This window comes from Mycena indigotica (genome assembly GCF_014461135.1).
Source record: "Mycena indigotica strain 171206Taipei chromosome Unknown Mind.scaff0016, whole genome shotgun sequence".
NCBI classification, from domain to species: domain Eukaryota; kingdom Fungi; phylum Basidiomycota; class Agaricomycetes; order Agaricales; family Mycenaceae; genus Mycena; species Mycena indigotica.
Genome location: NW_023503015.1, coordinates 501,641 through 562,588, shown reverse-complemented (window position 1 = coordinate 562,588; position 60,948 = coordinate 501,641). Strand labels below are relative to the sequence as shown.

Below are 60,948 nucleotides of genomic sequence, written 5' to 3'. Positions count from 1 at the left end.
CTGCTCTACAGAGCTATACTAACTATAAGTAGTATAACTCAAACTACAAAAAACTTGGAATAAAACTTTACCTTTAACTGTGAAACTTTACTTCAAACTTCTTATAACTGAAAAAGCCTAGACTTAATATCTCACAAGTTGAGGGTGATTCAATATAGGACTGCTGCACTTTGAAACTTAAAGTTAGCTAAACAAACCAGATTAAAAGAGAAAATCAAAAAAAAATTAATAAATTCAATAAATAAACAAAATCAAACAACTGAATAATTTCAAATATCCCAGAAGGGAAGTTGGTTTATACACCCCTAAATAGAGACAGTCCTAATAAATAAACTTCCTATGCCAATTAAACTGGTTTAGACTTCAGATGCTCTAGTCCCAGCACCTTCATCTGCAGCAGGTGATTGTGATGCCTTTAGGCCTCTGTATATCTACCCTGTTTGTAGTATGTAGCTGTCAGCTCATGATGGGTGAGCATAGTATCTAGATGCTCTGGTCCCAGCACTTTGGTCCTGTCAGGGGAACCCCCCTTTCGGCGCCTCAGAGACGCCTCCGTCTCCGGTCCGATTCCGGTTCCGTCTCCGGTCCGGCCCCCCATCTCGCCCGTACAATCACCGATCTGTCAACGCCCTCCCAACGGTCACCCTCGGACCTTGCCTGCGACGCCGCCCAAGCCTTCTGTGCCCGACAGCGGCAGCTACGGACAAGCAGTATATAGTCAGCTCCCTAGCAGGCGGACCCTTAGAGTTTCTTCTCTTTGGATCCTCCCCTGCTAGGTCAGCTTCATTTGTAATTGCTTACCAATGTTCACACTTTGGATCCTCCCCTGCTAGGACCTTGATCTCAGGCCTCCGGGGTTGCCCTTACAGCAGAAGAAACTCTCTACGGGATCAACCGGACAAGATTGCTAGGTTCGGCGCTGACTCAGGCTCGGAATACGAGTCCGTTCCGCCCTCGTCACCGCCCCTACCACTTGTCCCCTCCTCCTCTGTCACTCCTGTCGTCCCCGCACCTGTCATGCCTTCCGGAGCTACTCCTGACGCTGACACTCGGCTGGATGCACTCGAGGCGAAAATCGACCGCCTAACTGAGGCCCTTGCTTTACTCACCAACCAGGCTTCCGCTGCCGCTAATAATGCTGGCGGACCCCAAACACCATCGCTGGAGACGTCGATTCCGACTCCGACTCCGGTCCAGGGCGACTCCGAAGCCCTTTTTGGCGACATCAACCTCGCCTCAAAATTGGTCTTATGACCAAACCCTCCGTTCACCTTCAACGGCAATCGGAAACGCGGCCGCGCCGTTCCTCTATGCGGTCCGCACCTACGCCCGCCTTGCCCCTGAGGCCTTCGTGGTCAATGGAGAGGCGAGCGAGGAAAAGGCCGTCCGCTATGCCATGTCGTTTATGGCAGAAGGACCCGCTCAGCAATAGGCGGAGTGCCACGGAAGCAAAGCCCCGTTTCCGTTTCCATCCTGGGGCTCGTTCGTTTCCGAGTTTCGACTCCGGTTCGTCGAGGAGAACGAGCAAGATCATGCTCTCTCCAAACTGGAGACTTCCGCCTATCACATGGGCACAAAGGATGTCTACCAGTACACCGACGACTTCGAGGACCTGATGGACCTCGCCGGATTCGAAGACGCGTTGGTCAAGGTGACCAAGTTCCGCCACGGACTTGACCCCCTGATCAACAATGGAATCACGTCCTCGAACGACCCCCCGGACCTCCGGGACTACCTTAGCTGGCGCACCTGGGCCTTCCGTCAATACGAGGCCCTGGTCCGGGCCAAGCTGATCAAGTCAGCCGCCCCCAAGACGCCTGGCGGTTTGATCCAGACTCCGTTTCCGGTCAACCGCATCCCGGCTCCGGCCCCTTTCCGCCCGGTGGCTCCGGTCGTGCCACCCGCGGCCCGCGCCCCCGCTCCGGCGCCTCCAGCTCCCGTCCCCATGGAGTTGGATCGCACTAGGGCTCGGGGTGCCCCTCGTCGCGCCTGCTTCAGGTGCGGCGACCCAAACCATCTCGCCCGGGATTGCCCCCTCCCCGCGGACGTCCGCTCAATGGACATCCTCGACGAGGTGATCCAACAACTCGGTGACGAGATGTTAGCGGAGTTGATCGCCCGCTACTCGGACACAGCTGCGCTGCCGGAAACGGCTGCGGAGTCGATGGCCGGAGAGGATTTTGTCCCCCGTGACGAGTGACTGGTGTGCCCTCGTTCGCGTCCATAAACCGTTTCGCTTGTTTGTATGACGAATCAATTCCTTTGCCCTACAACGAGCCTGAAACAAAAGACATACCCTCCCCTGCCCCCGTTTCGACTCTGTCTCCGACTCCGCCCGCGACCCCGGTCGTCGTCCTTCGCCGCCTCACTGCCTGGGAAAAGAAATTGCCCAAGCAGTACACCGTCGCTGCCTCCCCTGGAGTGAACTCCCTCCACCTCCCGTTGGAGCTAGAGTCTACCACCAGTGCGTTGAAGCTCTCCCTTTCTGGGCTTGTTGACTGTGGTGCCACCTCCGACTTCATCGACACGAACTACGTCGCTCGGAATGGCATTCCGGTCCGCACCCTGGCGCAGCCGATTCCGGTCTTCAACGTCGATGGCACTCCGAATGATGCTGGCTCCATCAACCAGATCGCGGACTTGGTCCTACGCTACAAAGGCCATTCCGAGCGCCGTTCAACTCGCCGTCACCCATCTTGGTAAACAAGACCTTATCCTGGGGTACTCCTGGCTGCGGAAGCATAACCCAGAGATCGATTGGGAAACCAAGGAGGTCAAGATGACACGGTGCCCCCGCGGCTGCTCCACTTGCCGCGAGGAAGAACGCGTTGAACGGACTGAGCTACGGCGACTCCGGCTGCTTCAGAAGCGACTCCGCTCCGGCCCGTTCCCCTCGGTCTGCGCCATGGACCTTTCTGGGTCTGACGACGGAGACGATTCCGTCTCCGGTGACGACTCCGGCCTGCCTGATCTGACGCCGGACTCTGACGACGACGATGACGATGGTCAGCTTGAAGATGGTGACCGCATCTTCTACACCTCGTTCCGTCCCTCGGAGGAGATACGCGCTGGCAGTACTGTCTCGCAGCGTCTGGCCGAAGCCTTCGCCAGGAACTCCGCTCCCCCGCCCTCCGAGATCCCGGACTGGGCTAAAGAGTTCCAGGACGTCTTCAACAAGGAGTCTTTCGACACACTCCCGGAACGGAGAACCTGGGACCACGCCATCGAACTCGTCCCCGACGCTAAGCCGGCCAACTGCAAGGTGTACCCCATCTCGCCTCTTGAGCAACGCAAGCTCGACGCGTTCATCGAGGAAGGGCTGTCGACGGGCCGGATTCGCCCCTCCAAGTCTCCGATGGCGTCTCCGGTCTTCTTCGTCAAGAAGAAGGACGGCGGACTCCGCTTTGTCCAGGACTATCGGGCCCTCAACGCGATGACCGTCAAAAACCGGTACCCCCTTCCGCTGATCAACGACCTCATCAACCGGCTCAAAGGCGCTCGCTACTTCACCAAACTCGATGTTCGTTGGGGCTTCAACAACGTCCGGATCAAAGAAGGTGACAAGTGGAAGGCAGCCTTCCGGACTAACCGAGGCCTGTTCGAGCCCTTGGTGATGTATTTCGGCCTGACAAACTCTCCCGCGACGTTCCAAACGATGATGAATGACATTTTCCAGGACCTCATCCTTTCCGGAGACGTCATGATCTACCTGGACGACATCCTGATCGCCCATTCCGACCTCCGGAAACACCGACAGATCGTCCAGGAGGTCTTGCGCCGACTCCGAGAGCATAAGTTGTACCTCCGAGCGGAGAAGTGCGACTTCGAAAAATCGTCAATCGAATACCTCGGAGTCATCATCTCCCACAACCACGTCGAAATGGACCCCGTCAAGGTCGCAGGCGTCTCCGCCTGGCCGACTCCGGAAAACAAGAAGGATGTTCAGCAGTTCCTTGGGTTCGCTAATTTCTACTGCAGGTTCATTCGCGACTTCTCGGCCCTCGCGCGTCCTCTCTTTGTGCTCACCAAGAAGGACCGGCAATGGACTTGGGGCGACGCGGAGGCCTCCGCATTCCAAGCGATCAAGGACGCGGTCACCTCGGAACCGGTCCTGGCGATTCCGGACGACGCACGGCCTTTCCGACTCGAGGCGGACAGCTCTGATTATGCGACGGGGGCGGTTCTTTCACAATCCGCCCCGGACGGGAAGTGGCACCCTGTAGCATTCTATTCCAAAAGCTTAAATGATGTCCAGCGCAACTACGAAATCCACGACAAGGAGATGCTCGCGATCATCCGCGCACTCGAGGAGTATAGACACTTCCTCGAGGGCGCCGCGCACCCTGTCGAGATTTGGACTGACCATATGAATTTGGAGTACTTCAGGAAGACGCAGCACCTCAACCGGAGACAGGCCCAGTAGTCCCTGTACCTCTCCCGGTTTGACTTCACGCTGCACCACAAGCCTAGCCGCGATATGGGTCGACCTGACGCCCTCTCCCGGAGACCCGACCACGGAGTCGATTCTGACAACTCCGATGTCGTCCTTCTGCGGCCTGAACTCTTCCACATCCGCGCACTCGAGGGCGTTTCCGTTTCCGGTCCCGGCTCTGAACTCCTCCGCGACATCCGTGATGCCCTCTCCGGTGAGCCTGACCTGGAGGAGCCCGTTGCACTAGTGGCCCGGCAACTTCTTAAGGTTCAAGGTCAAGCTCGAGGCCCCCGCTCCTCACGGTCTGACGAGTGGGCCGTCTCCGACGGTCTTCTCCATTTCCGAGGGAAGATCGTTGTACCAAAGGACAAGGACCTCCGGAGACGCATCATCGAGCTCTGCCATGACACCCGAGTCGCCGGACACACAGGTCGTTTCAAGACCTTGGAGTTGGTCTCCCGGAACTACAGGAAGACGCAGCACCTCAACCGGAGACAGGCCCGCTGGTCCCTCTACCTCTCCCGGTTCGACTTCACGCTGCACCACAACCCGGTCGCGACATGGGCCGACCTGACGCCCTCTCTCGGAGACCCGACCACGGAATCGATTCCGACAACTCCGATGTCGTCCTTCTGCGGCCCGAACTCTTCCACGTCCGCGCACTCGAGGGTGTTTCCGTTTCCGGTCCCGGCTCCGAACTTCTTCGCGACATTCGCGATGCCCTCTCCGGCGAGCCTGACCTGGAGGAGCCCGTCGCACTAGCGGCCCGGCAACTCCTAAAGGTCCAAGGTCAAGCTCGAGGTCCCCGCTCCTCACGCTCCGACGAGTGGGCCGTCTCCGGTGGTCTTCTCCACTTTCGTGGGAAGATTGTCGTGCCCAAGGACAAGGACCTCCGGAGGCGCATCATCGAGCTCTGCCATGACACTCGAGTCGCTGGACACGCCGGTCGCTTCAAGACCTTGGAGTTGGTCTCCCGGAACTACTGGTGGCCTCAGATGTCTCGCCATATCGGCCGGTACGTCGCGACCTGCGACTTGTGCTGTCGCACCAAGGCGCTCCGGAGACTGCCCCACGGAGAGCTACACCCGACGGAAACGCCCCCGGAGCGCTGGCATACCGTCTCCGTCGACTTCATTGTCGAGCTCCCCGAGGCCCATGGGTACGACGCGATCATGGTCGTCGTGGACACCCTCGGGAAGCGAGCCCACTTCTCCGAGTGCCATACCACGGTCGACGCAGTAGGAGCAGCCCGCCTCTACTACCGGAATGTCTGGCGCCATCACGGGACTCCGGAGAAGTACGTCTCCGACCGTGGCTCACAGTTCATCGCGGACTTCACCCGAGAACTCTGGCGTCTAATCGGCATCAAGCCAGCCATGTCCACCGCGTATCATCCGCAGACGGACGGTCAGACAGAGCGTGTCAACCAGGAGTTGGAGCAATACCTGCGGATCTTCACCAACTATCAGCAGGACGACTGGGATGAGCTGATTCCGGCTGCGGAGTTCGCTTACAACAACCACGTCCACTCCTCCACGCAGCAAGTCCCCTTCATGACGGACACGGGACGGCTTCCACACATGGGCTTTGAACCCGGAGTCCGTTCCGCTATGGAGTCTGTGAACGAGTTCCGCGACCGAATTGCCACTGGGGTTGCCGAAGCCAAGGCCGCGGCTCACTAAGGCCAAGGAAGAGTATAAGCGCTACTACGACCGGAGACGCACTCCGTCTCCGGAGTTCAAGGTTGGCGACCGTGTTTGGCTGGATGCCTCTGACATCAGGACGACTCGCCCCTCGGAGAAGTTCTCCCACCGCCGCCTCGGTCCGTTCAAGAAAATCGCGGAGTTCTACCGTAAGTACCCTGGCAAACCACGGCACATCGCCTCCGCGACCTTCGACTCGATTCCGTTCCGGTCTATGCGTCGGGACGCCGCATTCAAAGGGGGGGGTGATGTCAGGGGAACCCCCCTTTCGGCCCCTCGGAGACGCCTCCGTCTCCGGTCCGATTCCGGTTCCGTCTCCGGTCCGGCCCCCCATCTCGCCCGTACAATCACCGATCTGTCAACGCCCTCCCAACGGTCGCCCTGGGACCTTGCCTGCGACGCCGCCCAAGCCTTCTGTGCCCGACAGCGGCAGCTACGGACAAGCAGTATATAGTCAGCTCCCTAGCAGGCGGACCCTTAGAGTTTCTTCTCTTTGGATCCTCCCCTGCTAGGTCAGCTTCATTTGTAATTGCTTACCAATGTTCACGCTTTGGATCCTCCCCTGCTAGGACCTTGATCTCAGGCCTCCGGGGTTGCCCTTACAGGTCCGTAACTTTAGCACCTGCATATGATGTTTATGGGCCACTGTGTACCTGCCCTGCTTATAGTATGTAACAGCTAGACTATGCTGGGTGCACATGGTGTCTGGATGCTCTGGTCCCAGTACCTTGGTTTGCAACTGCAGCACCTGCATATAATGTTTCTGGGCTTCTGTGTACCTGTGCTGCTGATAGCATGTGACTGCCAGCTCATATTGGGTATGTATAGTGTCTGGATGCTCTGGTCCTAGCACCTTGGTTCGCAGCTGCAGTACCTGAGTATGATACTCCTGAGCCTCTATATAGCTTCCCTGCTTATAGCATGTGAGACCTAGACTGTGCTGTGTGCACATAGTATTTGGGTGCTCTGGTCCTAATACCTTAGTCTGCAGCTTCAGCACATACATTTGATGCTTCTTAGCATCTGTGTACCTGCCCTGCTGGTAATATGTGACAGCCAGACTATGCTGGGTGTCTAGAGTGTCTAGATGCTCTGGTCCCAGCATCTTGGTACGCAGTTCCAACACATATATGAACTGCTCCTGGGCTTCTGGATACCTGCCCTGCTGATAATATGTGATAGCTAGACCATGCCAGGTACAGATAGTGTCTGGATGCTCTGGCCCCAACACCTTAGTCCTTAACTCTAGCACATGCATATATAGCTTCTTGGCTTCCTCATATCTTTTTTGTTTATAATATACAGTGGCTAAGTTCAGCATTTGCACCCATAGTAACTGGATGTTTTTCTCCCAGGATCTGAGCACAATCCTTTGCCACCTGCTCTCTCATTTCCTGGGCTTTCCCATACTTTCCTATCCTAAGATATGAATCTGCAACCTCACCTTGAGCCCAAAGGGAGTCTGGATGAAGTGGTCCTAGAATCCTTTTGCGGTTAGACCAGACCTGTAGCTCAAGTTTCTGTGCTTCTTCCCATCTGTTCAGCCCACAGTATGTCCAAGCTAGTGATGACTGGGCATTGATAGTTTTCACATGTTCATTTCCAAAAACCTTCACATGCCATTCCAATACCTGCTCTTTTAGCTCCCTAGCATTATGTATCTTGCCTAGATTTTCATAGGTTACTGCTAGTTGTGCCTGGGCTGCAATAGTCTCTGAATGCTCTGGTCCTAGGATGTTACTACTCTCTAGCACCACATGCCTGCCCAGTTCGAATGCATCTGTATATTTTCCCAGTTCATTATATATTTTGGCTAGATATATCTGAGCACAAAGAACTTCTATATTCTCTGGTTGAAGAATCTTTTTGAGCTTTGAAATCACCTCTTCTTGGAATTTTTGTGCATCTCTGTATCTACCTTGCTTATGATAGACTCCAGCTAGCGCTTCTTGTGCATGAATTGCCTCTAGAGTGTTCTCTCCTGCCTTACTGTACTCCTGCCAGATATTATTTGCTATTGTTTCTGCCTCTTGGAAAATTCCTGCCTCTATGTATATATCACGAAATGATATCATAAACTCTAAAGGTATGTGCTTGCTGGTGGGTAATACCATTACTTTTTGTATGTGAAGCACAAGAGCTAGTCTTTCTTCAATGCATGGGGTATAGGCAGCTGACATTCCAAGTAGTATGGTTGCTTGTGCCTGTTTAATATCTGGCTCAGCTAGGGTTAATCTTGTCCACTCCTGGACCAGAGGATGAACATAATAAAGAGAGTCCTTGAAATTTATCAAAGAGTAACTTTCAATTTCATTCATTATCTTCTCAAAAATTAATAGATCCCATTGTCCAGCATCATCCTTGAAATTGGATAGAAATAGCAGTACTTGCTTCTTATAAACCTCAAGGGATTCCTCAGATAATGCTAATTTATTTTGCAGCTTGGGATATTTATAAAGTGCTGCATATTGGAATATTCCCTCTGTAATAGAGTTGTGATCTATCATGGACACTAGTTGGAGGAGTTCTTGTGCTACTGGCTGAAGCTGGTTAAAACTGATCTTCCAGGTAGTATAAACAGTGGCATCATATTTTGAAATTCTCTGTACTGGTTTCTGCTGCCAATATTTCTTCTTATTCTGCCGATATATATGAAGATATTTCTGGGAGTTTTGCTGCAGCTTTCGAGACTGTGAAATGAATGCAGCTGCTTGGATAATTGCTAAAGGAAAGCAGTGTAGCTCCTGAGTTTCAGTAAATATAGTAGTTATACACACACACATGCAGTGCCTAGTTGAATCAGGAGCATACCTTTGCAATGTTCTCTGCACCTTGTCTATCTGTAGTCTTTGAGATATCCAGAATTACTTGAGTTGCTTCATTGAGAGATAGATCAGAGACTTCAATAGAATTCCTGGCAGAACCATGCCCAGTGATGATATCTAGTTGTTTGTTCCGAGATGTGATTAAAATGTTGCCATGATTGCACTGTGGAAAATATTTTTTCAAATTCAGTTCCACATTATCTGCATTATCAAAGAGAAGGAGCCATTCAGAAACATTCCCTATCAGCCATTGTTATGCAGCAGCAACAGAAGCCTCTAGATTCTTGATGTGTGCAATCTCCATATATCCTGCTGCAATGCTATTCTCACTGCTAGCATCAATTTTGAACTGATCTGTGAACCTTTTTGTCAAAGGTCAGCATATATATAAACAAGAAAGATTTATGAGGTATTATACCTATTTTTAGATTCTACTGCAAATTTTAATGCCGTTTCTGTTTTCCCAGACCCCCCAAGTCCATGCAAGAGCACCACCTTCTGGTGTTGTTGGCTATTGGGTTCAAAGAAATTGGCTAATTGAGCTAACATTTCTGTGCGACCCACAAAATAGTGGGTTGGGGATGAGCATCCCCTATAGATGGCTGGCTTGGCTATCAACAGCATTGGTGCATGAATAATAGGTATGAGAAGTATATTCACTTTCTATATGGTGGCACCTAAATATTGTTAGTACAGGGCAGAGTTCTGTGTAACTCACGCACCCTTGAATAATTGTGGAGCATGTATGGTGCCGACGGCCTAGTCACAACCAATTTGTGACAGCTGACTAAGCCTGCTCAAAGCAAAATCCTCCACTTTTTAGCAGAGCTTATGTCATCTATTGTATGGGGATTATATAAGCATGCTCATTCTAAAAGTCACAACTTTTTATCCTTTGAGTATTTTTACAAAGTGTCTAACAGGATTCTTCCTATGACCAAACTAAGTGTTTCTGTTAGAGGGTTTGACTCCCCACTCATTCCTTCCCACACAGTATGCCCATCAAAGTGATGTCCCAAATTGGTGGTGACTAGGCCAGCTGCACCATAGTGATTGTGGCTGTAGGTCCTTGTCCCAGACCACCATTTCCACCAGTCCCCATTGCATTTCCACCATTCCCTCCTGTCCCTCCTATGCATGAGAGGCGAGTGGATAGGAGAATAGCAGTGGTGCTCGGGCATACCATGAAGATGCATATTTGTTATAGCGGCGTGTGTTGAAGTGCTTGTGGGTGCATAATCAACACTCATTGTGAGGACCTGTATGACTGTGTTGGTGTAGAGTGGGTTTGGTAGGAAGAGAAGGACAAAAGCTGGCCCACCGCAGTCAAAGTGTTAGCATGACAACACTGACAGATGATATAGGCATCTTTGTTGGTCCTTCAGTTCAGTTATACATAGATCAGTTGTCAGACCGAGATCGTGAAATGATGAAGATTCACTAGGGAGTCCATGCTCCTGGCGGGCCGTGTCAGCTGCGCATGGTGCTTCGCCGGTGAAGGTCACCAGGATCCATATTTTAGTTGAATATTTAACTATTATATTATCACTGGCGTGCATATATTCACACTGCGGCTTTTTCGTGGCCCGTTGTATCGATCGGCAACCGCATTCCCGCCAACGTGGCTCGCCCGGCCATTTTTCCAACCATTTGTCTACGGCCGGGTCTGCCTGCTTACCGATTAATCATAGCCGCAAGCATTCACCGCAGGATGCCGCCTTGCGAGCCTCCCGCTGACCCTCCGAATCTTATCGGAGTCGAAGGAAGGAAACGTTGCTGGTAATCCTAAAGACCGCCTTTTACGCCTCTCTTCCTCTTTCGTCTCGGTCTCTGGGACCTCCTTCTCACACGCATCCACCTCCACCTGGCCCTCCGCATTATCCTCGTTGATATCCGCCCCAACCTCACTCGCCTTAACGCTCCGCGGCGGGTCAGTCTGTGATTGCATCTAAGGATACGAAGTTGAGTGGACGGGCAACGCCACATACCACATTCAACCTGTGCCCAGGCCCCAGAGTCCCTTCTTTGCGGAAGACATTGTGCCATGCTGCGCCGCTCACCTCCGCCTTGTCATGCGCCGTTTTCTGCCAGAGCTGCCCGTTTTTGGCGCCGTCTGGCGTGTCGAAGGCCGCGACCATCCGCGAATTCAAAGTGATGGGCTGGCGATCGCCTCGACACCGTAAGCCCCGCGCCGACAATCTTCTCCCGGTCGGCCTTCGCTATGTCGAGTGTGACGCGTGGCAGGCCACAGCCTTGCCGTTGCCATGAGTGAGACGACTCTTCGAGTTGTCAATATCCACCGCGCCATCTCCCCAAAGTCCTGCTCCGTGTCGCGACTCGCTGGGGTGGTGCGCCACCAGCTCGGTCTTGTCCGCGCAGCTCGTCCGCGTTGCAGTAGTGTTGACGATTGAGCGGCCAGCCACACGTCGTTACGGTCGTTTATGGCTGGCTGGACCTGACCGTGTCCTCTGCGCGGGGTGCTTGGCGACGGTCAAGGAGTTCTCATCAAGAGTTGTGTCCAGCGCAACAAGGGAGAGGGATTCAAGCCTCTTTTATGCCGCCGGCAAAAGGGGGGTGGTTCACTGACAACGATGACTCGGACATCCGCCGCGGCCCGCCCGGAAGGATCGCCGATCGAGTTTGAGCCTGCGCCGGGATAAAAACAACTGAAGTCATTCAGGCTATGCAAGATGATCTGTCCAGCTAATTCCGACTTAGACTGGGACCCGCGCGCTTCCCGCTTCGAACGACGAACAGCGGCCCATCACCAACGCCGACCTGCGGGTTCTTGCGCATGTGGCTCATGCGTCCCGGCCGCGGCGGTACTACGGGCGGGCGAATATCCTGCGCCTCAGGCTCCATCCCTGCCAGTACTTCCCCTCGGGCTCAGTCCTCATAGTATCCGCCCATCAACCCCAAACGCTTTTTAAAAAAAAAACCAATACCTGACCGGTAGCAACCACAAAAAGAGAGAACCCATGCCATTACCATATGAGGCTGCGTCGATCGCACGGTGCTAGCCCGAAAGTTCCGACTCCGGAGGTAAGTTGTATCACTACTAGTGGTACTTGCGCCGTGTCGTATCCCTCCGAGTCGGCCCTGCGGCTGGTTTCAGATGTCTTACTCGGCGACCATGATGCACGGCACGGCACGGCGCACGCGCGGGGGCAGTCCCACAAGATGAGTCGATGATCCGCCCGGCCCGCCGACAACCCGCCGGTGGGGCTTACACGGGACACACCAGATGCGACTACAGGCAGTTAAACAGATGTGACACTTCCTTTGGACATCCATTCAGATGCAACATTTATACCTTCAGATGCAACACACGGGCACAGATGCAACAGTCTGGTCCAAAAACAGATGCAATAGTAGAAACATGAATATTTTGTTTTAGGTAATATTGGTTAGTATTGGTTAGTGTTGGTTAGGGTTGGTTAGGGTTCGGTTAGGGTTCAGTTAGGGTTCGGTTAGGGTTCGGTTAGTTAGGGTTAGGATAAGGGAAAGGTACGTCTATATATACTGTTGGGGGAAATGCTGAGTTAATGTGGTAACTATTTGTTAGGGTTTGGTTCGGGGTTTGGTTAGTTAGGGTTAGGATAAGGGAAAGGTACATCTATATATGCTGTTGGGGGAAATGCTGAGTTAATGTTGTAACTATTTGTTAGGGTTTAGTAAGGGTTGGTTAGGGTAATTTTTTGTTCAGAGGAATATTAACTACCAGTGTGATACAATCAATTGATTGCTGTTGTGGTGTCGCATCTGGGCCATCGAAAACAGACGCACCAGCAGGCATGGAACAGATGCAACACCTGTCGCGTCTGTTTTCCTGCCTGTTGTCGCATCTGTATAATCCTCGGGCTTACATGGCAGAATGAAAGCTTGAGCACCATGACACCATGCGCACGGTCCGACTGATCTCGACGGGGACCTATGGCCATGGATGCGCGATGTTTGCGTTGGACCGTGACGGCAGCCCATTGCCATCGTCGGCACATGTTAAGGCCTCGGGCTCACTGCCACCGGCCCGGTCGCCGTTCCCGGCGCTGGCATCGCACTACATTCTACTTGGTGAAACTGAGGTCAAAACTACTCTCCTCAAACTATAGCCAGCTCGCGCCGAGTCCCAACGCGCGATCGAACTGGCGCCGGGCGGCGCATCTGCTGCAACCAGCAGTGGCACCAGGTGATGTCCTCTATCCCTCCGTGACGCCGTCCGCTGGGTCTCTACCTGCTTCAACGCAATCGGCAACCCCCACCCCAGATGCGTATGAAGACACCCCGCCGGACGCCGGACGCCGGCTCGGAGTCAACCAAGTTTCCGATCCAATCACGATAATTGGCCCCTCCGCCGCCACATGAGGCCGCGTCGATCGAGCGGCGGCGGGCCATGGCTGGAACCGGCATGGTATAGTCTTTCTTAGGAGCTCCGAGGCAAGCTCCGAGCCCAGCTGCCCGCTACATCTAAAGGCCGGGAGCCAATATCTAATCGCCTGCAGCGCCGGCGCATCACTGGGGCCCGGGGATGGGCTTCAAGTGGTGATCCGGTGCAGGCGATCATCACGCGGCGCATGTGCTGGATGGCTGCATGCGGAAGACATGGGTCGTGGCGTACCAAGCCCTTTCCTTTTTTTTTTTTTTTTTTTTTCTTTTTGAGCGTTTAAAGTCACGGACTTCAGTCTGCAGAAGCATTCCAAAGAACATCCGCTGGGTGCACTGAAAAATGCCAGTAAAAATGCCGGGAAGTAAGCTCAGGGGGGAAATGCCTTTATACACGTTTTAAACCAGTGTGGGACTCCTACCAGGTGTGATTTATCCAACACCCTTTTTTAAGGGTAGAATACCCACTAAAACCCCCTTTTCATTTATCCAATTATCTGGCAAGAAGTCTTCATCCAGCAGAAGTCCACTCCAAGTATTTAGAACTACTTGGTAGTCAATAGCTAATTTATCGAATTTACTCTTATTAGTCAAAAGTCTATCCCGCTGAAAAATTGAATTTATCATTGTGAGCCAGCGATTATGTATTTCAGGAATTTGAAAAATTTTCCCAAAAGTTTTTAAGCGTCTTTCATTTTGCATATTCCAAATTATATACCATGCACATGAAACTAAAATGCTAAACAATCGATCTTTATGAGGTTGGGGAGTTCCTTTGCTATTTTTGAATTTGGTGAGATTACATCCCAATACTAGTCCCCACTCAATTTTTGGCCATTGACCAAATTTCATATTCCAGAGAACTTCAGTTATTTTCCAAATATATAATCTTTCCAATGTTATACAATCTAGCACAATATGTTCTAGAGTCTCTGGAACCTTACACAGAGGGCATTCACCAAATGTTTGTAGTTCAGGAATATTATTAGAGACGTTGCGCCACAGCCATTGAATGGCGTCAATGGCTGGATTTTTTGGGTCTTTTTGGGACCACATTTTGGGGAAGAATAGATGACTGTATTATATAGTCAATCTCAAATTTTTGTCAAGAAATAATGTCTATAGATGCTGTAAGTGGCAATTTAATGAGCCATTGGAGCCATTGAATGGCTCCAATGGCAGTGGCGCAACGTCTCTATTATCCTAAAACAGACCTACTTTAAATGTATTATGCATAGTTTTCCATAGAAATACCAAGCCCTTTCCTCTCAAAGTCACTCACTGGCATGCCAGTGTGCACGTGTTAATACAGCAGCAGACGACGACGGGCGGCGCGGCCGCACCCACACCAAGTGAGCATGTGTACAAGATAGCAGACCTCCTGTGGGCCACCGTTCGACGCGGTGCCGTAGTCGTTTGAACATGCTGAAGTTGTTTGCGGTCGTTTTATTTTTGCCGGCTGAACATTGAATGCCGGGCCGATCAATCAAGTGTTGCCTCACCCCCTTCCAACTCGATGCCCGTGACGCCCGCCGCGGCCGTCGCGGCGACCCCGTCTGCCTTACGTGCAAGATGGACCATCGGCGTGCAGTTCCAGATTGGGCAGTGTTGCGGCTGATGCTGGTATCCCACGCGTGTTGGCACCTCGTCGCCGCGCACCTCACCCAGAATGGCTTCATTCACACCGCCGTGAACCCGTACAACTACCACCAGACGCTCGTTCTCTGCGTCTGGCTCGCCGTCCTCCATCAACGCTAACAGTGTTCGAGCAGCTGCGAGCCGCGTTTGTTGCCCATCCGGCGGGGCAAGAAATCGAGCTCATCATCAGTACAACACCCATTTGAAGCGAGGAATCAGAAGATGGCGGGCTGCCGGGGGATGACAAGCAAGACTTGGCCTGTCGGAGTCACCGGCATGTTCGGCATGTGCAGCCGAAATGGACCCGCGCGTGTCGGAGGGCGTGGAGCAAGCCCAGTCGCAGGTGGGCTCTGTTCTCGAGCGACAATGGGACTCGGATGTGCATTTGAGGCGGTACCGCGGGTGCTGATGGAAGACGCCAGTGCAACGGCACAGTTTGAGCATCACTGCCAGAAGTGTCCCGCTCAGTTCACCGCGGGCTGGGCAGATACTTTCGGATAGCACCAGCAATTTTTGCTGGTTCTCAAAGCATTGACGTGCTGACGCCTCAGGAAGCTCTTGGCAGTGGGTTCTTGATCAGAAAGTCTCTACCCCAAGTCCCTGCCAGTGTCCGCAATTTTGAGCAGCGTCGTCTGTCAATAGCAGAGGTGACTCAACCATGGCCAGTGCAGTGTTGAGGGATACATGACAGACTCCCAGCGATAGCAGCGGCTGGACAGCCGTTCGATCGACGCAGCCTCGTATCATCGGAAAGAGTGGGTGACTTTTTCGTGGTGGTGGGCGGAGCGTTCGTTCCCCACCGGTGGTAATTATCAGTCGGACCGTGCGCTGTATGAACCAGTCCGCTCCCGGAGCCCTGCGTCCAGTTTTTATCCCGTGGAACCTCAGACTGGATCCGCCGGCGGGCCGCGGCGGATGATTCAGATCATGATTCATGCGCACCCCTTTTGCCAGACGTATAAAGAGGGCCGCGTCCTTGACTCTGGAAACACTAGTACTGCGCCGCCCGTTGCCTTCACCAACCACCCTGCGCAGCCGCCACCCGGTCAGCACGGCTTGGGGCCGACATTCGCCCAATGAGGAAATACCAACCACCGCGGCCCGCGCCGCTCATCTTCGGTGGGCGGCGGCCATTTTCCCACACTGGCAAAATCGTGCGCCTCGGCGTTAACGCAGCACACAGCCTCTCCACGCCGACGGTGACGGAGAAGCCGAAAGCCAACCGTGGGCCGGGCGTTGTACGACGGCCTACATGAGTCCGGTCGGGTGCGTTCCGACGTCCCGCGGGCTTCAAGAGGACGCGCAGGTTTGGTTTCGGTCTTGTCGCCGTCCAGCGCTGTGCTGACATCAGTGTTAGCAGCGGAAGGAGACTTTGAGAAGACTGCACGTCATAGCAATCATTTGGATCATGAACCAGGCAATGCAGCCACATTCCGGCACGGCCGCCCTTCCCGATCCCGACCTTGTCCGTCACCGACGCGCATGAGGAGGTGCGGATTCGGCTTCGTCGCGTCGAGCGTCATGCTGACGTCAGTGTCAGCAACGGAAAAGCGGGGAGAGAAGAGGGAAGTACTTCTGTGAACACGATGCCGCCGCGGCGCAGGGGCTCTTCAAGTGAATCAAGTCTAGATCTGCTTGCCCGGGTCAAAGTTGCTATTCCGGCTTCCCAGTGGCGATTGTCCTGTTGCGTCAGGTGCCAGTGGGGTCTCCTGATCTCTGCGAGTGAGTCGAAGGGACCCGGAACACGTGGTCCTTACTACATAAGCACAGGGCCGGCATCGCCTGATCTATCATCCATCGCCGTCCAGGCGGCGGGCGGAATCATCTGCCTGGGCCGGGACCGAGCGCGGCTAATACTTATACTCATTTGCATTGAAAACACCGAAGTTGACCGAAGAAAGGACACCTGGTGCCTTGCGCCGCCGACACGCCGGCGCGCACGGTTCGGCGCGGCCGGCCGCACCAGTTATGAGACTGGGTGACTTACATTAGTACTTTTTTGCTTCGTCCACTGGCACGAAATGCACGTCCCGCTGCGGCGCGCCGCTCCCATGAATCAGGATGCATATGCACTGCGACACCACAAGGCTGATATTCAAGTTTGCATAAACCTCGGGCTCACAGACATTTACACTGAAATTCTGTGTGATTCAACTTGAAGAGTGGTTCAGTGTCGTCATCGCGACTGTATCATGGGCGTGTAACAAAGGCACAGACACGGTATCGTCCGTCGTCAGGGCCGTGCCTCGGAGCGGGCTAGCGCCGGCTTCAAGGTCGCCGCTGGTTGCTGGCACCAGTATTTCCTTCGCAGAATCTCCATGGGCAGCAGTAGCCGCGTCGGACTGAGCGCCGGTCACAACATCAATGTCGACAAGTCGCTCCCGTAAAAACGCGACAACTCCAGCAGACGTGGATCCTGGCGCCCCGCCCTCCGTGCGCAGCGCCGGGAAATCATCGTTCCAGTTGCGCACGAGCTGATTCCGTTGGAACACGTGCACGAAACCGAGCGCACTGAGGGGGCGCCGCCCTGGCGTGGCATATGCATGAGCGAAATAAGCCAGCGTTGTCTGAGTTATGGCTTACCTAAACCAAAGTAGAGCACACTCGCGCCAAACAGGAAGGAAAATATGCCGTCCACGAACGTCCAGAAGCCACCAACGGACGTGATCCCGTCTAAAACCGACGCATCTGTGTATTCCACATCGGTTCTGATGATTCGCGGTGGCTGGATGTTGATGATGACCAGACTCGACTCTCCTTGCGTCGGCTCCGACGAAAGCGTCATGAAGTGCGGGACGTATACTACTTCCTGGTATCAAATTAGTTGGGCTGTAATATGAATGGCGACTCGGATGGGCTGATCTCACCGGATGTTTTGTCTTCAGCTCCCGTTTGACCCATCCGAGTGAGGCACGCATGGTCGTGTTGATCCCGAGGAACAGCGACTGGCCGCTGTTCCGCGCCGCTCTAACCTGAGGATCCAGAATCTGCGAAATTGTGAGGTATGATCTCCGCGTCGACCAGGGCATCAGCGCGACATCGAGGGCAGCCATGGTCGCGGGAACGCCGGTGTCAGGAATAGCTGCCCGGAATTCCATGCTTGCGATCTCGTTCCAGCCGAAGGAGCCTGACGTTCGCTCATTAGTAACCTGACCAAATTTCAAGTTCATTGGCTTACAACTGGTTTCGAATCCTCCCGATTCTGAAAGGTCTAATGAACCGCATGTTCGTGTGCGGTATCCGTCGAGAGTGGTGGCGGTATAGACTACCTTGAATGCGCTACTGCTATAGTTGGTTTCATTCGGCGGCAAGGGCTGGTTTAATAATACGTTTTCCTACACAGCGAGGCCGCGGATATAATAAGCAAGAAATTCGTGAACTAAGAGGAAACACACCAGCATGAAGTTAAGCCTTCCGGACAAGACATTGGGGTCGGGAACGCTCCAATGCTTATCGAGTTGCGTCCCAGACAAAGTGCGCACATACACTTGGGAGTCAAGCGGCCGCAGCACGATGGAGTAGACCGCGAACCCGATAACGCCAATTGTTACTATGTTGATCAGGATGGCCCGCGGCGCAATGATCATGGATGATTCTCCTCTAAAGATTAAATCAGATCGAAAAACAAATGGAAAGAAAGAGGTAAGAAGTCCGGCACCTGATTAACGGCCGCATCACAGAGCGGTTCATGAAAACACTGCGGAGGCTATATGGTGGACTGGCGATGGTACATCCTCCTAGAAACCTCCAACTGGACTTGACGCCACTCGCCGCGCGGAATATGAGGAAGATCCCAAGGCAGGCCATGACGATGATGTTGAAGCCGGAGTAAATGAGGGGAATATAGCCCAGCAGATAGTGCAGCTGGACATTGCCCACTGGATCAGAGACGAGCAGAAATATTAAGTCCTGGAAAGTCGCCAACACTGGCGCAATGATACTTTATATCAAATAAGTCGCCTCAGGAAACCGATTACTCACAATAGAGCTCCAGAACGATGAGGATTAAGTCGGTAACCACGACAAGCAGCGTGTATATGTCTTTAAGATGGGCGACCTTGAAGGCAAGGACAACACTAGATTAGGTTTTTTAGTGCCGACCCAAACTAAACGAGCTTGAACTGACACAGTAGAATGGTGAATGAAGACCACAATGTGTGCCGCAAAAGCCCGAGGAAGCTGTGTCCACCATAGCTTGTTCCAGTCAAAGGTGAAGCTGCCCGCTAAGTAGTTGCTGTCATAGACCGCCGTCATGAAATAAATTGCGAGCCCCAAGGCGACCGCATTAGAGAAAAGGAGGAGTCGGAGGTTATAGACTCGCGGCTCGGGCGAGTAGAGCGAAAGGACAAGCGACCGAGCCACCTGAGCGTAGAGCGAAGCCATAATGCCCTGGGTATTGTCTGTGTTCGCTTGTCCTTATATCAGTGCCTGGCTGAACGAGCCTGTGGGAAGTTGTCTGCGAAGATCAAAGTCAATTCGATTCTTCGAAGCGGCTGTCGGACTTCGATAACATAGATCGACACAACCGGTCATGCACCAAATTGGCTCGCGCCAGCGCTGTGCAGACTATCAGCGCAGTGGTCATAAACGTGAACTTCCACCGCCGATCACATTAGTATCTAGCATTGAGCAAACGATTGCAGCTGTATTGGCCTAGAAGACGGTCAGCAGTCTCCCCGAACTTGAATAGATTCCCAGGCTGCGGGGAAACATCATCTTCCCATTCAATAGCAAGCGCTGATCAACCATGAGTCGTCTGCACTCGGAAAACGCAAATATTGGAGGTCCTGAACGGATTTTGTGGTTAGTGCTCGAAGAATGTTATTCATGTAGGATTCTTACGATTCGCCGCTACAACTTGAACTTCTGGTTCCCTAACGGATGCAGAGTTATATCCAGCGGTGGCGGAGGCTGAAAGTCAATACTGGGTCGAGGACACGGGGTATATATTGGAGCGGGTATTCTGGGCTGAGTTTATGCCCCTTGAGACGACAGAGCCTCTAAGTGAGTAGTTGCTGTGGCAAGCCCAATTTCAAGTTGCCGGTGGATAAATTGAGGCTCGATATATCTTCCTTTAGCATACACCAAACCTGGCCGGCGCCTAAATCTTTTGTTGTGGGTCCCTTTCATCCGCGCGCAAATGGCTCGGACTGCAAAAACTGCTGGATGAAAGGTGAAACGAAGCTGCCAAGTTGCTGCCAAGGCACGTGACCAGTGCCGAGATCAGCCGCCAGGTGAATCCAGGCCGATGACAGCAGACGTTTCTCCTCGTCGCCCTCACCTCCCCCGCCCTCCTCCTCCACCTTTTCCTCGACGAACCCGCCTTAAAATGCGCGCATACGCTGCTCTTGCTCTCGCCCTTGCTGGTGCTGCCTCGGCCGCCGTTTCCACCAACGGTCTGAAGATCCTTGCGCCTGGTGGCGACAACCTTTGGTGGTGTATGTCTTTCCTTCTTTTTCATCTCGCCGACATTCTCTTTCCCCTGCCTACTTCACCTTAGGCTATGTTAAGGCTGGAGGGTCTTCCTCGAATATTTTTCCTCTTTTTTCCTCTTTTTCTTCCTTCCTTCATCCGTCCTCTCCGTTGAACTCTTTGCTGACTCTGTTGCAGTGCAAGGTCAGGATAACAATGTCGTCTGGACTTGCAGTCAGAGCCAAATTCCCCAATTCACCGTCTGGTGCGCCGACTCACCTCCTCCGATCCCTGTCCACTAATTCTTCTCTCAGGCTCAACAACACCGACACGGCCAGCACCATCAGCGCCATAACCGCACTGTGCGTCTTCCTTCGTATCCGCTAAGCCGTCTCTGACGCCATTTCCAGTATCTCCGTCGAGCCGAACTACGTTTGCGCTCAGCTCCTCACGGCCAACCTTCTTAGTCGCGCACCCGTCGGCACCGGCTACACTATTGTACTCACCAGCATCACCAACGCCACGGAGGTGAGCACTTTCGTTTCTCCCACCAAAAAGATGTTGACAATGTGCATATAGATCTACGCCGTCTCTGACCCCTTCGAGATCAAAGCTCTCAGCGCCGGATACCCGCCTGCGACCAACACTCCCGTTGACGCAGCGAGTGCCACAGTCAGCAGGGTGTGTTTGACTGATTCCATTTGCTCCAGTGAAGCTTATATTTTGTAGGGCAGCGCTTCCGTCGTAACTGGCAATCCTACCTCCTCTGGCTCTCCTCCCACCAAGAGCAACGCCGCCGTCTCGTCCCGCAATCTTGGCGTCGCCGGCGTTCTTGGTGCCGCGGTTTTGGGTGCTGCTCGCCTCGCCCTCTAAGTGCTATTGTTGGCCCAATGATAATGTGACGATTCCTACTACATATGGACCTGTGTCTCTCTGTCCCTCCCCACATTTTACTATTACTAGTCGTCGCATACCCTACGTACCTACTGTCTTTTCCATGTCTGTCGATCGAAACAAACTTTTATCCTATCCTTTACCCGCAACTGAGGATGACATAAGCCTGTTTTTGTCTCCAACAGTCATCATATCATGTCTTTTGCCCAACTGAAGGCTACGCGCAACTTGCGCAACACGCATGCCAGGCACTCGTATGTCACCTCAGATCCTCTCAGTACGCGTCTACAAGCTGCAGAAGACTCAATCGAGCACCAAGTGTCCAATCCTGACCCAACTCTTGGTTCTACACCAACACTCTACAAGTCCATTCCCTCTTCTTTACTAGAGGTTAAAACGGATGCTACAAAAGGACGTGGGCTGTGGACCAAGCAACGTATTCCTTCTGGTATGTCAACCAATCAGGAAGAAAATTTCGCCTTGACACCAACTAGGCCAGAATATCCTCGCTCTTCTGCCCTATGCGGCGGCTCTTTCGAGCGGCAAACTGAGTACATATTGCTCTTTATGCTCCAGCGCTTCCGTCTCTCCACTGCGATGCACGCAATGCCAGATGGTTTACTACTGCGACGCGGTCTGTGCTTTTATTGGCCGCGGTTGACCATATTGACGCCGATAACAGACGTGCCAATCCGCTGACTGGCCAGTACACAAGTTTGAATGTCCCGCTTTGCGTCGCTGCATACCCGCATCTGCGACTGAAGAAACAAGCGAAGATATGGCACAGGGAGTCGCGATCCCCGGCGATGCGGTTCGTTGCCTTGCGCGTATGATGTGGCGGAAGAGGAGGAAGGGTCTAGCGAGGTGAGTGGGTGGGTGCTGGCTTTCTTTTTTTTCAAGAGTCACTTTTGTTGACCGTTTACTATAGGCGCAAGAAATTGACGCTATGCAAGCGCGTGAGTAGCTTTTCGTATTCTAATAAAGCTTACCAAAGTTCGCATTCCAGATCCGCCTGCCACGCCCTCTGCCCAAGAACAACACACCCATCTTGCATTATCTCTTGTACGGTTCCTTGGCCTCAGCTCGCCGCAAGAGTTGGCGGAATTTGGGATCAACAGTGGTGCAGAATTGGCCCAAATTGTTGCCAAAGTTCGTGTCGATTGAACGCTCGTGAAATCTGCTAATAGTTTCATGTTATAGTTCACCCCGAATACCTTCACTTTGAGCGCCCCCGATCTGACACCCATTGGCGCCTGCATCTCTCCGCCTGTCGCCCTGATCAACCATTCCTGTCAACCCAACGCTGTTGTGGTGTTTTCGGGGAGCGATAGAGGCAAAGAACCGATTTTGCATGTCGTCACAATCCGCGAGGTCGAGGCCGGCCAAGAAGTCAGTGTTATTTTCCTTCTCTCTATGGTCTAATCAACTGTATTAGATATTAACGGCTTACATTGACACCACTCTGCCACGAATCCAACGCCAACATGCAATAAAAGAAACCTACAATTTCGATTGTGTTTGCGTGCTCTGCGGACAGGAAGGGAAGCGGGCAGATCCAAGAGAGTCCGTTTGGTGCTCCAAACGATGTGGCGGGTTGTGTCCCATGCCGACTGAAGGTAATTTCACTAGTTCCTACTATGACACCTACTCAGTATTCGATAGAAGACCCATTGTCACAATGCGACTCCTGCAATACTGTGCTTCGCGACACCGATGCAGTTTTGGACGCAACACGAGTTGGTCAGCAAGGGCTTGACAAAGCCCAAACAGTCCAATTTTCTGGTGAATATCGTGCTTGACATTCCTTCATCTCAAGCTTATCATTCACAGATCGTAGCAAGTCCCAGCAGCTAACGACAAATCTTATCCCCATTCTCGCCTCCGCCGGGCTTACTCCTGCTTCCCATCCACTGCTTGCTCTGCGCAGGCTGCATTTGGGAATGCTCATCGAGGATGTCTCAATCGTCTCAAGTTCCTCTTCCCTGGCCGCTGCCGAAGCACAGAAAATATTGGATGAGGCAGTCATTACCGCTACACAAGTCTGTGCTGGGTTGGACATGATCATGTCATATGGGCATCCCGTGCGGGGTTTGGCGCGAGCGGAACTAGGGAAACTGCTGGCTGTAGATGAGCCGGAACCCCGTTTGTCTCCACCAACAGCTGCTCCAGGTCCATTTCCTCCGAGTGGCTCAGCTCGTCTACGACTGGCATTGGACACATTATTACTCGCTCGTGAGGAGTTGAAAATTGGGTTTGGTGTGGCTAACGAGGGCGGAGATATAGGACGTGTGGTCAGGGAAGATATTGTGCGACTGGAGAAGGAGCTGGGAATTTGGAAAGCAAGAGGCGGGGAAGCGATGAGGGACGCAAAAGCCGGTAACTTGAAGTAAGCCACGGCGATATATTAACGAAGATGTGTACTGTGAATACGGAAATGCAGCTGGTATGTATGTAACTGTGCAAATGACAGAAGACCCAGATACGATTGGTGCATTTTTTTAATGGTCCTTCCTTCCTTTTTCATGTTTCGACGAGCGCGCGGTTACCAGGGTCACTGCCCTCGGGCCATTGATAGCCGTTCGCCGTCTCCTCAGGACTGGCGTTTTCGCTGACCGTAAGCCAGGCTTCCAACCTCCGACCCAGCTCGCCCCCACGTCCGCCACAAATGTCGCCAGTCGTATCAAGCATCTGCTCCTTCTCGCGTTCAAGGTTCTTCGCGAAAAGCTTGCTGGTCGGTTTTCCGGTGGCAGCGCCGCCTTTGCCGGCTTTTGCTTTCTCCCCGCTGTCTCGTCGGCGGCTAAGACTCTCGCCGAGGAGAGAGCCGTCTTTTTCAGACTCGAGGCTTTCGGAAAGAGACTCGTCGAGGTCGCTGTCGGGAGAGCCGGCATCTTGCTCGACTGTATCCGGGTCGTGATACCACTCTTCTTCCGCCTCTGGGGGGCCGAGAATGCTGTCGACCAGACCCTCTTCCCAGCCGTCCCATTCGACAACGCGATGGGCCATTCGGAGACGCATGCCGGTCCGTTCGTGGTGGAGCCATTCTCGGGCAAGCAACGGCATTTTGGAGCCGTCTGATGATGCGAGGCGACCAACTGCTTCGCGGAAGAGTTTGGCTGTGAACGGAGATGATTGGAGGAAGGCAGGGAGATGTGCGGCTGCCCAGAGTGGGCGTGTGGTTGTTGATTCCCAGTCGATTATGCAGGTCTGCAAGTGATAACGTGTTAGACTTGAGAAAGACGTTGATTGGGGAAACATACAATAATGGACGGGTCTTGGCTGTCCACAAAGACATTCTCCAGGCTCATATCGTGAGCGTCGAGAGCAAACTCCTCGTCCTGCTTGCCGCCAACACCGACCCTCTCTGTTCCAGCTCGCCATTCGGCGCGTAACGTTTCCATCACACCCATCCACCTCGCCATTTCTCTCCTGACAGCATCTTCACGCTGGTTCATGTGGGGGATCAGGAAGGTACTCCGTTGCTGCCTTCGATAGTCACGGTACATTACATCTCCAGGGCCCTCCCACTCGTCCTCACTCTCCTCTAGGTCCCACTCATCTGAGTCGTCGCTCTCGTCTCCAGGCACACCAGCAACGTGATGGTGGCGACTGCTCCTGATCTCGGCAGGGTCCAGGTGAAGCTTATGGCCGGCTGCGGACCCGGCGTTTTCACGTTGGACGCCGAGTATTTCGCGGTTTACGCAGGCGGCAAAGTATTCTTGTGAGGACGAAAACGGGCCGCGGGGGACATCGGTGGAGGGCAGGTCGCCTCGATGAGTGCCGAAGAATGGCCAGGAGATGATTGGGCCCACATGAAAGGGCTGTTTATCTTTGGAGAATGCCGGAACGCGGGGGGTGAGGGTAGGGGAGAACGGAAAAGCCGTGTAGGGCTCTTGATTCGCTCGCGGGGTAAGCTTCTCTGCAAGAGACGACATTACAAGCGAAGATCCACGAGTAAGAGTGGGTGTTGGTGAATTGCTGGTTGAGGGGGATGGAGTAGTTGGATCCGGACCATTGTAGAGTGAGCCTATACGGGGAAATCGGTGACCAAAGAGCGGAATATAGAGCTTTGCAAGGTTGTCCATCAGCTGTACGAGCTTCGCATAGGGCATGGAATGGTAGGCTTGCGACAGAGGAATTCCTGGAGCCTGAAAGTGACATGATTGTTGGAACGAGAAGGTATAAGCATCATCTACACACTTTGGACATGATGATGTATTCTCCGCCAAGACGATTATATGGATTGGAGTCGTAATGGTGGATTTCGGGGACAGATAATTGCGTCTTTTCTCGTAAATAGCGCAGAGTAGCTATCTCGGACTCGGTCTTGAGACGCGGCATGAAACGGCGCGCCACTCGTGCGACCACTTGGTGCGAGGATGTGAGCGTAACGAGGTAGGCCTGACAAAGTATCGGAGGTTGAACGGGAGGTGAGTAATAATGAGACAACTCACTTTGTGGAATGTGCCTGCACTGAGAAAGACAATCCTTGCCACCGGGGTCTTCATGTGCTCCAAAACCACGTCCTTCAACACTCGGCGGTCCACCTCAAACGGCATCGCGCCGTGTTGGGCTTTGTCGGCCAATGCTTCGCGCTTCCGGTCTGCATGTTCGATATCCCAGTCCCATTCTAGAGGGGGGACTGTGCCGGTGACGCCAATGTGGGCTTGGGCAGTCATGGGAAAGGTGGTAGCAGAAAGAGAAACGCGCTGACGACTTATCAGTTTCCAAGGACTATATCTCTAGTTCCGTAGACCCTACCTCTGGTTCTGCCACTTCAATTTCTAGTGTCCTGTGAGTGTCCTCTGAAGGCAGGCAAAAGGCAAACAAGCACCTCAATCAATGCAATAACGAGCTAGTCGTCTCCGTCGCCTCCCCGGTTTGTCGTTGGTAAGCAGCCTGGGCCTTCTTGCGGGGACGGATAGCCCCTCTTTGACCCGCGTCGAGGCAAACTCGGGGGAAAGCGGGTAGTGAGTAACGCGACCTTGTAAAGTGGGCGTCAGACTCAGAGGGGGATGAGAGCAAGAGGAAACGGACATCACTGCCGGCTATTTTCGCGTATAAGCATAGGCTAACTCGGTTCTCCCCGCCACCGCGCTGTCTTGGCCTGGTCTTGGCAGCTTCGACGCCGCTGCTTCTATCTCCACTTTCCCACTGCTGCGAACTGGACTGGTGTTCATGGTTTTTTTTCTACGACTCCTCACAACTTTCGGTGTATTCGGGGATAGACCGGCAGAGCACACGTTTGTGGGGATCTATCGCATCGCATCGTTGATATCGGCTTCGGGCCTGACCCGGAATTCACTTACGAACACAGCTTGCGTCATCGCTTCATTTGAACCTTCCGCCATTTATTTCTTTTTCTGGGGCAACCTCAGGCATATTTTTGGGTGTGTCTGCCAACTACAAGAGCTTTCGGAAACTTGAGCTTCAGGCGCAGGTATCAAAATATACATGTGGGTCATTTGCTCAACAATCGCAAGCGATTTGGCGACGCTAGCTATTTCATGCTAGCCTATCAGTCTATGACTGGATAAATTAACGCTTAATTTCCTCCAAATATTTGGGTCGCTGGCGGTGACAGCGTCAGAAAACTATAATAAGCAGTCCAGCGAGGAAGTAGTAATGAGCATCCAGCGCAGGTTTACATAATGCGCAGTGTTTCGTTTGGTGTGCCTCAGTGGCTAGATACTTATGGGAGGATAGTGTGGCGATCTATAAGGTGCAAGACTCACGGTATTCATAACTAACGCGCCAACGCCAATCTGAATTGTGAAATTGGTCGGATTTGAGGTTAAAATCAATCCATTCAAGTCTCATGTAAGTAGGACATCGACAAATTCTCTTTCTCGCTCTTTTTCCCCTTCCTTCTTTCCTTTTTTGGGAATTAATATTTTTTCCCTCCGGTGCCCACAGCATAGGTATCTAGCCATAACTAATACGCTTGACACTACTTATTTATGCGTGCCGATGGGACAGAACGTGACGAGGTGGAATTCAAATCACGTGCTCAGCGGAGATTGAAAAGACGCGTCAATAAGAGACAACAACGCGTGACTGTCACGTTTACACTCTTGCTTTCACTCCTCCAGCACCAACTCGTCGACACCTCGCCGTCGACCTCATCATCATCCAACAACAACACTCCCACCCCCACCCAACTCAACAACAGCAGCATGTCTGGCCGTGGCAAAGGTGGCAAGGTGCGTCCTATCATCGTCTTTTAGTTTGGATGTGGCATGCTCATCGTCGTGCTCGTCGCTGTTAGGGTCTCGGAAAGGGCGGAGCCAAGCGTCACCGCAAGATTCTCCGCGACAACATTCAAGGTGCGTTCTCGCCTTGCGCTACCCCAGCCTACCACTGACATTCACTTCAGGTATCACTAAGCCCGCTATCCGTCGTCTCGCCCGTCGTGGAGGAGTGAAGCGTATCTCTGGTCTCATCTACGAAGAGACTCGCGGTGTCCTCAAAATCTTCCTCGAGAACGTCATCCGCGACTCGGTCACGTACACTGAGCATGCCAAACGGTGAGCATCCCTCCCTTCTTATTCTTAGCGACGTTGTTGCTGACGATGCCGACAGCAAAACGGTCACAGCGCTCGACGTTGTGTACGCTCTGAAGCGCTCCGGTCGTACCCTCTATGGTTTCGGGGCTTAGACTGGAGATGGTATGCTACCATCCTAACACTCGTTTGACCCTGAGCTGACGATGACTCATAGCATTGCGCACAGACCATCGGCTCCGTTATTCTTATCTTGTCTTTGTAACTGTACCCAATGTACCCTTGTCTTATTGCCATCCTCTATTGAATGAATAAATACCTCCTGGTATTATCCTTTCCATCCGTATGTAGGGATAGATTACCGCAGTGGTCCCGAATCGGAGAGCGTAGCGGGGTCCATCTAGTAAAGCTGTTAATTGCTTGTCCTTATTCGGTTTATAGTCATGCGATGATTAGAGCAGCCTCGTCAGTGATCATAAAGCTGAATTGAATGTCCTTTGCTGTCATGGTGCTACAGAGGTGTATGATACAATAGTAACGATTGAGTGAGATATACGCAGGAAAGAGTGATCACAATGCATAGAGCATAAGCAACTTGTAAAAAAAAGTAAGTCCATCGGAGAAAACCGACCAGTTTCATTAAAGATAAGACTCGATTCAACTGGTAGTCCTTTCACTTGCAGGCCAAGGCGATCGCCTGAGTCGGTGTAGAGTAGAAGAAGAACAGGGTGCCGATGATGCAGTAGAGAGCTTGAAGGGCTCTCAGCTTACAGGTTGGGAATAGGTTGTCCGAACTCACCAATCAAGATCATGCCCTCCAACTGTTTGTGGGGTTAGTCGAAAGGCGGTTGGGATGTATTTACAAACGCACCCAGTTGCTCTTGCCGTCCGCGACGACATAATTGACGGTTAGGACTGCGAGAAGGAGACATACGGCCTGCATGGGATCGAAAAGGAAGGACATAGGTTTGTCAGCGCCCCAGCCGACAATGACGATAAGGCTGCGAGAACCGTGGCAAGAGTCAGAGAGATGAAGCGGAGCAGAGGTGGATCGTTGCTTACGGGATAACGAATAAGGCGATTTGCTAGGAAAGGAATAAATCATCAGCTAGTCAAATAACGAAGGAAGATACATACGATGCTTGAGCCGACAGCTATGCTCAGGCTCAGAGTCAGCTTGTCCTTAACGGAGCTCGTAACGGCGGAGACATGTTCCGCAATGTTACCAGCGATCGGGAGGAGTACAATGCCAACAAATGCCTTGGAGACTTTGCCGGACTCGGTCAGGCCATTGATTGAGTCGACCAGGTATTCAGCCACAAGTGCGACCAACTGAGCATAGTTAATTTCATGCAAGATTTCGAGGAGTAGAAGTGGGTCTGACCACAGTGACGATAACCAGTAGTCCGAGGCAAACGGCAATGTGCAATTCAGGTGTTGGGATTTGTTCGCTTTGCTCGCGGATAGCTTGAAGCCCGGTCCTAGACTCAGTCTCTTCCGGTTCTGATGTCAGATTGGCACATTGCATTGGCGCCACTGGGGGAACGCGAGTGGTAGGTGTTGGTGGAAAGACCTGTAGCTCGACAGTCGGGGACTCGCACTGCCCAGCGCTGACGCGATCTCGAATCCACGGTGTAGATATGAGAATGTCAGCGCTGTCGTCGGCATATACTTCCTTGTGAGAAACAAGTTGAAATACAAGATAACCGCCATAAACTGCACCATAATGCGCGTTAGACACGAAAGAAAATGGGAGTGAAAGATTACCGAAAAGCAAAATTAAGGCCATCTGACACGGTGTTAGCATTGGACAGGTAGAGAGACTGTAGCGCACTCCGTGACTGAAGCGCAGGATTTGGACCTGTGTTTGGATCTCGTCCGCTCCGCTCGAATCGGCGCTGAACTTGTATAGCATCGGGAGGAGGACGGCGACGACGCTGAGCGTGAGGAGAGAGCTGTTCAACTGTGCAGCGCCTGTTATTTGTTAGCCACGAAGAGTTCGGATGAAAGCATTCCGAAAATGGGCAAAGGGCTAGAAGATTGCACTGTCTAGCGCCTTGTCTGATCTACGGCACGCATTTGCAGAGAACGAAAATAAATACGCACCCATGGCGAACCCTTGCTCGGAGAACCTCATCCCGCCCAGGAAGAAACACATTCCAAGAACCAGTACTAGCAATTGAGTTGAGTAACAGCAGTTGGACCAAATATGGCAACAATGATGGACCGCGTACGGAGGTTTCCAAGGATGGAGCCGATGACTAGCACATTAGGATAGCAAAGGCTGTAAATTTAGAACTTACGGGAGGATTGAACGATATCAAGTTCACAGTGGATTAGCGCGATAATCTGAGTATTAAGGTTTAGATCTCAGGCTGCCAGTGCGCCGACACATCAGGCCGTAACCGAGACGCGAAGACTTACAGCCACGATGAGTTCCACACTAGGATCCGAATTAACTCGTGCTTAAAATGAGGCAGAAGCGCACGTACACATTGCCCTGCCATACCAATGAAATGGTTCCGAAATCCACTGGCAGATAACTCACAAGTGTAGCGTTTATTAGACCTGCCATTGCCTGACCCACGCGGAGAGATACCTCCTCGGTCGCGAACGACAGAAGCTGGTGATAAAATGTCGGTTATTTTCCCGAGCATGAGAAGACGGAAGGCACGGACATGCGCGAGAGGAATGATACCAATGAAGGATGCTGTGGTGATAATGTGAATATAGATGACCACCCGCAGACATGGCCAATGGCAAAACCGGTAGACGCACTGGAGAAGATCGCAGCATGTTGTTCGGGAACAGCAAAATGAAGTGTAAACTGGGACGCGATCAGGCAAGAGGCGCGGTTTTGCAGAGAGCTCACCGAGACAGGTATGAAAGAAAGCAAAAGATTAAACCCTGTGGTGCGTGAGAAGCTTTCCCTACGCAGCGGAGGACAAGTGGACGTACAAGAGTAAAAAATTATATTCCTGATACTCGTCGAGATATTGGGGGACGGCGCAAGTTTCTTTGCCGGCGTGAATGGGTTGTTCCAGTTGACCCTGGCCAGCGCATTCTTGATAGCCTCCCAGCCACTCTGGGTTCTAACGCCGCCTTGAAGGCTTTGCTGTGATGCAACGGTTGTCCGACGTCGAGCGATCGGTTCGGGGTAACTTTGGCCCTGTCCCTCCTCGGCCCTAGTTAGTGTGTGTGTTGAGCGTTTCCGCAGGGGCCTCCGGGAGTCATTCGTGGCAATTGAACTTGCTGTGACGATTGGTACTAGCGTGTGAGTAGTGTATATGCCCTGCTGTTGAACGGTGAGGGACTCGGATTGAGAAGACATGATTCAGAAGAAGTTTCGGGAGAGTGGATGATGGAGAATGCGAGCTGAAGTTCCTCTTTATAAGGCTCTCAAGGCTGTACATCCGTGTTTGGACTCTGGCACAACGATTTGGCCACACTGTGGGTCCATCGACAAATACAACAACGGGCATTGTACTTCAAGTTCTATTGTCGTTGTTTTCTGTTGTCAAGTAAAAGAGTATCAGCGACGAAGAAGTGTGATAGAAACATGGGATAAGAAAACCTTATATTTGGGTCTTTTGTGGAGGCTCGGCGTCTGGAAGGGATTTATGTAGAAGCAGGAAATGCCACTGGCCATTGAGCCTGAATGACCAACTAAGAGCTTGTGTGAAGCGGGACAGAACTATCTCTGTGACATGCACTAGGTCGAAGGCGTCTGCGCGTTGCATCCACAAGTACTGGATGACGGTCATCGGGATGAGGTAATTTTTTGTGAGTGTCACAGTGAGTCACACCGTGCGGTGCTTGTCATTGATGTGATGCGCTGCGTGATCGCCGCTGAGGCAATTTGCGTTCTATGTCAGATGTGCAACTTGCGGAGGCTCAACACATCTCGACTAGTATATCGGTTAGTACACGCGCCTGTCATGTTCATTCGTGCGCGCGAAAGCTGGGTTCGACTCCCAGGTCGAGAGATTAATTTTGGCAAGCGCTTGGTCAACTCCTGCCTTCCCCTCTTTTTATCGATGGCCAAACCTTGTTTTCGCATATCTGTTACGTCCTAGTTCCAACTGTGTCGCCCGTGTGGCACTCCCTCTTCTACCCTATCGCATGCATGGCGGCGGCGCTTATCAGCAATCAATGCATCAACACTACCCTTCTTTTCTCCGGTCTCGACTCTGGCCTTCCCAACGGCAGTGCCAAGGACCACTTGTCCGTGGTCAGCGCGCATAAGGAGACAAACAATAGTGCTGTTGAGCTTGAACTGTGTATACCCGCAGCTCTCGCATAATAGGCACCATATATTTGTTCTGGACGGACGCCTTCCTCGGTGCCTCATTCTTTTGGGCAAAGATTTGCGTTGTCATGAAGGGATGTGTACATCTTGAGCTGTCAATGGTCGCGCGGTCTGATCTGACCGACACGAAGGCAGCCCCGGGTATCGAAGTATGTGGAGAAAATCTTTCCTTCTTCCTCTCGTCTTCAATTTTACCCTTTGGTTTTCCTGCGCTGCTCCCTCCGCCTTGAATATTCGAATCAGAGTCCTGCTCAATGCTCTGGCTCATCGCGAGCGTTTTCCTATTTGCGTTCACTGGCGGCTTCGTCAATGCCATCCCAAAAGTGATGAGGACAGGCAAGTACTTGTATACGGAGGACGGGACAAGATTTTTCATTCGAGGAATCGCGTACCAGACGCAAGGTTGGCCTCTGATTGTCTTCATGAGTGATATTCACTGAGTATTCCAGGCCTCGTCATTCCTGGACCCGACAATCCATTGAATCAGCCCTCGACCTGTACGTTCCTTCTCTGCTCAACCCTCCATAAAGCTATCATTGACTAGCCTACCAGACGTTGACAATTTAGCTGACGGCGCTGCTTGTCAACGAGACTTGCCATTCCTTCAACAATTGGGCGTCAATGCTATCCGGGCCTACTCAGCCAATGCCTCGCTCAACCATGATGCTTGTATGGAAGCTTTCAGCAAAGCGGGAATCTATGTTATGTGCGTGTGTTTCTTTTCTTCCCCGCCTATGCGGCAGCACGCTGGAGTTTGGCGCCAACATATCGGTGGATTCTCCCGCGCCGCCCGACGCCGTCATTCGATTTTAATCCGTATGCTATAATTGCTAACGTCTCTACAGCTTGGACCTAACACTCCGTGAGACGCGCCGTTCAAGTTGAATACCTATCGGACTGATGCAAGAGACTAGCCCTCAACGGCTCAATCGACACCAATCTTCCTATGTGGAGTACCAACACGCTGGACCAGTTTCTCCGTACAATCGACGCGTTCAAAAAGTACGACAATGTTCTCGCATATAATGTCGGCAACGAGGTCATGACGCCGTCTGGTGGCTCACAATCTGCGCCATTCATATTGTCAGCTGCGCGAGATGTCAAAGCTTATCTGTAAGTCTCTTTTCTATCCCGAAAGATTTGCCTTGAGAATACTTGGAAGGAACTCTATTCAATCCTCAGCTCTGGTTGGGTACGCGTCAATAGACGGCATGCCCCCATTCGTCGACAACAATGCCGACTTTTTAGCATGCAATCATCCAGACGGGCATGGCGCCGCCATCGACTTATTCGGTTTGAACAACTAGTTTGTCCAGTTATTTCATGCATGTTTTTTTTTACTAATTCTGTATTATAGTGAATGGTGTGGTGATGACAGCAAAACTCGGTTCGATAGTATGAATTCGCGGTACACGGACTATCCAGTCGCCGCTTATTTGTGAGTCTTGAAAACTCGAAAAGAATTGTCACAGAACTAACTTCGATTGCAAGCTCTGAGTTTGGGAGCTTGAATTGCAATCCTCCTGCGCGCATTTGGACGGAGGTGCCGGTGATGTACAGGTCCGTTGTCCATTCGTTACCCTGTGATTATACCAACCGAATTTAACCAGTACTCCCATGACGAACGTCTGGTCAGGCGGCGTTGCGTTTAGCTACTTCTCCGTCATGAGCCGAGGTCACGATTTTGGCATGGCAAAGCTCTCCTCCGACAATCGTAGCGTCTCCACCAACACTGACTTCAACAACCTTGCGAAGCAGTACAATGCCATTGCATCCACACTCCCCAAAACACCTGCGCAGTCATCTGTGTCGCAGACGAACCTCCCTACTTGCCCAACTGGCCTCAATGCAACATCTTCGGGTGCCCTTCCACCCACGCCTGACGATGATGCGTGCGGTTGCTTGGCTGACTCCCTGATGTGTCGTTTCGCGCCGCCCAAAGCTGATTATACGGTGACAATGGGGAATTTGGTTGGTGTCGCATGCGGACTGATGGGGCAAATGGGTGATCCAACGCCGTGCAAAGATATTTCGGCAGATGGAATCAAGGGTGTTTATGGCAAGGTTGCGATGTGTGATCCCAGTGAGTCGTGTTATTTCTTGTCTTCCACGGAAAATGTGAATTAACAATGTCTCCGTTAGCCATTCGCCTTTCTTATGTCATGTCCCAATATTACGAAGCCGCGCATGGCGTTCCAGATGCATGCAGCTTCGCGGGCAATGCGACTATCAACCCAAATGGCAAGGCCGGCACACAAGCGCTTGCCAGCAAATGTATACCCAGCGCTGCGGTCTTTACCCCAAAGCCTCCGCCAGTTCTGGTGCCCGTCTCTCAACCGAGCCAGAGCGGGAGTGGGAAGGGCGGAGGAAGTGGCGGCGGCAACAATAATGGGAACGGCGGCGGTTCCAACACAAATGGTGGTGTCAGTGGACTGAAACTTGGCCTCGGAGTGGGAACACTGGGAGCGGGGATTGGCTCACTCTTGTTATGGACACTAACAGTTTAGATGCACTTCTAAGTGCATTTGTGGTTTGGGGCTCGGACTTTGAAGTGTATCTCGACTGAGATTTTCGGCAATCGTTTGAAATTACTTAATCTACTGCAGTATTAAAACTATATACATCTTTAAATCTCTTGTGACATCGTTGGAGTGGGCACTAGTACTTCAAAGATACTTTATGGGCTCACGTGCTGAACGAAAGACGCGTCAATAAAAGACAACAACGCGTGACTGTCACGTTTACACTCTTGCTTTCACTCCTCCAGCACCAACTCGTCGACACCTCGCCGTCGACCTCATCATCATCCAACAACAACACTCGCACCCCCCACCCAACTCAACAACAGCAGCATGTCTGGCCGTGGCAAAGGTGGCAAGGTGCGTCCTATCATCGTCTTTTAGTTTGGATGTGGCATGCTCATCGTCGTGCTCGTCGCTGTTAGGGTCTCGGAAAGGGCGGAGCCAAGCGTCACCGCAAGATTCTCCGCGACAACATTCAAGGTGCGTTCTCGCCTTGCGCTACCCCAGCCCACCACTGACATTCACTTCAGGTATCACTAAGCCCGCTATCCGTCGTCTCGCCCGTCGTGGAGGAGTGAAGCGTATCTCTGGTCTTATTTACGAAGAGACTCGCGGTGTCCTCAAAATCTTCCTCGAGAACGTCATCCGCGACTCGGTCACCTATACTGAGCATGCCAAACGGTGAGTATCCCCTCTTGTTCTTAGCGACGCTGTTGCTGACGATGACGATAGCAAAACGGTCACGGCGCTCGACGTTGTATACGCTCTGAAGCGCTCCGGTCGTACCCTTTACGGTTTCGGGGCTTAAACTAGATGTGGGGTGTTGCGTGGTATGTCACCTAGAGCCTCGTTTGACCCTGAGCTGATCGTGACGTGTAGCATTGCGCACGGACCATCTCTTGGCTTTGCCAGTGTATTTTCATGTTGTACACATGTACTTGTCCACACTACTCTACGGTTACCATAGCTCAATGAATGTCTGTCATACATTCTTTGTCTCGTCCTTTTCATTCGGACGAAGCGGCTTTGTCACTTCTGCGAGCCTGTTAGTGTAACTGTGTTTCTTTACTTACGAGGAAATCATAGCCTCCTCGCTTAGCACAAGTCTAAGCCTGCTGCCCCTTGGTCTATTGAGGATTGCTTTCATGTTTCCCACCTGGCGGGATGTTGCCAGTGATTGAACCATGTCGTTTTACAAGATAGTCAGGAGATTGGAGTTTGCAAGCGTATTTTGTGGCATTCTAACGACTGTTACCCTCCAGAGAGTATATCGACGCTGCCAATTCGGGACACGCATTCGAGAGGAAGCAACCTGAGGGTAGGCCGAGAAATAGGCGAACAGGCTTTCGGGCAAATGAATCGAAGACAACCAGGCGTGCGTGTCGATGAGAGCATCGGTCGTCGACGGTCACTTGTCCTTGGCAGGTAAGCTCTCCCACTATCGAGGTCACGGCGATCGTTCATTTCAAAGAATGGGTGCAGATGCGAAGGCGAAGCGGTGGCTATTTCGGATCCAAGGGTCATCTTGCAAGACTTCAATTGAAGAACTTCCAAGTACTGGTAATGATTCGGATACTGTGAGGGATGGACCATCTGTGAGAGTATGTCAGTCTGAGAGATAGAGGGATTTATGGGCCATATTACGAGCCCTCAAGGCCTCAAGCCGGACTTGAACCCGGTCTATTTGAAGCTAGACAAAAAATCATGATGCTAGGAGGGCTTACTTAGATTCAGAGTGCCCCCAATCGAGTAGTAGTCGCTCGTGCAGACGTTTGATTGCAGATATGCGCAGTTTTCAGCCAAAGAGTAGGTGACATTATGACCCAAGCCGGGGATATAGATTCCGAGTCCTTCCAGTGCAGAGGACAGAAGTCTGGTTGCAGCGCCGCGTGACTTTCTGATCAAGAGCCTGTGACCACGGAAGCTTTCTCAAACTCAACGCTTTCTGAAACTTCGACCAGTCAACAGCGTGGAGCTCTGTACCTCAATCGCACCCGTTCAAGACAAACTGAATCCATATCCTGCAATTCTCTCACAATAGTGACGTGTTAGTGGTGTCAATTGACCTAAAAACCGCGTCTCTTTCTGAGTGGGCCAACAAGAAGCTTTGACGTCGGGCACAAGCGCAGCACTCTTCGCCCGAAATTGCTCCAACAATTCGACCAAGTCTCAAAAAGAGCCGATCTCGTGGAGGGGCGGCCCGCCCATCAGATAGTCAGCAGGACAACCAAGGTGAACCAAGGCAAGGTAATTAGGTGTCCGTGGTTTATCCACGGACCGAGAACGACTTCTTTCGAAACCTTTGGGGCGCGCTGCGACACCACATAAAAGGCCAAGCAACGATGGACAGCACTCACCTTTGAGCCAAAAGACCAACTAGTCATGGGTTTCTTCACCTCTTCTTTCGCTCTCCTCGCTGTCGCTGTCGCTAGCGCGTCTGCGTTGCTGATTCCGACCAACGCTACCTTTTCCTCTACCGATCTTTCCGCTCGGGGTGTTCAGGGCACCGGCCAAGGCACATTTAACGGCTTCTTCTGGACCAACTTTGCCACTAGCGGCTTCAGCAGCAATATTTTCACCAACATCGCTGGCGGCCAGTACAAGATCCAGTGGAGCGGCTCCGGGGACTTCGTAGTTGGACAAGGTTTCAATCCCGGTAGCAAATCCAAGTGAGCCTTCGCTTCATTTAGATTCGTCGCGCTAAATGATCTTCCTCTAAAGAGTCGTCAATTTCAATGCTCAATGGGGACCGAATCCTGCCTCGGCGTCTTTGCTTTCCGTATACGGTGGGTACTTCCTATCATGTGCCAGCACGAGAGGCTGATGATGAATCAGGATGGTCGACCAGCCCGCTCGTCGAGTACTACATCAACGAGCAATCGAACAACTTCAACCTCGCCACCGCCAACCCTGGAACCACACACAAGGGCACGGTCACATCTGACGGAAGTGTCTACGACATCTACGAGCACCAGCAAGTCAACCAGCCTTCCATCCAGGGAACTGCGACGTTCCAACAATACATCTCCGTTCGCCAGAACAAGCGCACGAGCGGCAGCGTCACCGTCCAAAACCACGTCAACGCCTGGGCGTCGCTCGGTATGCCGCTTGGCACCATGAACTACCAGGTCGTCGCAGTTGAAGGCTTGGGCAGCTCAGGCCAGGCCACCGTCACGGTCAGCTAAGGGACACTTTGCATCAGTACAAAATCAAATGGTTCAAATATGTATTTGTTTCTCGCGCATTGAGTTCACGACAATGTCCACGGTGTATTAGCGAATCCGACCCGTCGGTTAGTATTGTCCCATGCAGAGTAAAATCGCTCCAGAAATACTTGGCCTTGGGCAAGCAATCAACGTTAATCAACCCGAAGACATGACAAAGGCTCACCGGCAATGCATCCTCCCGGCGTGGGCATGTTCGAAACCGCGAGATAAATCATGTCGGGACGGCCACCAATAGCAGTGTTTAGTGTCGGCGGCCATATCTGAGCGCTCGGCGGGAACTCATATGTCACACCGTCTAGCGTCCCTCAATGCTCCGAGTAGTAGAAACTATCGAGAAGTTGGCTCACTGATAGTGAAGAACAAACTCTGAAGAATCTGGTACTGTGCTGCTGTGATTTGGAAGAGGCCTAAGTGTGTGTCGGTGGAAAGGGTCGCTCCGATTGCCTGTCCATACGCTGCAAACTCGTTAGACCCAAGCCACAAGAGGGTCGTCCCTGATTAGGCTTGTATTCAGATACCAGGAACGGAAAATAACCAGGGTACCAAACCAGTGTCAGCACGTGCAGGCCCGGATTGGATGACAACGCTGTTTGGGCCGGCGCCATACTTGATCGTTTGCGTGTAACCATAGTAGAGATCGAAGTTGGTTTCTACTTTTTTTAATGGACGGTCTTAGAGAACGGCACAATAATACCGATGGGACTAGAACCAGTATAAGAAAATGTTGATGACAAGCCTATTAAAAAAGCGTACACCCAGTTGATAGACCCTACAAATCTTGAGGGATCCACACCACCTGAGACAAGCTTTTTAGTTTTTTTGGGGGGGCAATGATGCAAAGTCAGTCACCGAAAGTGATCTCGCCGTTGAAATGGCCGTTGACATCAATAGGCTCCAACGAGATGCCGATAACATTTTGGGAGACAAGTCCTTGACTTGAAATATAATCAGCATGACCAGAGCCTGCGGTCAGTGGGATAGCGACCTGAATGCGTTGTCCATGACTGTAGAGACCTCCGAATTGTCGGTTTCTAAAGTGTCAATAGCTGCAAATCTTGTCAGTCTCGACATCGGCAATAACAAGTCGCATACTCAAATCTACAGGCCCAAGTCTGTAATTTGCCGATCATAAGTCTTGTATTGAATGAGAGTGCGCGACCTACCCCAAAACACCGTCCACTGCACTCATGTGAAAAAACTGGGCTAACAGCCAATGAACACACAAAGCATACCTCCGACAAAATCATCGCCCTCCCAGCTGGGAAGGCCAACGCCAATGGATTGGTTGATGATCGTGACTCCAGGAGCAATAGTGACCTGGTCAAGATATTCCGTGCCCTAGACATTCGTCTGTCAAGAAAGAACCTTCCAAATGAAGTGCGGACAAAAAGCTCATTATTTCCGTTGCCTCTGTAGTAGAAATACGGAACTTCCTGTGGAGAAAAGGATGTGAGTCTAAATTCCGCCAGTAGAAGCAGCACATACCACGTCGACGCCAGTGTTGATACTGAAGTCTGATGAATAAGCGTAGTCACAGACGGATAAAAGTATGTATACCTTGTGTTTGTTTGGACATATGCGCGTGTGCTGCCGACCCAGGTGTTTCCACTACCAGTGTCGACAATCAAGCTGTCTGTTCCCCAAATTGGTTGCATCCTTACTCAAACACGGTTAACTCACAAAATGTAGGCGGATTTCCGACACCGATCGATGCCTGTGAGCAAGTTAAGTTTCAAAACATTCTCAATAATGCCTAAGTTCACGAACCGTATAGTGAGAGTTAGCGCCAGCACTGAGAATAGTCTGCGATTGTCTCTTTCGGCTGGTGTCAACATTGTCGTTGGCTTGTTGAGAGTAGAGATAGTCAATGCGTGCCAGATCGCGGCTCCGGAGTTGTGCTGCAGTGCTATTGAAGTGCTTCTTCACTGTTATCGCGGCATTAGGCCAAGTGGAGGCAGCAGCACAGAGCATGAGGGCGGCTGGGAGGTAGCACGCCAACGGGAAAGCGGATAAGAGTTTGTGCATGTTCTACGGCGGAATTTTTGCTGCGGGGGCACTCGAGATGAGCCGAATGTCTGCGTATATAGCGAGCCAAAGCTGTATATGCGGAATCTGTCAAAAGTCAGAGACTGCAAACATATAGTGGTGATAGAGAGCGAGACAATTCACGTTGGAAGAACGAGATGGAAAAGTGAGTACTAATACTTAATTTCACATCATCTAGCCTCTGGTTCTCTGGTGGCAGGCATTGAAGGGCTCAATCTCCGAGGCCGCAGAATTTCAAGTTGCGAATTGAGATATTTCGAGGACTGGAGTGCAATAGATAGCGGCGCTGTATTGAAGCTATCATGTTAGCAGTGGCGTCCTGGTATGTCGAGGGCCGAAGCATATCTCAAGGTTCTGTAAGAACCCAAGAGTGAAAGAGGGAAAGTGGTCGAGACTTACGTCATCGGTGGCAGTGTCTCTTCGACCTGGTTTCGTTTTTCTTCTTTAGTCGGACAAGCTACCCTTCGGCACAGACACAATCGGTGGCGGCGACCCTCACTGGCAAAGGAGAGACTACCAATGCCAGAAAACTTCCCTTCCGAACTTCTCGTTCAAATCTGTTCAAATTCTATCACATGTGATTATCATTGTGTGCTTTGGGGAGCTGTTTCGCGTCGTCCCACTCGTTTGTCGAAGGTGGAAGGATGTAGTGGATACCGATCCGGCCTTGCGAAGCCTTGCGAACTAGGGGCTGACATCGCGTTCATGGGAAGTTGTTGAGAAGTCAAACGGAGATCATATTTCGATTGCGACTATATAAAAGCTCAGGCTCTTTTCCTTCATCAGTCCATCCCCGTGGTTATGGAGGAGGCTTTTCAAGCTACGCAACCTGCGCTTCTAGATGTGTTCCCTGCGGAGCTGTTAGTGCGAGTCTTGTCGCATCTATCCTACGACGACTTGCTTCTCGTTGTTCCACTAGTTTGCAGGGCGTGGCAGCATTTAGTGAATACAGATCCGCTTCTCAAAATCAAAACATTCAAGAAGGCCAGCGATATTTATGTGGACATCGGTCAGTGACATTTTCGCCTTGGCTTTCAAGTTTTGCTGACTTATCAATATCGGTCTCAAGGCTTGGAGCCTGAGGACTCGGATGAATCACTCGATGAAGATGAAGATGAAAATGAAGAAGATAAAGAAGTCTCTGATGAGACCAAACCAGAACCTGTGGTGGTTAGTACGCGACATGGACCATATTAGAACCTTGTTAACTTGATTCCTGGACACCAAAAGCTCCACCCTTTACTGGGCATCATCTCGTACATGGTCGGAGAGGACATCCAAAGCCTGCGACTCTACCACAATCACTGGAACTGCAGGTTAGACGAACTCGTCTCGTACCCCGCCGCCAACGACTTGGCCACGATCCCCGCTGTGCATTCGATTTGGATGTATCTGTCGGACCTGCCGGCGCCGCTCGACGAAGACTTCCCGGTCAAGGTCAGCAACCCCAGCGGTGTCACTGTCCTCGACATCTTCTTGGCTTTCGAAGAAACGTGCGTACGTTTCACTGACATACTGTACCGGCCAACGCGACCAGCGTTTACACATCCAAAATAGGGCACAACAGATGGTGGAAACGGCCGATGATGGTATGATGACTGTGCAGGACGCCTTGCGACAATTCTTGTTCGTTCTCCCCCTTTCTTGTCGTTCCATTCTTATGACAACTGCAGATTTTACAGTGGATTTTCGGATGTCAAGCGTCGTGGTCGGCATTTGACTACAAGGATTGTCATGTCTTCGTAGACTAGTACAACTACAAACATTAATGGATACACATGTCCGTCATGCAGCGTTCGCTGGCTGAGGCCCAAGCTTTAAAATTACCCTCGGAAGCTTCCGATCCTCCTCCCTGATCGTTTCTAGCGGCGCTGCATCTCCATCCGAATCCGGTAAATCACTCAGCTCGCTGCTATCTGAGTCTCTCTCCTTGTTCGCCGCTTGACGCTTTGGATTTGCAGGCCGAGGGCTGTTACTCGCCGACACCGGGGCAGAATTCTTTCCTTTGCGCTCTCTCAAGGTCCTATCACTCGGGATTGGAGCGGTTCGCGCAGACGCTGACGACAAAGAAATGGGAGTGCCGTCAATGGAGTTGAATATCTCAACAGTTCTGTCGAGCCAAGGATGCGCGTTCTTCGGGGGTAGAGACTGTCTCCCTGCGCGTTTCCTTTTGGTGGCCTTTTCCAGCTACCATTAACATTAGAACTTCAGTCCATCCGAGAGCTTTTGACGCACCAAGATCAAGTTTTCCACACTCCACCACTCATTTTCGCAATGGCCAGCCAGTCCAGCCAGGTGGGCCAAGGCGCCACTGGCTAATGCACGATCACCATATCCACCCTCTAACACACTGATCAGCCTCCCCTTGGCATATTTGTCTGCAAACGCTCGTGCGTCTCGGGCAAATCGATTGTAAAAGGTCGTCGGGACGCGGCGGTTATGGCGAGACATAGAAGTCAACTCGTGTTCCGAAGCATCCATTCCACAACTGCGGGATAATGTCAGGCCAGAACGGAAAATGGAGTGTTGGGCACTAACCTAATAAATACAAGCACATCTTCGCCTTCTCCGCCAGTTTGCTTTAAAAACTCTTCAGCCCGGCGCAGTATTCTGCTATACTCCTCCTCGTACAGAACGTCAAAGTGTTCGGCCGACTTGTATTCTTGAAGATGCACATTTTCTATGAATTGACCATGGGCTCCATGGAGGGATGTCGAAGCCGCCTGGACAAGAGCAGGTTTACCGTCCTAGTATGACAAGTCAACAACTACATGAAGAGTACAAACGGGCGTCAAGGGGCCTTACCTCACAAGGATACGATAATATATCATGGATCGAGCCTGTTGGGGAACATTGTCAGATATTACCGGGAGAAGAATAGAAAAAAGAGCGCACTATAGTAAACTCTGGGACCCCGTTTTGTGTGGTTGGGTCCACCACCCTCGCTTTCTAGAGTCTGTCGATACGTCTCCTCATTGATTTGCCAGGCAATGGACTGTGTTCCATTGCCTGCCTACAGGCATTAGTACCCTCGAGATTGGTACAAGGTATGAGCGGACCATGGTGTAAATCGATGTCATATATCACAACCCGGTCGATTCCATGGTTTAAATGCGCTATTCACAGTATTTTAAAACAAGTGAAGAAATCAGGAGTAGGGCATACCATGGGCCGCTGCAACCGCAACATTATTCACAAAACAAAACCCTGATGGCGTGTCTTCTCCACAATGGTGGCCGGGTGGTCGGACGGCGACAAAAGCGCGTTGGGTAGGGGTCTTAGATGACATCACAGTATCAACTGCCTCGCAAACGGTGCCGAGAGCGCCTTGTATGGCGTCCAAGGATTCGGGGCAGACTGTGGAGCCAAAAATTAACCGGTAAACGAAGCAGACAGATTCAGGAAACGCACGGTACAAATCCCCTTGAGCCAAATGTGATGGAATCTCCGACCCCTCCTTCTCTATTAGTTCCTTGGACTGGGTGACCCATTTAACCAAGTTTTCGAGATATATGTCTCCGTCGATGTCTCCATGGATGTACTTGACGGCAGGATGGGCAAGGATAGATAGACTGGCAGAGCTTCTAACGATAGCAACTGCAGGTGTATCAGCGGGAGTTCTGGAGCCGCCGAGTGTTCGGGTATTTGAGTGGGCAAGATCCAGTTTGCCTAACTGTGAGGCGAGCTCGTCGGGGTCAACTGCCTTTGATTTCGAGTTGCCACCGGCTCGCGCGACCGCCAGTTCCTCTAGTCGGGCAATTGCGCAAGAAAGTCCAGCGGTAACAGCGCGCAGCCTCTCTGGCCGCTCAACAATGGCGGAAGTGTCTCGCGACCGGATGTACTGGTGTTTGTAGCACGCGTCCTGCAGGAAGATCGCGGTCGACGGACCAGGAAGGGAGGCGTCCATCGTTACGGAAGCTTGTCTGGCGATGGCAACGTAGGTAATTGCCACTTGCCACTTGAAGATGAAGGAAAGAGACAAAAACGCGATTAGAGTTTGTGTCACGTGTGGCTATTTGCCTTCAAGTTGGCTTCGTTTCTGGCCCCCGCCGATTCCGCAATGATTCTGTCTTTTGCCATATTGTCGACCAGACTACGACATAGAAGGCTGACGGCCTGAATCCTAATACGAACCTCATCAGGGTGGATGAGCCGCCTACTCGTCGATGCAATTGGAATGACGATTGTCCTTACCCAGGATTCAGATGGACCTGAAATTGGCAACAACAGTGTGCGTCGTCTTGTTTTCATTTGGTATAGACATTTCTGACTTCCTCTCAGAGTGATCCCGCACCAGGCGAGATCCGAAGGGCCAATAACTTGAATAGTGCACCCAAGCGTAGTGCACCCAGGCGGAGGTACTGATGGACCAAGCTTCCAACTGCGCTCAAGCCGTCCACGCACTAAACCGAATATTGGTCCTCCTCTTCCGGCTTCTCTGACCAAAGCGAGGGCCATAGCATGCGTCCCAGCTGGCTATAAAAAACGACCGCAAAGCGTCAAAGCGATCCCTTCTTCAAGTTCGATGGCTCGTGGCCCACACCCTCACATGGACTCCAAATCCCGACTAAGGTCTTCCCTCCAGCGGACGAACCAATCGCGTCTTAGGCTGGTAGCCAACTGCGCTCTACGTGCCAACGCGAACGCAGATGCAACGGTCAAGGCACACGCTGTCGCACGAGCGGTGAAGAGAGAGTTGGCTCGGCAGAGACACAGGGAAACGCGCATAAACGAGGCCAAGCTGCTCGAGATGGCCAGGGGCAAAGTCAAAAACTGGCTAGAAAAGTTCCAAACGGAGGCCCCGGATTCAGAAATAGAATCCACTCTCCATCATGATGACGGCTCGCACCCCTCCATCGACTACTTGCCCGACTCGGACTCTGCTGTCTCCCCACGACAATGGCCCCGTCGATTCTCCAACCAGCCAGAGGACGATTTGGGAATCGACCCCTTCCCGCATTGCAATCCGGTTCCCTATGCATCAGCAAATGGGCTCCAGCGTGGTTTCGATATGAGACACTGGGCGATCAAGTTTGACTGCCATCCGAGAGGGGATGCGTATGATAGAGATATGGTGGACTGCAGTTGATGCTGACTTATGGACGACGAGTCTACTGCTCGCCGCGCTCATCCAATTTTTCTGTTAGTTATGCTTACTACATCATCACTAGGAGTACCACAATCATTGGCACAACGGACTACTCATGCATTACCTCTCAAGTCTATCTGAAGCAGATAACAATTTTTTTCCCTGTCTCCCACAAAGAAAATATGCAACGTTGGCATATACATGCCTTTTTTTCCTCCAATAAGTAATTCCGAAAAGGACCCATGATAAATCTGAAATGATTCCACTACTGAATGGTGACAACAACAGAGTCGACTTCGAAGGTAAGTTGGGTGTGGTTCTTTGCACGGGATCAGCGGGTTATATACCACTCGCTGAACACTTACATCGTTCCAGGTCGGGTGCAATACGCTGATCTGGGCGTTTCCTGGGGTTATGCCTGCAGGAATAGTAACCAAAATATCCTGATAGACAGAGCGCGCGGGGCCGGGGCCGGTAAGGTGGAAAACGGGGTTGTATGTGCTGTCGTAGAGCACCGTTCCGACGTTGTTGAGCGGGGAAAGGCAGAGGAGGGTGCACTTGGTGAACGTAACAACGGCCGCATTCTCGACGGACCCGGCGGGAGGCGTAGTCTGCACTATGAGTAAATCTTTGCTTCTGAGGAGGATGGAGCTGTAAACTCACTCCTGTAAGGCGGACGGTGATGGTGGAGTTGGCAGCCACAGTGGAGGACGGGGTCGGCGCGAGAATCGTCAACGGCGTCTGGGCGAAGGCGGATGTGGCGAATGCGACGGTAGCGAGGAGCGTGGTAGTAGAGAACTTCATCCTTTGGTGTTTGTTTGGCGTCAACGAGGAAAGTTGAGTGAGGAATAGCGACCACTCTGATTGCTCTTATACTCGCAAAGGCGCCCAGACGCGGCTTAAACTCGCTACCCCAATCCATATACCGTCTTGCGTCAATGAATGGGTGACCTGGGTCAGTAGCAGATAGAGGACAACCTCGGAACCGTCGACGAAAGACTCCGGCAGGGCGATGGACTTTTTCGGAGCGAACTGGGGATATTTTGACGCTGTAGAGGACATACGGGGCTATTTAGCGCAACTTTTAACGGTCTAGACTCCAGGGGCTGGTGGGATCTCATATGAAGCAGCTTTCGGAACAGATTGTACAGAAACTGCTTTGTGTGCTGTTCTCGAGCCTGAGCTTCGATAGCCGAGTTTCTTCCTCCAAGCTTTGAAATGCTGCCGATAGTTCGCAATCCGTGTCATTATTTTCTAGCTGGTCGAAGCTCGATAGATCCCGTCGAGTTACACGCCTGCTCATTGGCCAGAGGCAGGTACCACAATACAGATACAAAGACTGCCTTGGCTGACAGAAAATTGCAGTAATGTGAGTCGACTGAGATTTGGAGAGCATATTTCTTTATGGACCCACTTCAGCCACCAGATGATAGTTCAAAGTCAAGGAGCGCCACAAAACGTGAGACCGCGTGACAGAAAATGTCACTCGCACTGATGGCCGGCCAACTCGGACGATGCCGGTTGAGACCAATTTAGGAAAACTTGCAATGCGAGCCTGCTTGGATGCACCAGTTTTCCCTAGCTGGGCCAGCTCAAAGAATGCAGGCGTTATTGACTGCATTTTTCGTTGAATATTTATTCGTTGAACAATCACCCTGATTCACCCAACGACTCGAAAAATAAAACCACCGATATATACATGAACCCGAATTCGACTTTTGAACTTTAAAACTTCTTTCACCTCATCAACACAACAAAGGACTGGACCAAAATCGCACTCTGAGAGCGGCGAGCAATCTACTGGACAGTGACGACAACCGAATCGACCTCGAAGGTCACCTGAGTATGGTCCTAGAGAAATTCAAGTGAGTTCAGGTCATTGTGTATGAGTATCTCAATGAGCCATCAAACTCACGGAAGTCAATGTGGGGTGCAAAACACTGATCTGCGCATTTCCTGGAGCTGTCCCAGCGGGGATGGTGACGGAAATGTCTTGGAAGACAGTGCGGGCGGGACCGGGGCCCGAAACATGGAACACAGGATTGAAAGTGCTGTCATAGAGGATGGTGCCGACGTTGTTCAACGGAGAGAGGCAGAGGAGAGTGCATTTGGTGAAGGTGATGATTGCAGCATTCTCGACCGATCCAGCAGTGGGGGTGGTCTATGAACCAACGGTTAGTTACAAGCCCTGATAAAAAGTGCGGACGCGCTGACCCCTGTGACACGAACGACAATAGTGGAGCCGGCCGAAACGACGGTCGAAGCAGCCGGGGAGAGGATGGTCAGTGCGGTCTGAGCCAAGGCAGAAGTTGCACAGGCAACCGTGGCGAGGAACGTGGCGGCGTTGAATTTCATTCTGGTGCTTTTCTTGGTCTTCGGAAAGCTGAAGAAAGGTAGTTCTTCCTTTAGAGGCTTTTTATACAACCAAAAAATCCTTTGGGAAACTGTCGCCTTTAATCTTGGCGGTCATTCTCCGACTGAGCCGCGTCCGGAGAAAGAATGGTTTCTTGAACCGCTTTGTCGCACACCCAGCCAGGTACGACCTGTTTGTATTGAGTCTGCGCAAAGAGTCCCAGCATTCTTGCGGTAACACCTAGCTACCGAGCCGTCCCCTTCTCGAAATCGCTTGCAATCCTTAGCTTTAGCCATACCTTGATCCTCATTTACATTCCTCGACTCCTTGTGGCTTCCGACTGTGCGACAATCTCGGTTATTGTAAGCAGAAAAGGCGCTGGGTGCGTCTCTGCGGCCGACACGAACTTACCTCCACATTCAACGGCGACTACTTGCAGTTGTTCCTGGACCACCGTTCCACGACCCAGTTCGCGCGGTCGCTACTCATTGCCATTAGTTTAGCCACGAGCGGTGATGTAGTCATACCGTGAATAACTAAAATGTTTGGTCAACGAAATACCCCCGCTCGCTCGCTCCCCGCGCACTCGCAGTTGGTCCCAACTTTCAGGTAATTTCCACGGGAGAGCGTAATGATGGTTTAACGCCGCTAAAACTGCGGTACACCAGTGGACGACTTATACTGCTTGAGTAGATTGACTCGGAGTTAGACGTTCTTGCTAGGATGAATGCTGGCCAAGTAATGTCGCAACCACTTGAGGACGCTGCTACTGGCAGTCAACCAGCTTCTGTTGTAGCAAATACGAAGCAGAATTTTCACGGTTGGATTCGCAAGTCTCACTGCCGTCAGTTGGTGTGGGTTTTGACCACGGAAAAAGGACGAATACCCCCACACTCTTGCGTGACACTCCCAAGTTCTACGTGGCCACCTCTGAAAGTGGTCAATAGAATACCATATCGAATTTAGAGTACGGAGATGACCCATGTAAATCCGTATCCGAACAACAGCAGAGGTAAATAGACGCCGTCCTTACTTGATGACTGCCCACGGTCGCTGATTCGCGCAAGCATTCCGCTAGCTTTTGTTATTTCTTAGAGCTGGCAGGTTGCTCTACGGGAGCCTGAATTGTGCTGTTACTTCCATGCTCGGCCGCGCAGGAGAAAGAAGACGTGTGATTGACTTGGTGATAGAGGAAGGGTATATTTTTACGTGCTATTACCACGCGGCGATGGGATTGGACAACAGTCAAAGAGCCCTCAGCTTCCGCGATCGGTGCCCGCAACGTTCGAAACATGCATAGACGACAGCATCGCATTGGATGGGATGGCCCTAAGATGACCCTGCACTATAGTGAGAACAGCCTGAGGAATCGAGTAATTATATACGCACATGCACACCATACTCTATTGCTGCAGTCGGTTGACCTCCTTGCCAACTGGTGGAAACGGTGGAGAAACAAACAGAGGGAAGGGATGATCTGTAGAGTTTATCCTGACTAGTAGAAGCGGGAGCGCTTACTGGCGTATATTTCGAGGCTGGTTGAACGGCCCATAACCGTCAACACATCATGTTCAGTCTACAGCGATGAAGTCGATAAGTCCAGCACGCTCAGCCTTGCCTTGTATTTTTGGCATTGGCAGCGAAAGTGGAGAAGGGTTCACTGCGGGAGTTCCGGAATAAACGGGGCCCCTTTCGATCGATTATACGCCTCTAATCAATGTACCAAAAAATATAATTTTTTTTATGCCTCTATTTGAGTCCAAAAAATTTGTCCCAAATTTACCTGCTTATATGAGAAATGGGCGCGACAAACGGCGACCGGATCAGCAGCCGATTAGACACAAAAAAAAGCCCCCCTTTTCTTCCTCCATAATCAAGCCAAAACGGACTCAGTTTTTGTCACCCATTTTAGGGTATATCAAACGCCCTTTTTTGGACTGGTTTTTGCATCAAAACGAGGACCGAAAAATATTCACTTATATGACACATATCAGGGCCCAAAAAAATGGGCCCTGATATCCGGAGTATCGGGGCATCGTTTAGTTGTCGGCCGCAGAGCGGCCGACGCGTCTCAACAGTCCAATCGAAGGCAAACACACTCGTTCAGCATTGTAGTAAAAAAAAGTACATTATATAGTCCGACTGATGATATCTACGTTGGAGCAGGCAAGGCATGTTGACGCAAATATTTGACCGCAAGGCGACATTGACTCTTGAAGACCCGAGCAGCTGACAACGTGAAACGGATGTCTCGTTTCCATATGTTGTTGTTTCGCAGCAGCGCTGAACTGGCCTTGGCATCGGACACTTGTTCGCGATACCAGTCTTCGCAATTGACGGTCCAACGACCAACATTCAGGCCAGATTGCGACCAAGCGGGAGCCTGCGGCCACCATGAGACCTGTTTCTGCTGAACTCCGCTGCTATTTGTCTTGTCCTTACATTCTGTTGTATATTAGTCAATGTCTTGGTATATATATTGAAAACTGACCCATGGGAATTGAGTATATCCCCGAACACAACGCTGCCTCCTTTTCCGTCAAGCAATGGTAGTAGTAGGCATCATCAGTGCCCGGGATGAGCACCCGTGCATCAGCTGACGGGATATCAACCGCGTCCACAAGAACTTGGATTACGTGGTTCTTGATAACCTCTCGAGCAATGCGAGCAATCACGCCGCCGGCATATATGGCTAGAAGGCCGCGAATCGTAGCCAGGAATCGATCTCGTCGTTCGATATAGGCATCATACTCGATAGCACGCGGACGATAATCTTCCTCACGAGAACCAAGCCCTTGGCAATAGGGATGGGGAGGATGCCAATCAACGGGGGCATAACCGCGAATTACCAAATGAAATCTTCCCCCGAGCTCAACTAATGCTCGGAGGATGTCCTGCATATGCCGAATTCCTTTGCGCAGCAGATATATAACAGGCAATGGATCGAACATCAAGATGCGATACTCTTCATTATGGCCATCACCCAGGGGCTGAATCACGAAAAACATGGCGTTCATGGGCTGGGGAGTCGCGCTGCTCCCAAAACTCGACGTTGATGCCACGTTTTAGCCATGGATGGGCCGTTTGGCTCCGCAAATCGAAGAGATGAGCTGGCACATCAGCCATGGCTTGGGCATACTCCAAACGAGAGAGCAGAAATCGGGCGCTTGATGAGAGGATCATTGTTGTTCGACTATCTCCGAGTACTTTGAGAGCGTTCTCTTGATCAAGCATTTTCGATTCCTTGTATTCGTCAGGCCGGCTCGTCAACATTCAATAAGCCGAAGAACATCGTCAAGTCGGCGATGGTGTCAGAATTGTGCACAGGATCTTGGTCATCGCTGTCGTTGACGTTTTTTGCGCGTGAAATACTCTTCAATGTCAATGGATGCGGCTTGCCCATCCTGCAGTATCTGCAGAGTGTCTTGGGGAATGTTATCCATGTTAAGCTGGTCTTCGGACTCGTTGTGTTTGGCAGGTTCCTCTTTGCCAAAGAGAAACGCGAAATTGGGATCTTCACGGTCTTCAGCAACCTCATTCACCCATTGTGGCTCGTGTTCGTGGGGGCGCAAAGGCTTTGCAAAGGTCGAATTGATCATGGAATGCATCGAATCGGCGTTGATTTGGCCCATAGAAATCCCAAAGTTCCTCCGCTTCGCCGCGAGTTATGGAGCGGCGGATATAGTATCCATCTTTGTTGGTGTCTTTCCAACGCCAAAAAGTTGCCCTCTTCAACATCTTTCCCTTCTGTGCCTCGGCCTCACGAGCAGAACGACGTTGTCGTTCCGAATCTTTTTCCACAGCACGCATCTTTTCATTGACGATCGCTCGACGGGCAAAAAACTCGACCCAAGTTTCATCTTGCTTCTGTCCGCTTCCTTTAGCAACTGGTGGGTGGGAATGGGTGACCACTGAAGGTGCATAATCCCAATTCCGGAAGGTGTTGAAGCGTCGAATGGCGGGATCCACATAAACCCACTCCAAGAAGCCTTGTGGGCCAGGAATAGATTCAAGGCGTTTAATATCGTCTTCGTAGATTTCGAGCCGGATGACTTGCAGGGAGCTTGCGGTCGCAAGGTGTTTGCAGAAGGGAATAGTGACATGTAGAAACAATGGAACATGGATAGTATTTTCAAGAATACCCTTCACAAACCACTCGATCCGTCGATAACCGCTAATGGCCTCCACCGTCGAGAATTCGATGATGCCTCCAACGCAATTCTGGATACAAGTCTCCATGATATCTTCCAATGTATCTCGCGTTGAAGGTTGCATCGCTAGCTCGCTCGTAATAGTTGTCCGCCAATCGTACCGGGCGAAGTCGAGCATCAGTAATCTCGAAGTAAGCACGGCCACCAGAGGTAGGAAGGCATCGCGCGAGGCATAGACAGCCTGGAGTAGTTTAGATTCGGTAGTGTGTCCCATTGTGTAGCCATACGCGGCAGGAACGAGGGGCAAATACCCGCGAAAATGGTTCGGAAAGCATTCCCGAGTTTTCTTAGATGCCCAGGTGAGAGCAAGTTCGAGCAGGCCCTCTGCTCTGCACCAACGTAGGCGGATTTCTGGGTCCAGTTGCCAGACATCGCCTCGGAACAATGTGGGAACGGAAGCGGGGACGACATCGAGAGAATGAAGCAATGGACCAGAGAATATGTTGATGCTCGGGAGAAAGAGGGTGTGCGGGAAGTCGGGATTCAGCCATGAAGTTTGGTAAAGCGTCGGAGGAGTTTCCGAAGACGCGGGACCGGGGCACTGGGAAATTGTCGGGATTCTGGTGATGAATTCCCGGTCCCCATTCAACACCGCAAACACGCCAGTTTCGACGAGGCAAGACCATTGAAGGTCTTCGAGGGCTATAAAGCTCATGAGTAAGACTATAGATACGAGTTAGAAAGCAAATGACTTACCGGCGGTATTTCGTGCTGGTCCAAGGAAGAAAGCGGGACGAGACGCAACGGACGGGGAGCAGAATTATTCGAAGAGGGCGCTTTTGTCGTTTTCTGACTTGTGGGCGGCGTCGATAGTGGCTGCCGAGTCGATGAAGACGCAGATCCTCGCACCTGACGGTCATCGTCTAAGTGCTGATCTCGTCGGTACGGATGGTATTCGAGTTGGCGACGAGAGGAATGGTGGCGGTCGGCCCCCAGTCTCGACGGCCCAGGCACTTGACGGTCATCGTCTAAGTGTCGTTGTGGTTTGCGGGAAGCCTTCTTGAAGCTCTTCGACATCTTCCGAGTGGTGGTTGTCGTGTGAAAGATGATCGGCGTCACATGTGCACGTGCGTTGGTGACATACGTCACATCCACGCTTTCCGATTCGACCTCCAAGTCCGCCTCTATGTTGTGCTAGCCGTTGACCGGCAGCACTTGGCTACTCGCTGCTTGACGTTGACCGTCAGCAGTCTGAACTCTATCTCGACGTCGTGCTAGCCGCTGACCAGCAGCACTGCCTGGTCCCCGGATTGTCGTCGTGACTTTCGGTGAAAACAACACGACATAGACTGCTTGCCGTTGACCAGCAGCAGCTTGGAATCGATGATCTGAAGTGTCCACTGCCCCCAAAGACAGGTAAACTCTGACAATATCTCTTGGAGCGTTGTTCTGAATGTTTTCTTAGTATTCTTCGCTGACATTCTTGGAGGAATCTGTATTCGCTTGGACTATCTACGACAGTAACTACTCAATACACTCCATTTACCCAACCATGCGTGAAGTTGCCGCCACAAACAGCTCGAACGCCTCCTTCGAGACCTGCAGGTCCTCGACATACTTTTGCGGCTGCGACGAGAGCCATTTCTGGTTGTACAAACGCTTCGGAAGTCCAACTGGTGGCAATTTCTTGCTGATCTGCGCGCCCGCGTCGACGTTGGGCGGCCTGGTTACCACCGTGGATCTTTTCAAATCGACGGGTCTCGAAATCGATCATCTTCATATGGTTGACAATCTCGGGCTCGCGCCAATAGCAAATCTTGATTTCGAATATCTTGACCTCCGCGCCTTCAATGACGGCGTCTTTCGATTCTTCTTCCGACATGCCCGCTGGACCCAGACGCTCTAAGATCTGGAGCAATCTCTTCCACGTGTTCAGATCAATAGCTCTGGTGGTCTCTTTCAAGTAAATTACTGCTTCAACTGTCTTAACACGTCGTTCGTGTTTCTATCGTTTCAGAATCAATCAATGAAACACCAAATAATGTTTTGTTTTCCTTACCGCGTGCTGCAACTGAATTTTTTTCGATGCCAAACGACGCTGCGCGAGTAACACCATTCCCCGTGTGCGTGCCTCAGCTGGGGTCTCCCAACGACCTTCAAAACCAATCCACTTGGGCTGGAATGAGTTCCAATCGTATCGGATCCTCTCCAGCTGCTTCTTCACCGCTGACTGCAGAAACTCGCGCTTGATTTCCCCCTCGCTAACCAAGCCCAAACTTCCTTCATCGAGATCGATCGCATAATCCACCACCAACTCCATCAATTTCTCGTTGTACGCGGAATGGATGTATCCCGGGTTGAAGTCCCATTTCAAGTTGAAGGCGGGCAGCTCCGCCTCTTCGTCAGCAGCAAATGCCTCTACCTCTTGCTTCGTGACTGAATCAGCCACAATGAAGTCAATTAGCTGCTCGACACAAAATATCTCGCAGATTGCTTCACGTAACTTGGCCTATACAACTGTAAGTGTTTTTTCCTCGCTCATATGAACAAATCCTTACGTGTGCATAGTTGATCTGCTCTTTAGTGCGAGGCTTGGCTGCATTTTCCGCTTCCGCTTTCGCAGCCGATTTTCTTCCCTTCTTGGTTGGCGTGGCAACAACTACATCTTCGCTCTTCCCAGCTGTTGCAAGACCATTGAACAACGCGGACAATTCGTCAACTTCAAGATCACATTTCTCCGCCAACTTGCGAATGAGCTTTTGGTGCGCTTGGGCAGCTTCAGCGTTGGTTGCTGGAGTGTTGCTGCTCGATGTTGGAAGGGGAACTGGGTCGAGTGGGAGTACCGTTGGACGCAAGCCTTCGTTCTGGAGCAACTGTACGCTGAGGCGACCCCGACGTTTGACTGGGGTTGCTTTGGCGCGATTGGTGTCTTTGATTTGACTACGAAGTTGCACAACTTCATTATCGCGCTCATGCTATATCAGCAGCATTAGATTCATGACCAATATCTCTTCCAACCCACTCACCACACGGCGTTGCAGCTGTGAAACCCCGTTTGCTGCTATCCTGCAGCTGGTTCTGCCTTTCAAGGAGCTGCTGATTCTATTGGCACGTAGATTGTCAGTAAGTGTTCATAACAAGCATGTAAACATACCAATTGACTCAAGTTCTTCTGATCAAATAGGAACTGTCCCTGCAATTGCTCCTCGTGTGCCTCAAACGCTTTCAGCGCCGATGCCTTCCCATTGATATCAGCTTGCAAAGTAGCGATCAATTGGGCTTGGGCTTGGGCTGCTTGTCGAGCTTGATCCAATTCCTTGCGGAGAAGTTCTCCCTTCTCGACAGCAACACGGCGCTCCTTCTTTGCAATACCGAGAGCCTCCTTGTAGTACTCCTCCGTCTCTCGGACCTGAAGTCGGTCAATTCGTGTGCTGCAATGAAAGAGGAATCAAGCGCACTACTTCCGCCTCCTTGCGCTCTTGATTTCTCCGGCGGACATCTGCCTGCAAGGACTGAGCATCGGGCATAGCGTCGTCCTGGTCCATTTCAAACGGTCAAACGTTCTGAAATGCAGTCGCAATGTGGAGGAAGGAGTTCTCTGAGCGTCAGCGCCTCAGAGCAATGTGTGCGTTGATGGAACTGCCGCCTTAAATAGCACATCTGGTATTGTGTCTCAGAATGGCAAGTGTTGTATGCCATTGTCTAATTGTGGTACCAATTGTGGTACTTACCGAGCTCGCCGACCCTCCAACCACGTAATTTGATTGACGCCGTTTGCCGATCAAGTCGGCCCGCACGTGCACTGAGCGCCTCTTTCCCTCCTCCACTCTCAAACGTTGACCGTTGGGAGCTTGGTCCCTTGTCTCCTTGGCGCTGACCGCCAGGAGGCTCTGACGAACTTTGATTTGTCCCACTGCGTAATAATGATTTTGGTTTACTATATTTACACAACTGTCAACACTCGTTCGACGACGCGATCAACAAGCGTAATGTTCGCATGCTGATAGAAAAACGCGAGTCCGGCAACCGCCATCACCGCCCAGAAGAGGCGAAAGAATGTCTCGCCGACGCGCTGAAGGAAGCGGCGCCGATTGGGTTGTTTGTGGTAGACCAAGATGTCGTTGACTGTTGTCTCGCGAGATTGAGCTGCGAAGATATATGGGACTCCTCCAACATTGCCGGCCTGACTAAACTGAGCTTTCAATCTCTGAGTTGAGCATGAACACACCGCAACCGTCTGAACCCAATCAGCGCCTTCGATCTTCAACTCCGCCACAAGTTTCCCACTACGTCGATCATGGATATAAACCACGCCGCAGTCGCTGCCGCTAACGATGGAACTGCATCCGTCTCCGATAGCCACGTTCCGAATGCGTGCAGTCTTTTTCATTGGGAAGCTTTTGACGAGCTCACGCTCTGTGAGTCGATACAGGTTGATGCCGCTGGACGGATCGTCGATACAAAGAACACCGTTCGCTGCATCAATAGCCACCCCACCTCTGAAACGCAATCAACATACACTCTGCAGCCTTATCTTGACTTACATGGTCGATCCAATATTCCAAGCCCTGTTGGCTGTCGAAATTGTGCCGCCCGTTTAGGCTGTAGCTGCAACTAGTGAGTTTTCCTTCTAGCGAGATACGATAGCATGCTTACGCCTTGCCACAGTATAATCCAAACAAGAGGAGTTCACGCTGGTCACCGTTCATTGACCCGAAACCGATGGCGCGTGGAACACAGTTCTGAATTTTGAACGAGAAAACCTCATGCAAAACCATTGCTGCGCTAAGGGTGTATACCTGCAGAACACCGCCTCGATGACAGACACCCAATCGATTAGTTGGCGCGTCAAATGCCAGCCCAGTAATTTCCATTGGCTCAGACAATTGACGCGCCCACATCTCGGTGAAGGTCATTCCCTGTGTTGTCTCAGCGCGATACACATAGAAGCCGGGATACCAACCGAAGTTTCCTCACGCCAACCTGCAACGTAACCAGCATGAGTGCCTATTACGAGCGCCTCGCCGATGTCGTCCTCTCGTTTGATCCACAACAAGCTCGTTGTTGCACCACGAAGATCAGGCGATGCAGGGACGCTAACTGCGCGCCGCCCAGAGAGTTCCCAGACTTTCGTGCCGTCGGAGCCTACAGTAGAACAATGTCAATTACTTCTCGAACCAGCTTACGAGACTAACCTCCGCTTGCCAGGAACTTCCCATCATGGCGGACGCTAAGGGAGATGATGGCGCCAGAGTGGCCGGAGAGCTTGAAATTGAGTCGGTAGTCGACTTCCATTGTACTCTTTAGAGCACAGTACTGCCCTTTTATCCTAATGTGCTTGCCGAGCAACAATAAGCCATTATGACAAATATGGAAATATTCTTGTCGCCGATATGGAACTACTTGTCCAATCGCCACACTCCCACAATAACACAATAAAAGGTTTCAAGAGGTTGCAAGACGACTGCTTCAAGACGACTGCTCCATCATGGCCACCCCCGAATTTGTTGCTCAAGTGCAACAGCCACCTGCACCCCTGCTTGTACTTCTTGCGCATACCAATATTGCGACACCCACATTTACCTCCCTACTCCTTCATGAAGACCTGGATCTCGGCCCTCCTAAGAAGAACGTCATGTTCTTGGACGATGACATTGACCACCGGGTTCCCATTCCGGTTGGTGGCGCTTCACGCGTTCGAGCCAAGAATTTCGCGCGTCACACTGGCTGGACTCAAGATCGCGTGGATACATTCACGGTATGTGTTTCGTTTTGTCGTGGATCACATCTAATCATATCAGGACTCTGTTACCAAGATTGCCGAGGAGTTTCTGGATAAAACCAAGTGCGCAACTGATCAGGACGCCGGAGCGATAGATATGGTGGTTTCTAAGGTGAGCTTATGGCATTCTCTGGCTTGAGCGACTGACCCTGTTTCTAGGCTGCCGCGGCTTGGCCTGATGTCGACAAATTTGTGGCTCGTTGGCCAATTGATGTCGTCATCATTGGCTTCTGCAAAGCTTCCAAGGCGAGCGAAAAGAAAGCGTCTACCACAGCTGTCTCAGCTGCTTTTGAAGAAATGATTGGCTATCGCACTGTAAGCCATCTCTGTGCCGCTGATGTCCGTCATATTTACTCTTATTTTAGCGTCGTCAAATGAATACTTAGTACACTACTTCACATTCTGTACTTACCTACATGAAATTCACTTGAATTTTCGTCCTCTCATGCAATTTCTGGTGAGGTTTTGTAATGCCGATGACAATCGGCGCACTATCTGCATCTTATCGTCACCATCGGCACGCTATCTGCATCTTATCGTCACTGGCTGATGGCCATCAGCCGGTGACGATAAGATCATGATCTTGGCCGATCCTTGCCGATGGCTCGAAAAAACATGAAAAACGTGCATTGGTAGCTACATAAGTATTGACAATGTACAGACATAGCTAATATGCAAGCTAATTCGGAAAAGCGCCTGGCATGCGCGGCTCTAATGGTTTGTTTTGAGTTGTGTGGTTTGAAGTGGGTCGATGTGAATGGCGCGCCGCATAAGCTGAACGATTGACTCCACGAGGGCACCGCTTCACGCGTCTGACTCCATGAGGACACAAAACGGCACGTCTGACGCCATGTGGGCACAATCGAGAACCCGTTGCGGCAGTAGCAGATGAAGAGGGTCGAGCATGCGATCTGGGGTAATGATGAACTGGACGAATGGTTTTGGCTGCGGAAGGAGGGGGGAATGCTGGAGTAGGTTTGAATGGAATCGAAAGTTTCTTCCCTCGGTGCAGGATCCCCCGAGATAGATGCAGGTTGGGTGGGATGTTGCGCGGGCCGAACAGGTTTTGCCCTAGGTGTCGGAGAAGACAAGCACTAAAAAACGTTAGCATCGACTCAAATCGCACACAGATAGGAAACACCTCGGCGTGGCGTATCTGAGAGATTGCATCCTCGCGTGATGAGGTATGCTGAGAACGAGCACGCGATGCAACAGGCGTCATTGAAGGAGATTGCGTTGTCGTTGTCTAAGTTCGAGATTATGAGGTTAGATTATGAGGAGGATTCAAGGATTCTAATGACGAACCTGCAAGTTATGAATCCCGGAGAAGAAACCCTCCAGCGGCGAAAGAGGGGAAAGCTAAGTAAACTTAGTTGGTTCAGCAACAAAACAGTGGGTTATTGTCGTACCTTGCTGTCCGCATTCAATTCGGCGAGATGCAGAGTCGATTTGCGCATATGTTGGAGGGGATTCGAGTGGGATGTTCTTGCAAGTCTTAGCAGTCGTCGGAAGTAGTGGTACTTGTATGGATCGCTCGCCAGTTTGGGTGAAAATGGACTGCGTAATAAAGAGGGCGGCTTGGGAGACATTAGAGTGCGCGAGGAGTTCGCGGGGTAAGATATGGACCCGCCAGGGATCGACAATAATTGTCCTTGACTCCGAAACTTGAGACAATAAGCAAACGAGGCTTGGCGTCTGCAGCTGGCGTCGGCCGATACATATCTACCGCTGACGATCAGCGTCTAGCGGCAGAGATCGAAAGGAAAGCCACCACTGACGGTCAACGTCAAGTGGATGGTCGAGTCTGAAGCAAGTGGGAAGATGATGACAAATGACTCACGGCATCAGTCACACCTTCGCCGATCTTGCAGCCAACTTCCACCACTGCTTGACGTTGACCGTCAGCAGCCAGGAACGCGTGGACGTGCTGCAGCACATACCACTGGAAAGCCCAAGGCAGTACCTCTGCCCGCAATTGGATCGGCCGCCTTGACGCTGGACGCTGACCGTCAGCGCCATGTGCTATTGTAACATCAAGCTTGGTCGTCGCTAGCCGACCTCATCCCCTCCGGGCCACATAATTAAAGTCGAGGCGCTACTCCATTTCGGACCAACGCCATCCTCTCTTGGACACAATCACGCCAATCTCCTGCCTAGTCCGTAATTCTCAAATCGTCGTTTTGGTCGTTTTTCGGCCACTGCTTGACGTTGACCGTCAGCAGCCAGCAACGCTGGACGTGCTGCAGCACATACCACTGGAAAGCCCAAGGTGGTACCCCTTCCCGCAATTGGACAGGCCGTGACGCTGGACGCTGACCGTCAGCGCCATGTGCTATCGTCATCGGCTTGGTCGTCGCTAGCCGACCTCATCCCCTCCTGGCCACACAATTAAAGTCGAGATGCTACTCCAGTTCAGACCAACGGTATCCTCTCTTGGACACAATTACGCCAATTTCCTGCCCACTAGTTCGTGATTTTCAAATCGTCCTTTTGCGTCAGACTTGCTAATTGTTCAGACAGCTTCAAAAACCACGACTAAGTCAGGTCCTACAGCAGCATCATGAGCCAGAGTCGCCACAATCATCCTCGTCGCGATCGTCCCCGTCGTAATCGTCCACAACGGCTTGCCTCCGTTTGTGGCCATTCTATCTCCAGCTCCCGCTACGATGGGTCCGATGTTGGTGTGTTGCGTCTTCGTTTTGTCTTCTTGCTTGCTTACTTATTTTTTCAGAAGCAGACTTTTGCGGTATCTGCGGGGCTTGTGTCACCTGTGGACTTTTTGCGGGCGAAGAGTTTGCGGAGCCTGCCTTTTCTACGGCAACTGCTCCTCCTCCAAACATTACTTCCGAGCTCCCAGGGACTCATACCCCAGAAGGTGATATCGGTGAGTTTAATCTTGCAGTAAATTCTGTCGTTCAATGCTTTTTACAGAGATTCGCGTACCCCCAGAAATTTTTTTCACCCTATTCGTGCTCCAAGCCAAAATCACCGGAACCTGGGATCACTGGGTCGCGTACGCCTTATGCTTCACGATCTATGTGTGGCGTCATTGGATTCCGTACTTTTTATGTATCCTTGTGCTCGTTTTGGCCATGCGTTGATATCCTTGTCAACAATTCCATATATGCCAGCGAACAATGCCAATGATATCTCCTAATGAAACAATACTCTCCTGACATAAAACGAGTCAAAGTCTCGCGCGATTCCGCCCCATATTCCTGCTTGACGATTGTCGTCAGCAGCTTCCTCGATATCACATCGCTGTTAGACGATTGTAGTCAGCAGTTGGTCGATGCCGACAGACGCTTACTTCACATGTTCACGATGCCCGCTCAATGGCAATCGTGATCATCGAGTGGCAAAGCTCGACAAAATTGCCCACAAGCTTGAACTAAAAGTGTTTCGCCAAGCTGCCGATGAGGACCAATTAGCCGACCTGATGACAGGGCTAGTCTTCACAGACAACCCAGTTAGCCCCCGCGACCAAACCCACTCGAAGCTTTTCAGCTCTCGGGATGACTTACAGGCAACTATTCCCGATGTCCCTACCGCCTTTACATCTATCACAAAGACGGAAGCTACCCAAACCATGCGAGAAATGCTTTTCGAAAACTTGCGGCCGTCAGCCTTCAACAAACAGAAGCACACCGAGATGTTACTGACGACCATTCTCGAACGCATCCGG

The 60,948-nt window shown here is 51.6% G+C and overlaps 15 protein-coding genes across 15 annotated transcripts; 8 read left to right on the top strand and 7 right to left on the bottom strand.

Moving 5' to 3' along the window:
• Positions 1 to 10,641: 10,641 nt before the first annotated feature.
• Positions 10,642 to 11,098, bottom strand: MIND_01355300 (uncharacterized protein; the record flags this gene model as incomplete). The annotated part of the gene is made up of 2 exons (XM_037369983.1): positions 10,642 to 10,896; positions 10,949 to 11,098. 2 exons carry the CDS (start codon positions 11,096 to 11,098, stop codon positions 10,642 to 10,644), a joined length of 405 nt encoding a protein of 134 aa, XP_037213539.1.
• A 6,030-nt stretch (positions 11,099 to 17,128) lies between these two features.
• Positions 17,129 to 19,361, bottom strand: MIND_01355200 (Short-chain dehydrogenase/reductase family protein; the record flags this gene model as incomplete). The annotated part of the gene is made up of 8 exons (XM_037369982.1): positions 17,129 to 17,505; positions 17,562 to 17,787; positions 17,846 to 18,105; positions 18,157 to 18,313; positions 18,374 to 18,578; positions 18,637 to 18,904; positions 18,960 to 19,054; positions 19,105 to 19,361. 8 exons carry the CDS (start codon positions 19,359 to 19,361, stop codon positions 17,129 to 17,131), a joined length of 1,845 nt encoding a protein of 614 aa, XP_037213538.1.
• Positions 19,362 to 20,232: 871 nt separating this feature from the next.
• Positions 20,233 to 21,263, top strand: MIND_01355100 (uncharacterized protein; the record flags this gene model as incomplete). Its single annotated transcript, XM_037369981.1, has 6 exons — positions 20,233 to 20,416; positions 20,589 to 20,655; positions 20,705 to 20,752; positions 20,801 to 20,918; positions 20,970 to 21,071; positions 21,120 to 21,263. Exons 1-6 carry the CDS (start codon positions 20,308 to 20,310, stop codon positions 21,261 to 21,263), a joined length of 588 nt encoding a protein of 195 aa, XP_037213537.1. The 5' UTR covers positions 20,233 to 20,307.
• Positions 21,264 to 21,479: 216 nt separating this feature from the next.
• Positions 21,480 to 23,674, top strand: MIND_01355000 (uncharacterized protein; the record flags this gene model as incomplete). Its single annotated transcript, XM_037369980.1, has 9 exons — positions 21,480 to 21,732; positions 21,779 to 21,918; positions 21,967 to 22,148; positions 22,213 to 22,244; positions 22,291 to 22,433; positions 22,485 to 22,673; positions 22,720 to 22,900; positions 22,947 to 23,066; positions 23,115 to 23,674. The coding sequence occupies 9 exons, from the start codon at positions 21,480 to 21,482 to the stop codon at positions 23,672 to 23,674; spliced, it is 1,800 nt and encodes a 599-aa protein (XP_037213536.1).
• Positions 23,675 to 23,804: 130 nt separating this feature from the next.
• On the bottom strand, positions 23,805 to 25,960 carry MIND_01354900 (uncharacterized protein; the record flags this gene model as incomplete). The annotated part of the gene is made up of 4 exons (XM_037369979.1): positions 23,805 to 24,488; positions 24,542 to 25,429; positions 25,482 to 25,682; positions 25,736 to 25,960. The coding sequence occupies 4 exons, from the start codon at positions 25,958 to 25,960 to the stop codon at positions 23,805 to 23,807; spliced, it is 1,998 nt and encodes a 665-aa protein (XP_037213535.1).
• Positions 25,961 to 27,355: 1,395 nt separating this feature from the next.
• Positions 27,356 to 27,939, top strand: MIND_01354800 (Histone H4; the record flags this gene model as incomplete). The annotated part of the gene is made up of 4 exons (XM_037369978.1): positions 27,356 to 27,484; positions 27,550 to 27,607; positions 27,658 to 27,808; positions 27,864 to 27,939. The coding sequence occupies exons 1-4, from the start codon at positions 27,458 to 27,460 to the stop codon at positions 27,937 to 27,939; spliced, it is 312 nt and encodes a 103-aa protein (XP_037213534.1). The 5' UTR covers positions 27,356 to 27,457.
• Positions 27,940 to 28,457: 518 nt separating this feature from the next.
• On the bottom strand, positions 28,458 to 31,115 carry MIND_01354700 (uncharacterized protein; the record flags this gene model as incomplete). The annotated part of the gene is made up of 17 exons (XM_037369977.1): positions 28,458 to 28,534; positions 28,584 to 28,605; positions 28,656 to 28,785; positions 28,847 to 28,869; positions 28,922 to 29,116; positions 29,169 to 29,573; positions 29,619 to 29,758; positions 29,891 to 29,956; positions 30,019 to 30,045; positions 30,088 to 30,133; positions 30,209 to 30,227; positions 30,277 to 30,284; positions 30,333 to 30,407; positions 30,463 to 30,494; positions 30,563 to 30,611; positions 30,657 to 30,691; positions 30,743 to 31,115. The coding sequence occupies 17 exons, from the start codon at positions 31,113 to 31,115 to the stop codon at positions 28,458 to 28,460; spliced, it is 1,722 nt and encodes a 573-aa protein (XP_037213533.1).
• Positions 31,116 to 32,347: 1,232 nt separating this feature from the next.
• On the top strand, positions 32,348 to 34,600 carry MIND_01354600 (1,3-beta-glucanosyltransferase; the record flags this gene model as incomplete). Its single annotated transcript, XM_037369976.1, has 10 exons — positions 32,348 to 32,495; positions 32,543 to 32,590; positions 32,646 to 32,799; positions 32,939 to 32,955; positions 33,008 to 33,206; positions 33,256 to 33,399; positions 33,451 to 33,531; positions 33,585 to 33,653; positions 33,704 to 34,176; positions 34,236 to 34,600. 10 exons carry the CDS (start codon positions 32,348 to 32,350, stop codon positions 34,598 to 34,600), a joined length of 1,698 nt encoding a protein of 565 aa, XP_037213532.1.
• Positions 34,601 to 34,831: 231 nt separating this feature from the next.
• Positions 34,832 to 35,423, top strand: MIND_01354500 (Histone H4; the record flags this gene model as incomplete). Its single annotated transcript, XM_037369975.1, has 4 exons — positions 34,832 to 34,972; positions 35,038 to 35,095; positions 35,146 to 35,296; positions 35,348 to 35,423. The coding sequence occupies exons 1-4, from the start codon at positions 34,946 to 34,948 to the stop codon at positions 35,421 to 35,423; spliced, it is 312 nt and encodes a 103-aa protein (XP_037213531.1). The 5' UTR covers positions 34,832 to 34,945.
• Positions 35,424 to 36,997: 1,574 nt separating this feature from the next.
• MIND_01354400 (Endo-1,4-beta-xylanase) lies at positions 36,998 to 37,800 on the top strand (the record flags this gene model as incomplete). Its single annotated transcript, XM_037369974.1, has 3 exons — positions 36,998 to 37,284; positions 37,337 to 37,401; positions 37,451 to 37,800. 3 exons carry the CDS (start codon positions 36,998 to 37,000, stop codon positions 37,798 to 37,800), a joined length of 702 nt encoding a protein of 233 aa, XP_037213530.1.
• Positions 37,801 to 37,865: 65 nt separating this feature from the next.
• Positions 37,866 to 38,471, bottom strand: MIND_01354300 (Aspartic peptidase A1; the record flags this gene model as incomplete). Its single annotated transcript, XM_037369973.1, has 5 exons — positions 37,866 to 37,954; positions 38,006 to 38,137; positions 38,190 to 38,249; positions 38,297 to 38,336; positions 38,391 to 38,471. 5 exons carry the CDS (start codon positions 38,469 to 38,471, stop codon positions 37,866 to 37,868), a joined length of 402 nt encoding a protein of 133 aa, XP_037213529.1.
• A 30-nt stretch (positions 38,472 to 38,501) lies between these two features.
• MIND_01354200 (Acid protease) lies at positions 38,502 to 39,867 on the bottom strand (the record flags this gene model as incomplete). The annotated part of the gene is made up of 12 exons (XM_037369972.1): positions 38,502 to 38,544; positions 38,596 to 38,638; positions 38,692 to 38,777; positions 38,828 to 38,888; positions 38,935 to 38,954; positions 39,006 to 39,021; positions 39,075 to 39,180; positions 39,228 to 39,275; positions 39,328 to 39,349; positions 39,400 to 39,475; positions 39,523 to 39,556; positions 39,610 to 39,867. 12 exons carry the CDS (start codon positions 39,865 to 39,867, stop codon positions 38,502 to 38,504), a joined length of 813 nt encoding a protein of 270 aa, XP_037213528.1.
• A 762-nt stretch (positions 39,868 to 40,629) lies between these two features.
• Positions 40,630 to 41,634, top strand: MIND_01354100 (uncharacterized protein; the record flags this gene model as incomplete). The annotated part of the gene is made up of 5 exons (XM_037369971.1): positions 40,630 to 40,897; positions 40,958 to 41,058; positions 41,119 to 41,381; positions 41,446 to 41,514; positions 41,562 to 41,634. The coding sequence occupies exons 1-5, from the start codon at positions 40,690 to 40,692 to the stop codon at positions 41,632 to 41,634; spliced, it is 714 nt and encodes a 237-aa protein (XP_037213527.1). The 5' UTR covers positions 40,630 to 40,689.
• Positions 41,635 to 44,413: 2,779 nt separating this feature from the next.
• MIND_01353900 (uncharacterized protein) lies at positions 44,414 to 44,977 on the top strand (the record flags this gene model as incomplete). Its single annotated transcript, XM_037369970.1, has 1 exon — positions 44,414 to 44,977. One exon carries the CDS (start codon positions 44,414 to 44,416, stop codon positions 44,975 to 44,977), a length of 564 nt encoding a protein of 187 aa, XP_037213526.1.
• A 10,447-nt stretch (positions 44,978 to 55,424) lies between these two features.
• MIND_01353800 (uncharacterized protein) lies at positions 55,425 to 56,776 on the bottom strand (the record flags this gene model as incomplete). Its single annotated transcript, XM_037369969.1, has 6 exons — positions 55,425 to 55,664; positions 55,710 to 55,957; positions 56,001 to 56,089; positions 56,138 to 56,400; positions 56,445 to 56,626; positions 56,677 to 56,776. The coding sequence occupies 6 exons, from the start codon at positions 56,774 to 56,776 to the stop codon at positions 55,425 to 55,427; spliced, it is 1,122 nt and encodes a 373-aa protein (XP_037213525.1).
• Between the last annotated feature and the right edge of the window lie 4,172 nt (positions 56,777 to 60,948).